A 72,089-nucleotide genomic window follows, 5' to 3' on the forward strand; every position below is an offset into this window, starting at 1 on the left:
CACTCATCCCAGCCGCACACACACATTACACTCCCCACACACACTCATCCCAGCCGCACAGACACATTACACTCCCCACACACACTCATCCCAGCCGCACACACACATTACACTCCCCACACACACACATCCCAGCCTCACACACACATTACACTCCCCACACACACTCATCCCAGCCTCACACACACATTACACTCCCCACACACACTCATCCCAGCCGCACACACATTACACTCCCCACACACACTCATCCCAGCCGCACACACACATTACACTCCCCACACACACTCATCCCAGCCGCACACACACATTACACTCCCCACACACACTCATCCCAGCCGCACACACACATTACACTCCCCATACACACTCATCCCAGCCGCACACACACATTACACTCCTCACACACACTCATCCCAGCCACACACACACATTACATTCCTCACACACACTCATCCCAGCCGCACACACACACATTACACTCCCCACACACACTCATCCCAGCCGCACACACACATTACACTCCCCACACACACTCATCCCAGCCGCACACACACATTACACTCCCCACACACACTCATCCCAGCCGCACACACACATTACACTCCCCACACACACTCATCCCAGCCCCACACACACATTACACTCCCCACACACACTCATCCCAGCCGCACACACACATTACACTCCCCACACACACTCATCCCAGCCGCACACACACATTACACTCCCCACACACACTCATCCCAGCCGCACACACATTACACTCCCCACACACACTCATCCCAGCCGCACACACACATTACACTCCCCACACACACTCATCCCAGCCTCACACACACATTACACTCCCCACACACACTCATCCCAGCCTCACACACACATTACACTCCCTACACACACTCATCCCAGCCGCACACACATTACACTCCCCACACACACTCATCCCAGCCGCACACACACATTACACTCCCCACACACACTCATCCCAGCCGCACACACACATTACACTCCCCACACACACTCATCCCAGCCGCACACACACATTACACTCCCCACACACACTCATCCCAGCCCACACACACATTACACTCCCCACACACACTCATCCCAGCCGCACACACACATTACACTCCCCACACACACTCATCCCAGCCGCACACACACATTACACTCCCCACACACACTCATCCCAGCCGCACACACATTACACTCCCCACACACACTCATCCCAGCCGCACAGACACATTACACTCCCAACACACACTCATCCCAGCCGCACACACACATTACACTCCCCACACACACTCATCCCAGCCGCACACACACATTACACTCCCCACCCACACTCATCCCAGCCGCACACACACATTACACTCCCCACACACTCATCCCAGCCGCACACACACATTACACTCCCCACACACACTCATCCCAGCCGCACACACATATTACACTCCCCACACACTCATCCCAGCCGCACACACACATTACACTCCCCACACACACTCATCCCAGCCGCACACACACATTACACTCCCCACACACACTCATCCCAGCCCCACACACACATTACACTCCCCACATACACTCATCCCAGCCGCACACACACATTACACTCCCCACACACACTCATCCCAGCCTCACACACACATTACACTCCCCACACACACTCATCCCAGCCTCACACACACATTACACTCCCCACACACACTCATCCCAGCCGCACACACACATTACACTCCCCACACACACTCATCCCAGCCGCACACACACATTACACTCCCCACACACACTCATCCCAGCCGCACACACATTACACTCCCCACACACACTCATCCCAGCCGCACACACACATTACACTCCCCACACACACTCATCCCAGCCGCACACACACATTACACTCCCCACCCACACTCATCCCAGCCGCACACACACATTACACTCCCCACACACTCATCCCAGCCGCACACACACATTACACTCCCCACACACACTCATCCCAGCCGCACACACACATTACACTCCCCACACACTCATCCCAGCCGCACACACACATTACACTCCCCACACACACTCATCCCAGCCGCACACACACATTACACTCCCCACACACACTCATCCCAGCCCCACACACACATTACACTCCCCACACACACTCATCCCAGCCGCACACACACATTACACTCCCCACACACACTCATCCCAGCCTCACACACACATTACACTCCCCACACACACTCATCCCAGCCTCACACACACATTACACTCCCCACACACACTCATCCCAGCCGCACACACATTACACTCCCCACACACACTCATCCCAGCCGCACACACACATTGCACTCCCCACACACACTTATCCCAGCCGCACACACACATTACACTCCCCAAACACACTCATCCCAGCCGCACACACACATTACACTCCCCATACACACTCATCCCAGCCGCACACACACATTACACTCCTCACACACACTCATCCCAGCCACACACACACATTACATTCCTCACACACACTCATCCCAGCCACACACACACACATTACACTCCCCACACACACTCATCCCAGCCGCACACACACATTACACTCCCCACACACACTCATCCCAGCCCCACACACACATTACACTCCCCACACACACTCATCCCAGCCGCACACACACATTACACTCCCCACACACAATCATCCCAGCCGCACACACATTACACTCCCCACACACACTCATCCCAGCCGCACACACATTACACTCCCCACACACACTCATCCCAGCCGCACACACACATTACACTCCCCACACACACTCATCCCAGCCTCACACACACATTACACTCCCCACACACACTCATCCCAGCCGCACACACACATTACACTCCCCACACACACTCATCCCAGCCTCACACACACATTACACTCCCCAGACACACTCATCCCAGCCTCACACACACATTACACTCCCCACACACACTCATCCCAGCCGCACACACATTACACTCCCCACACACACTCATCCCAGCCACACACACACATTACACTCCCCACACACACTCATCCCAGCCGCACACACACATTACACTCCCCACACACACTCATCCCAGCCGCACACACACATTACTCTCCTCACACACACTCATCCCAGCCTCACACACACATTACATTCCTCACACACACTCATCCCAGCCGCACACACACACATTACACTCCCCACACACACTCATCCCAGCCGCACACACACATTACACTCCCCACACACACTCATCCCAGCCGCACACACACATTACACTCCCCACACACACTCATCCCAGCCGCACACACACATTACACTCCCCACACACACTCATCCCAGCCCCACACACACATTACACTCCCCACACACACTCATCCCAGCTGCACACACACATTACACTCCCCACACACACTTATCCCAGCCGCACACACATTACACTCCCCACACACACTCATCCCAGCCGCACACACATTACACTCCCCACACACACTCATCCCAGCCGCACACACACATTACACTCCCAACACACACTCATCCCAGCCGCACACACACATTACACTCCCCACACACACTCATCCCAGCCGCACACACACATTACACTCCCCACCCACACTCATCCCAGCCGCACACACACATTACACTCCCCACACACACTCATCCCAGCCGCACACACATTACACTCCCCACACACACTCATCCCAGCCGCACACACACATTACACTCCCCACACACACTCATCCCAGCCTCACACACACATTACACTCCTCACACACACTCATCCCAGCCGCACACACACATTACACTCCCCACACACACTCATCCCAGCCGCACACACACATTACACTCCCCACACACACTCATCCCAGCCGCACACACACATTACACTCCCCACCCACACTCATCCCAGCCGCACACACACATTACACTCCCCACACACACTCATCCCAGCCTCACACACACATTACACTCCCCACACACACTCATCCCAGCCGCACACACACATTACACTCCCCACACACACTCATCCCAGCCGCACACACACATTACACTCCCCACACACACTCATCCCAGCCGCACACACATTACACTCCCCACACACACTCATCCCAGCCCCACACACACATTACACTCCCCACACACACTCATCCCAGCCACACACACACATTACACTCCCCACACACACTCATCTCAGCCGCACACACACATTAGGGGGCAACAGAAAGCTACTAAAAAAGCTATAAAGAAGAGTAAGATAGAGTATGAGAGTAAACTTGCTCAGAATATAAAAACAGACAGTAAAAGATTTTACAAATATATAAAACAAAAAAGAGTGGCTAAGGTAAATATTGGTCCTTTAGAGGATGAGAAGGGAGTTTTAATAATGGGAAATGAGGAAATGGCTGAGGAACTGAACAGGTTTTTTGGGTCGGTCTTCACAGTGGAAGACACAAATAACATTCCAGCGACTGATAGAAATGAAGCTATGACAGGTGAGGACCTTGAGAGGATTGTTATCACTAAGGAGGTAGTGATGGGCAAGCTAATGGGGCTAAAGATAGACAAGTCTCCTGGCCCTGATGGAATGCATCCCAGAGTGCTAAAAGAGATGGCTAGGGAAATTGCAGATGCACTAGTGATAATTTACCGAAATTCACAAGACTCTGGGGTGGTCCCGGTGGATTGGAAATTAGCAAACGTGACACCACTGTTGAAAAAAGGAGGTAGGCAAAAAGCAGGAAATTATAGGCCAGTGAGCTTAACTTCGGTGGTAGGGAAGATGCTGGAATCTATCATCAAGGAAGAAATAGCGAGGCATCTGGATAGAAATTGTCCCATTGGGCAGACGCAGCATGGGTTCATAAAGGGCAGGTCATGCCTAACTAATTTAGTGGAATTTTTTGAGGACATTACCAGTGCAGTAGATAATGGGGAGGCGATGGATGTGGTATATCTGGATTTCCAGAAAGCCTTTGACAAGGTGCCACACAAAAGGTTGCTGCATAAGGTAAAGATGCATGGCATTAAGGGTAAAGTAGTAGCATGGATAGAGGATTGGTTAATTAATAGAAAGCAAAGAGTGGGGATTAATGGGTGTTTCTCTGGTTGGCAATCAGTAGCTAGTGGTGTCCCTCAGGGATCCGTGTTGGGCCCACAATTGTTCACAATTTACATAGATGATTTGGAGTTGGGGACCAAGGGCAATGTGTCCAAGTTTGCAGATGACACTAAGATGAGTGGTAAAGCGAAAAGTGCAGAGGATACTGGGAGTCTGCAGAGGGATTTGGAGAGGTTAAGTGAATGGGCTCGGGTCTGGCAGATGGAATACAATGTTGACAAATGTGAGGTTATCCATTTTGGTAGGAATAACAGCAAACGGGATTATTATTTAAACGATAAAATATTAAAGCATGCCGCTGTTCAGAGAGACTTGGGTGTGCTAGTGCATGAGTCACAGAAGGTTGGTTTACAAGTGCAACAGGTGATTAAGAAGGGAAATGGAATTTTGTCCTTCATTGCTAGAGGGATGGAGTTTAAGACTGGGGAGGTTATGTTGCAATTGTATAAGGTGTTAGTGAGGCCACACCTGGAGTATTGTGTTCAGTTTTGGTCTTCTTACTTGAGAAAGGACGTACTGGCACTGGAGGGTGTGCAGAGGAGATTCACTAGGTTAATCCCAGAGCTGAAGGGGTTGGATTATGAGGAGAGGTTGAGTAGACTGGGACTGTACTCATTGGAATTTAGAAGGATGATCTATAGAAACATTTAAAATTATGAAGGGAATAGATAGGATAAATGCGGGCAGGTTGTTTCCACTGGCGGGTGAAAGCAGAACTAGGGGACATAGCTTCAAAATAAGGGGAAGTAGATTTAGGACCGAGTTTAGGAGGAACTTCTTCACCCAAAGGGTTGTGAATCTATGGAATTCCTTGCCCAGTGAAGCAGTTGAGGCTCCTTCATTATGTTTTTAAGGTAAAGATAGATAGTTTTTTGAAGAATAAAGGGATTAAGGGTTATGGTGTTCGGGCCGGAAAGTGGAGCTGAGTCCACAAAAGATCAGCCATGATCTCATTGAATGGCGGAGCAGGCTCGAGGGGCCAGATGGCCTACTCCTGCTCCTAGTTCTTATGTTCTTATGTATTACACTCCACACACACACTCATCTCAGACCCACACACACATTACACTCCCCACACGCACTCATCCCAGCCACGCACACACATTACACTCCCCACACACACTCATCCCAGCCGCACACACACATTACACTCCCCACACACACTCACCCCAGCCGCACACACACATTACACTCCCCACACACACTCATCCCAGCCTCACACACACATTACACTCCCCACACATACTCATCCCAGCCCCACACACATTACACTCCCCACACACACTCATCCCAGCCGCACACACACATTACACTCCCCACACACACTCATCCTAGCCGCACACACACATTTCACTCCCCACACACACTCATTCCAGCCACACACACACATTACACTCCCCACACACACTCACCCCAGCCACACACACACATTACACTCCCCACACACACTCATCCCAGCCGCACGCACACATTACACTCCCCACACACACTCATCCCAGCCGCGCACACACATTACACTCCCCACACACACTCATCCCAGCCGCACACACACATTACACTCCCCACACACACTCATCCCAGCCACACACAGACATTACACTCCCCACACACACTCATTCCAGCCCCACACACACATTACACTCCTCACACACACTCATCCCAGCCGCACACACACATTACACTCCCCACACACACTCATCCCAGCCGCACACATACATTACACTCCCCACACACACTCATACCAGCCGCACACACACATTACACTCCACACACACACTCATCCCAGCCGCACACACACATTACACTCCCCACACACACTCATCCCAGCCGCACACACACATTACACTCCCCACACACACTCATCCCAGCCGCACACACACATTACACTCCCCACACACACTCATCCCAGCCGCACACACATTACACTCCCCACACACACTCATCCCAGCCACGCACACACTTTACACTCCCCACACACACTCATCCCAGCCACTCACACACATTACACTCCCCACACACACTCATCCCAGCCACACACACACATTACACTCCCCACACACACTCATCCCAGCCACGCACACACATTACACTCCCCACACACACTCATCCCAGCCACACACACACATTACACTCCCCACACACACTCCTCCCAGCCCCACACACACATTACACTCCCCACACACACTCATCCCAGTCCCACACACACATTACACTCCCCACACACACTCATCCCAGCCACACACACATATTACACTCCCCACACACACTCATCCCAGCCGCACGCACACATTACACTCCCCACACACACATTACACTCCCCACACCTTTTCCTCGATGGGAAGTTTGCGACTTTAGAGGAGTTGGAGGGGAAGTGGAGCCTCCCCCCGGGGAATGCTTTCAGGTATATGCAGATTAGGGCGTTTGTTAGGCGGCAGGTGGCGGAGTTCACGCTGCTGCCGCCTAGTGGGGTGCAGGATAGGGTGCTCTCGGGGACCTGGGTCGGTGAGGGTAGGATCTCGGCAATTTATCAGGTGATGCAGGAGGAGGAGGCCTCGGTGGAGGAGCTGAAAGCGAAGTGGGAGGAGGAGCTAGGGGAGGAGATCGACGATGGGACGTGGGCGGACGCCCTGGGGAGGGTGAACTCGTCCTCTTCTTGCGCACGGCTCAGCTTAATTCAGCTGAAGGTGCTGCATAGGGCGCACATGACTGGGGCCAGGATGAGCCGGTTCTTTGGGGGAGAGGACGGGTGTGGGAGGTGTTCGGGGAGCCCGGCGAACCACACCCACATGTTCTGGGCGTGTCCGGCGTTGGAGGGGTTCTGGAAGGGGGTGGCGGGGACTTTGTCCAGGGTGGTCGGTTCCAGGCTGGAGCCGGGCTGGGGGCTCGCGATCTTTGGGGTAGCATCTGTTATGGGGATTTGTTTTTGCGACTGTTTGTTTGCTATTTTCTTCTTTTTTGTATTGTTATTAATTTATTGCTTTGTACGGGGGGGGGATTCTTCTTTCTGTTTATTTCTATACCTTGTTTATTTTATTGTTGGGAGAAAATCTGTTCTTTAAAAATTTGAATAAAAATTATTTTTAAAAAAAGAGAGAGATAGATCGGTTCTTGATTAATAAGGGGATCAGGGGTTATGGGGAGAAAGCAGGAGAATGGGGATGAGAAACATATCAGCCACGATTGAAGGGCAGAGCAGACACGATGGGCCGAGTGGCCTAATTCTGCTCCGATGTTTAATGGTCTTATGGTGAAGGAATAATGAATATTTGAATTGTTTTCTTCCATTTGTATTGAGATTTTACAACTTTTTAGCCTAGTGTAATGTAATCCATTTTTCTTGTTTAATAATTGTCTTATGCTTTGTGTTAAAAGTTCACTAGCAGGCTCCTGTGAATCTGAACAGTAACTTTCCTCCATAGTTTAAAAGAAAGCTTGGACCTGTCAAGCCAGGCTACCCTCTGGAATCTGACTTGTCCAATTGTAGCATCAACTGAGATCACCATATAAGGTGGAATATGCTGCCAAAGTCGCAGTAAAAGCTGATGCATTGGAGAGTGGATGGGCTGAATATTGATAGAGATGGGGTATTCAAAAGGCTGGCTGTACTTAAAGTTAAGAAGTCATCAGGACCAGATGTACATGCAAGGATACCAGTGGAAGTAAGGGTGAAAAGTGTAGAGGCACTGGCCCTAATCCTCCAATTTTCCTTAGATATCTGCATTGTGCCAGATGACTGGGATGAGTGGCAGAAAACAGAGACTAGTGATGAATTAGGGACCTCAAGCAGCTATTGGATAGGTACATGGATTACGGTAGAATGATGGGGTGTAGATTAATTTGTTCGTAATCTAGGACAAAAGTTTGGCACAACATCGTGGGCCGAAGGGTGTCCATGTCCGTAGATCCCTGAAAGTTGCCACCCAGGTTGAGAGGGTTGTTAAGAAGGCGTACGGTGTGTTAGCTTTTATTGGTAGAGGGATTGAGTTTCGGAGGCATGAGGTCATGTTGCAGTTGTACAAAACTCTGGTGCGGCCGCATTTGGAGTATTGTGTGCAGTTCTGGTCGCCGCATTATGGGAAGGATGTGGAAGCATTGGAAAGGGTACAGAGGAGATTTACCAGGATGTTGCCTGGTATGGAGGGAAGATCATATGAGGAAAGGCTGAAGGACTTGAGGCTGTTTTCATTAGAGAGGAGAAGGTTAAGAGGTGACTTAATTGAGCCATACAAGATGATCAGAGGATTAGATAGGGTGGACATTGAGAGCCTTTTTCCTCGGATGGTGATGTCCAGCATGAGGGGATATAGCTTTAAATTGAGGGGAGATAGATATAGGACAGATGTCAGAGGTAGGTTCTTTACTCAGAGAGTAGTAAGGGCATGGAATGCCCTGCCTGCAACAGTAGTGGACTCGCCAACACTAAACGCATTCAAATGGTCATTGGATAGACATATGGACGATAAGGGAATAATGTAGAGGGACTTTAGAGGGGTTTCACAGGACGGTGCAACATCGTGGGCCGAAGGGCCTGTACTGCGCTGTAATGTTCTATGTTCTATGTTTTGTGCTGTATTTTCTATGTTCTAATGTGCGAAGCATTCATAATAAAATGGATGAATTGTTAGCATAGATATAAATAAATATGTATGGCCTGATAACCATCACAGATACATGGTCGCAGGCTGACCAAGACAAGAACCTCAATATTGAAGGGTATTTGACATTTCAAAAAGATAACGAGTTGGGCAGGACGTTGGCGCAGTGGTTAGCACTGCTGCTTCATGGTGCCAAGGAGCAGGGTTCGATATCGGTCCTGGGTCACTGTCCGTGTGGTGTTTGCACATTCTCCCCGTGTTTGCGTGGGTCTCACCCCCACAACCCAAAAAGGTGCAGGGTGGGTGAATTGGCCACACTAAATTGCCCCTTAATTGGAAAAAGAGAATTGGTACTCTAAATTTATTTTTTAAAAAGATAGCAAGTTAAGAAAAGATGGTGGAGTAGCTTTGTTCATTAATAATAACACAGCAGTGAGAGATGACTTTATCTAAAATGAGTAAGATGTAGAATCAGTTTCATGGAATCCTAGAATTCACAGTGCAGAAGGAGGCCATTCGGCCCATCAGGTCTGCACCAGCCGCTGGAAAGAGCACTCCACATAAGCCCACACCTCCACCCTATCCCCGTAACCCAGTAACCCCACTCAACCTTTGGACAGTAAGGGCAATTTATCATGGCCAATCCACCTAACCTGCACGTTTTTGAACTATGGGAGGAAACCGGAGCACCCGGAGGAAACCCACGCAGACACGGGGAGAACGTGCAGACTCCACACAGACAGTCACACGGCTGGAATTGAACCCGACTTCCTGGAGCTGTGAGGCAGCAGTGCAAACCACTGTGCTACCATGCCATTTGGGCAGAGATAAGGAATAGGGGAAGGTAAAAGATCAATTGTGGGAGTAGTTCATAGGCTCCATAACAGTAATTACACAGTAGGACAGAGAAAACAGGAAGAATTAAATCGAGTGTGCAAGAAAGGCACCACAATAATCATGGGTGACTTTAAACTACATGTAGATTAGATCAATCAGATCAGCAAAGGAAGCCGTGGAAAATGAGTTCAGAGAGTGCAAGTGAGACAATTTATTTGGGCAGTATGTTCTCGAGTCAACCAGGGAGCAGGCTGTTCTAGACCTGATATTGAGCAATGAGACAGGATTAATCAATATCCTCACGATAAAGGAGCCTTTAGGTGACAGTGATCATAACATGATAGAATTTCATGTAAAGTTTGGACGGGTAAAGTTTGGATTCAAGACTAATATTCTAGGTCAGAAGATTGGTCAGATTTTAAGAGCCATCAAAGAATGGCTAAAGTGGGAGAAAGTTAGTTATTAGAGAAATGAGTAATATAATATCAGATAGTAAACATTTCGACAAATATTTAACCATGAAAGGAGTAAGTAACCAAAGCTAGCATTGGTCTTGTAGAAAGTGAGTTTGGGGAACAGATAACATGGAAATAGCAGAGGCTCTGTATGTATGCATTTTGGTCTGTCTTCACAGAAAAGTCCCAAAGATAATTGACAATCAAATGGCGAACAAGAGAGAGGAACTTAAAACAATGACCATTTCTAGGGAAAAGGTGCTGGGGAAACTATTAGGGCCTAAACACTGACAAGTCCCCAGGACCAGATAGCCTCCATCCAAGGGTCTGAAAAAAAGTAACTGCAGAGATAATAGAGACATTGGTTCTAATCTTCCAAAATTCCTTAGATTTTGGAAGGATTCCTGTGGATTGGAAATAGCAAATGTGACACCTTGATTCAAGAAAGAAGGGAGACAGAAAGCGGAAAACATCAGGCCAGTTAGTCTAACATCTGTCAGCGAGGAATTGTTAGAATCAATTATTAAGGAGGTTATAGCAGGACATTTAGAAAATCCAAATCTGATTAGGCATAGTCAACATGTCTTTGTGAAACAAAATTGTGTTGTTTTACTTATTTATTAGAGTTTTTTGAGGAAGTAACAAGCAAAGGTGGACGAAGGGGAACCTGCAGATGTGATGCACTTGGATTTTCAAAAGGTGCCACATCAAAGAATACTATACAAGTTAAGAGAACATGGTGTCGGGCCTAACATATTAACATGCATCAATGATTGGTTAACCAGCAAGAAGCAGAAAGTAAGAATAAATGGGTCTTTTTCAGATTGACAAACTATAACTAGTGGAGTGTCATATGGATCAGTGCTGGGACCTCAACTATTTACAATTCATTCTTTGGAGGAAGGGGCCAAATGTATGGGAGCTAAATTTGCCGATATCACCAATATGGGTAAGAAAGTGAGTTGCCAAGAGAAGGTAGTGAGTCTGCAAAGGGATATATATAGGTTGAGTGAGTGGGAAAAAATGTGGCAGATTGCGTATAATGTGAACGTGTCCACTTTGGGAGGAAGAATGAAGAGCAGTACAGCGGGATCTGGGTGTCCTGGTACATGAATCACAAGAATTTAGTCTGTAGGAACACCAAATGGTTAGGAAGGCAAATGGAATGTTGTCGTTTATTGCAAAGGGGAATGGAATATATAAAGTAGATCAGGTTTAACTGCAGCTGTACACGGCATTGGTGAGATCACATCTGGAATATCGTGTACAGTTCTGATCTCCCTATTTGAAAAACTATATAATTGTGTTAGAGTAAAGTCAGTAAATTGTGTGAGAAGCAGTTAGTAAGGCTCATTCAACTGGGGTGAAAGGCTTACCCAATGAAGAAAGATTGACGAGGTTGGGTCGACATCCATTGGAGTTTAGAAGAATGAGAGGTGATCTTAATGAAACCTATAAGATTGCGAGGGTAGACACCAGAAAGATATTTCCACTTGTAGAGGAAACAGTTCAGGAAATCTCCCTTTTTTTTGGGAAAAATATTTTATTCTCCATTTTCACATTTTCTTCAGAATTTACACCCCACCAACAAACAGTAAACGGTAAGGAACACAATGTCAATCCCCTTATCAACAACAACAATCTCATCCTCACACCCCCCCCCCCCCCCCCCCCCCCAAGCAATGGCCCACCTGACAATATAAGCAGCAAATAAAACAAATCCTCCCAAGGAGGAAAAAAGGAAAAAAGAAAAAGGAAACAGGAATCTCCCCTGGTATATAGTCCACTCCCCAACCCCCCTCCCCCAATATTCAATGCCATCCAATCCCCAAAAGAGTATTGTGAATGACACCCATGAGTTGTAGGCATCCTCCCACCCCCCTCCCAGACTCCTCCCCTCCACTTCCTCTTGTAAACTCCTCCCCCCAACCTCAGTACCTTCCCCCAACTTTTCACCCCAGCTAGACTCACCAAAACATGTTCTGCCAGGCTCCGATGGCCGCAGCCCCTCCCCCCACCTCACTCCCGTTCACTGGCCGGCTTAAACTGGCCAGCATGGAGGCCCCCGCCCGGGTCTCCTTCCCCCTTGCCCGGTCCCAGGAAAACATAGAAATCCCCTTTAGCACAGACCCCCGCATACACACCCAGGCCCCAAAGAAATTGCTGCAAATGAAAGTCCCAACTCTTCCCTTGTCCAAATATACAGCACTGACTCATTTAGTACATACACCAACACACAGTGAAAAATAAAGTTACATGAGGCTAGATCGGTACACGACCCGCTCTCAGTCCCATTTCTCAATTCTGCCACAGTCCTTCTACCTTCGCAAACTCCTCCACCGCTTCCGCCGTCCCAAAATTTGTCGTCCTTGGATTTGTAGGTCACCCTCAACTTAGCTGGATATACTATGCCGCACTGCACCTTGCAGCCCGCCTCCTCACCAGCTCCACCGTAAAGTCCTGGTATACACGGATACCAGCTCCAGCCCACTGCACCACCCGCTTCTGCTTGGCCCAGCACAGGACCTTCTCCTTCACACTGTACCTACGGAAGCACAGAGTCACTACTCTTGGCGGCTCACCCGCCTTTGGTACAGGCCTCCACGACCGATGAGCCCAATCCAGCTCGTATCGAGAGGGATCCTCCCCCTCCCCCAATAGCTTTGTCAACATCAATGCAAAATACTCAGTCGGCCTCGGGCTTTCCACCCCTTCGGGCAAACCCACGATCTCAGATTCTGCCGCCTGGATCTGTTTTCCAGGTCGTCCATTTTGGCTCGCAGACCCTTGTTGATCTCTATCACCCTCCGCAGCTCCTTCCCCATCGAGGTGAGTCGATCACTGTGCTGCAATAATGCCTCTTCCACTTCCTTCAGTGTCTCACCTTGCTCCCACACCTCCACCGCTGCGCTCGATACCACCACCCTCACCGGGGCAATCACCTCCTCCACCAGCACTTTCAATACCGCCCCCATCTCCTCCTTCATCCCTTCCATGTGCTTTGTGAACTGTTTTTCAAGTTCCACAACCATCACCTTGGTCATTTCTTCTGCTGTGAGCGATGGGGCCTCCCCTGGTGCCCCAGCCTCCGCTTTCCTTCCAGTTCCTGCGCTGATCTTTCCACTCACCGCCGGACTTTCATTCACCCCCTTTTTCATGGCTGTTTTTTCCCCAAGCTCGGACATTCCTTCTCCCTGTGCCTTCTTACAGCTTTTCAGCCTCCGTTGCCCCCGGGATCGGGCGTTAAAACCCTGAAATTTCTATTCCCGAGCGGGAGCCCTCCAGTGTGAGGCTGCCTCCCGCCCACCATCACCGGAAGTCCGAAGTCTCCCATTTAAGATTGAGATGAGGAGAATTTGTTTCTCCCAGGGGATTGTTGCAGTCTGTCTTTCCATGGCTGGGCCATTGAATTTATTCAAGGCTGTTAGACACAGTTTCGATAGACAATGGTGTCAAGGGTTATGGGGGCAGAAAGGAAAGTGGGTTGAGATCACATCCAGATCAGTCATCATCTTACTGAATGACAGAGCAGCCTTGAAGGGCCGAATAGCCTGCTCCTGTTCCTGGTGTCTATGTTCCTATTATATTAAAAGTTCAGTGTGCGCAGATATTTTGTGTCCATGTGCTTCACTTTCTGAGTCTTGCTTGTAAAGTTAAGACTTAACATTAGAAATAATAGCGGAACTAGTTGGACAGCACGGTAGCACAGTGGTTAGCACAGTTGCTTCACAGCTCCAGGGTTCCAGGTTGGATTCCCGGCTGGGTCACTGTCTGTGCAGAGTCTGCACGTCCTCCCCGTGTGTGCGTGGGTTTCCTTCGGGTGCTCCGGCTTCCTCCCACAGTCCAAAGATGTGCGGGTTAGGTGGATCGACCATGCTAAATTGCCCTTCGTGTCCAAAAAGGTTAGGAGGGGTTATTGAGTTACGGGGATAGGGTAGAAGTGAGGGCTCAAGTGGGTCGGTGCAGACTCGATGGGCTGAATGGCCTCCTTCTGCACTGTACGTTCTATGTTTTATGTTCTAGTTACAATACTTTAATTGTCCCTGTAGCTACTTGGCCAGTGAAGGACATCTCTGAAAACTCTTTCCTAACTAACTCTGACTGCAGACAATGCTTTGGGGTAATTTACTGCCATTAATTAATAATAAACGGTATGTTATTGTATATAATATGTATGCGCCAACATAAAAATCATTCAAATGAGCCACTCAGTTTATTTTCTCTTCATGAGGCTGCTGTTTAATATCTGACCAGCAGATGGAACTTCCAAATAACAAATCTGACTTTGTATAACAGTATGCTGTACGAATAACACAGCAGTTTAATTTGAAAAACACACATTTTCTACAAATTCGATTAACTTTCTTTTCTTGTGAGAGTTGCTTTAAAACAATTATTGTTTTTGATTTGACCAGTGAATTGTCTGTTATTCTGACCACTTTCCTGCCTGTACCTACTGTGAAATGAAATGAAAATGGCTTATTGTCTCGAGTAGGCTTCAAATGAAGTTACTGTGAAAAGCCCCTAGTCGCCACATTCCGGCACCTGTTCGGGGAGGCTGATACGGGAATCGAACCGTGCTGCTGGCCTGCTTGGTCTGCTTTAAAAGCCAGCGATTTAGCCCAGTGAGCTAAATCAGCCCCTGTCTGGAGCAAATCAGAATATCAAGCTCATTGTTTTCATATTCATTCCAGGGATGTGAATATCGCTGGCTAGGCCAGCATTCCTTGTCCACCCCGAATTGCCCTTGAGAAGGTGGTGGTGAGCTGCCTTCTTGAACCGCTGCACTCCATGTGGTGTAGGTACACCCACTGTGCTGTTAGGATGAACTAGGAGGGGAATTTCCAGGTGGTGATGTTCCCAGGTATCTGCTGCTCTTGTCCTAGATAGTAGGTCATGGGTTTGGAAGGTATTGTCTAAGGAACCTTGGTGAATTCCTGCAGCACACCTTGTAGATGGTACACACGGCTCCAACTATTCTTCGATAGTGAAGGCATTGGATATTTGAGGAAGGGATAGTAATCAAGCGGGGCTGCTTTGTCCTGGATGGTGTGAAAATTCTTGAGTGTTGTTGGAGCCGCACTCATACAGGCAAGTGGGGAGTGTTCCTGGTTTGTGTTGTTGCTCGTTCTGGTGAGTGTGCTTTACACTCAATTGGCTCTGTTTTATTCCTTAGCTCTAGAGTCGCCAGGTATCTTTATGATACCACCACGAGGTTCAAGTTCAAGTGCTGATCAATGACTCAGTACACCAGTTAGTAAGGTTCAAATCAAAACACGTTTATTATATACACAGTTAATCGCTACTCATGCATAAACACTATGAAACTAGACTCTCTACCACTACAGGCCAATACTTATCTTTGGAAAAGAACCCACTGGGTCAGGGAACAATGGCCTCTTGTTCAATCCTGGGGCTGCGGGCTTCCAACTGGTATGGACTAAAGGTCAGGAGCGCCTATCTCATAGCGTGCGTTGACTGGACACTTACTTGTCGGTGTAGCTGTTAGCTAGGCCTCTCCTTCTCACGGTCAAGAGTTCTTCCAAGCTGCTAAGATGTTCTGCTGGGATGGCCGGCCAAGAGAGCGAACTGGACTTGGGACCTGACTTTTATAGGTCCCAGGGGCTTCGCGCCCTTTTGGGTGGACCCCGAGCTTACTGTCAATCGATTGGATCTCATACCAATCGATTGGTTTGAATTCCCCCCAATACTGAGGCTGTCCCTCGATGGCGGGGCGGTTCTCCCTGGCTTGTTTGTCTCCTTTTGTTTCAGACCCCGTTGGCGCCGGGAAGTCTGACCTGCTATAGAATGTCCCAAATGTAGCTAATCGTTGTATCCATTGTTCCCGGGAATCGCTTGATTAATATGCAAACTGCTGGTTTCGGTGCTGTCTGCTTTCTTTGCAGCCAGAATACACAGGAAGATTCTGCAACCTGCTTATCTCTTTATAATTGTCCAGTTTTCCCTGCAACCTTTGCGTTCTTCCATTTTGTGTGGGGAAGTGGCCAACCCAGGTGGCTGCAGTGTCTTGTAGATGGTGTACAGGCTTTGGGGGGGCCTGGAGGTGGGTTATGCAACACAGGATTCCCAGCCTCTGACCCATTCTTGCAGCCACAGTATTAATGTGGCTGTGTCCAGTTCAGTTTCTGATCAATGGTAACTCCAGGGATGTTGATTGTGGGGGATTCAGTGATGGTAATGCCATTGAATGTCATGGGGAGATGGTTAGATCCTCTCTTGTAGGAGATGGCATTGCCTGGCACTTGTGTGGCATGAATGTAACTTGCCCCTTGTCAGCCCCAAGCCTGGATATTGTCCAGGTTTTGCTGCATTGGGACAGGGACGGCTTCAGTATCTGAGGAGTCGCGAATGTTGCTGAACATTGTGCCGTCATCCGCAAACATCCCCACTTCTGACCTTATGATGGAAGGGAGGTCGTTGGTGAAGCAGCTGAAGATGGTTGGGCCGAGGACGCTACCCTGAGGAACTCCTGCAGTGATGTCCTGGAGCTGAGATGATTGACCTCCAACCACCACAACCATCTCCCTTTGTGCCGGGTATGACTCCAACCAGCGGAGAGTTTCCCCCTGATTCTCATTGGCTCCAGTTTGGCTCAGGCTCCTTGATGCTATACTTGATGTCAAGGGCAGATGTGAGTAAGGAGGACTTTGCAGAGTTGACAGGTTTGTCATTATCATTTACGGTGTCCAGGTCGATGTTGGATGATCTGTTCGGTTTCATTACTTTTTGTAGGCTTTATAGATACAGCTGAGTGGCTTGCTAGGCCATTGCAGAGGGCATGCAAGGGTCAACCTGGAGTCACATGTAGGCCAGACCGGGTAAGGACGGCAGATTTCCTTCCCTAAAGGACATTAGTGAACCGGCTGGTTTTTTTTTTAACCACAATCGATAATGGTTTCGTGTCATCATTAGACTTTTAATTCCAGATTTTTATTAAGTTTAAATTTCCTAATCTGCAATTGGAAGCTGTGTTCCCAGAGCATTATCGAGTGTCTGGATCACAGGCCCAGCGGTTCCCAGAGCATTATCGAGTGTCTGGATCACAGGCCCAGCGGTTCCCAGAGCATTATCGAGTGTCTGGATCACAGGCCCAGCGGTTCCCAGAGCATTATCGAGTGTCTGGATCACAGGCCCAGCGGTTCCCAGAGCATTATCGAGTGTCTGGATCACAGGCCCAGCGGTTCCCAGAGCATTATCGAGTGTCTGGATCACAGGCCCAGCGGTTCCCAGAGCATTATCGAGTGTCTGGATCACAGGCCCAGCGGTTCCCAGAGCATTATCGAGTGTCTGGATCACAGGCCCAGCGGTTCCCAGAGCATTATCGAGTGTCTGGATCACAGGCCCAGCGGTTCCCAGAGCATTATCGAGTGTCTGGATCACAGGCCCAGCGGTTCCCAGAGCATTATCGAGTGTCTGGATCACAGGCCCAGCGGTTCCCAGAGCATTATCGAGTGTCTGGATCACAGGCCCAGCGTCAATATCGCTAAGTCGTCACCTCCCTAATTCAGTGCCAGTGTGACGTACGCAGCAAGTAAATTTGTAACAGGGACGGTAAGGATGAGTTTTTATCCATAATTATTGCAGGAACCAATGGAGACTCAATTCCCATTCCAGAGGTTCGAGTACAAAATGTAGGTTTAGATTTTAGTCAATTCGGAGAGACCACATCACCCTCACAGTCTTTCAGATAAGATGTGAAATGAAATTCCCATCAGCCCCCTCAGAGGAACATAAAAATTCCAGAGTCAACTACTCAAAGAAATGATGTGGAGATGCCGGCGTTGGACTGGGGTGGGCACAGTAAGAAGTCTGACAACACCAGGTTTGTTTGGAATCACTAGCTTTCGGATCAGTGCTCCTTCCTCAGGTAAACGAGCAATACTGCCTCACCTGAGGAAGGAGCAGGGCTCCGAAAGCTAGTGATTCCAAACAAACCTGTTGGACTTTAACCTGGTGTTGTTAGACTTCTTACTGTGCTCAAAGTAAAGTAAGGGAATTCTCCACAATGTAGGGTCACAGAGCCAAAGGTCAGCTCCGGTTCTCTGTTCCCAGCATGCTGTGTTTCTGTAGCATTTTCTATTGTTAGTTGAGCTCTGTCAGTCACGTGATCAATATTTATCTGTCAGTCATGTGACCAATATTTATCTGTCAGTCACGTGATCAATATTTATGCCTTGACCAACATCTAAAAAGCAGGTGAACTGGTCATTTATACCGTTTGTCAGAATTGCAATGTGCTAATTGGCTGCCACATTCCTATAGTGACAGCATTTTGAAGTATTTAACTGACTGTGAAATGCCTGCAAAGTCCTGAAGTCCTGGGGGTGTGAAGGGCGATAAAGTACGTGGACGGGATTCTCCGACCCCCCCGCCAGGTCGGAGAATCGCTGGGGTCCGGCGTCAATCCTGCCCCAGCCGTGTCCTGAATTCTCCGCCTCCAGAGATTCGGCGGGGGCGGGAATCGATTCCGCGCTGGTCGGCGTGCCCCCCCCCCCCCAGTGATTCTCCGGCTCGCGATGGGCCGAAGTTCCGCCGCTGTCAACCCTCTCCCGCCGGCGTGGATCAAACCACCTACCTTCCCGGCGGGAGCAGCAGCGCGGGTGGGCTCTGGGGTCCTGGGGGGGGGGGGGTGCGCGGGGCGATCTGGCCCCGGGGGGGTGCCCCCACGGTTACCTGGCCCGCGATCGGGGCCCACCGATCGGCGGGCAGGCCTGTGCCGTGGGGCCACTCTTTTCCTTCTGCCTTCGCCATGGTCTTCAGCATGGCGGAGGCGGAAGTGACCCCCTCCCCTGCGCAAGCGCGGACTTACGCCGGCTGGTGAAGTCCTTTCGGCCCCGGCTGGCATGGCACCAAAGGCCGTCCACGCCAATCGGCGGAGCGCCAACCACTCCGGCGCGGGCCTAGCCCCTCAAGGTGAGGGCTTGGCCCCTAAAGGTGCGGCAACTTCTGCACCTTTGGGGCGGCCCGACGCCGGAGTACTTCACGCCACTCCATCACGCCGGGACCCCCCGCCCCGCCGGGTAGGGGAGAATCCCGGCCATTGTCTTTCTTTTGGAACAGCTCTTCAGTGCCAGGAATGGCTGAGATCCAATTTAGTAAATGCGAGGTTAAGAAATTCACCATCAGCGACTGTCCCTCTCGTTTTCTTGTAAATCTCACAAACATCAGGGAGGGGCACAAGCTCAGCCCAGTTTCCTGTGGCACAATCCTGTGCCAAATGGCACAATCCTGTGCCAAATGGCACAATCTTACAGTCAGTTTTTTTTAAATTGTGAGCGGGATTGAGGTGATGCTGGTTGTAATATCCCTGGGGTTGGGAATGCGAGTCTTCCTCGTGCTCCTTACAGAGTGCGCGCTCCCACGCTAGCGACAAGGTATCTCAATCAAGGGCAGCACGGTGGCCTAGTGGTTAGCATAACCGCCTCACGGCGCTGAGGTCCCAGGTTCGATCCCGGCTCTGGGTCACTGTCCGTGTGGAGTTTGCACATTCTCCCCGTGTCTGCGTGGGTTTCGCCCCCACAACCCAAAAATGTGCAGAGTAGGTGGATTGGCCACGCTAAATTGCCCCTTAATAGAAAAAATAATTGGGTAATCTAAATTTATAAAAAAAAAAAGGTATCTCAATCAGTGTGTAAAACGTCAGGCAGTAAGGCATGTTGCTATCTTTTAGGGGCGCTAAATCACTGGCTTTTACAGCAGACCAAGCAGGCCAGCAGCACGGTTCGATTCCCGTAACAGCCTCCCCGGACAGGCGCCGGAATGTGGCGACTAGGGGCTTTTCACAGTAACTTCATTGAAGTCTACTCGTGACAATAAGCAATTTTATATTCTATTTCTAAATATGCTGGTTAATAAGGTCATCTTTCTTAATCTTAATTATGAATATGCTTTTCAGAGTCGCCAGGTATCTCTCGATACTGCCACAAGGTTCAACCCGAATATCGATCAAAGAGCCAATACACCAGTTAGTTAGTTCAAAGTCTTTATTTACACACAGTATGATTTACTCATGCACAATAACACTGCAGGCTAAACTATATCTATCACTAACGCCTATACATAACTTCGGGGGCCTACTCAGTCAGAGGAACAGTGGCCGTTGTTCGGATCTGAGGCTGTTGGGTTTGAAGAGGTAACAGGAGAACAGCTAAGGTCGTCCGTCTGGTAGCGAGCGTTGACCTTGACCTTACTGCTTCTGGTGGTGCTGGTGGAGGGGTCTCTCTGCTTGAGAGCCGATTCCAAGAGAGCAAACACATGGCGGGGGTCCTTCTTATACTCGGGGGGGGGGGGGGGGGGGGGGGGGGGGGCTTTGCGCGCTTTTAGGCGGGCCTTAAACTTGGTCCCAATCAATTGGGCCGCTTCTCGATCACCGCCATCGATCTGAGCCAATAAAGGGGTGGGTGCCTTGATGGCCGGGCGTGTCCAAAGTGGCCGTTGGCTTTGCTTTGTTTGTGTCTTCTTGCTGGGGTAGTGGCGCCGGAATGTCTGGGACGGTCTCGGCTACCTGAGTGCTAGTCTTTTGTTTATCGGAGATGGGCCATCAATGTGCAAATCAGCCAAGAGTTTTGGTTCTGTCTGCAGTCTGCCTTCTAAATACACATTCAGGCTCTGTGTCTGCTTGTTACTTTGCATTGTCCATTTTTCCCTGTATGCTCTGCGAGTGTCCATTTTTTATGCTGAAAGTGGCCATCCCAGATGGCTACAGGCACCAACCAAGCAGGGGCCCATTAGGGGTTTACCGGGAAGTGTGTGTGTATCGTTTGGTAATAAAACTTTGCTCTTATTTTTACTGGGTGTGGACTCCCCATGTGCTCATTAAACTGGCGATGAGGAGTAAGCTGGTTTGCTGTCAACCTGCTTAGCTGAGCAACCTCCCGCATTTCCTGGACCCAGCTTTGAATTTCTTTGATCTGCTGTGCCTCTGATTGGACAGTTAGATACGTTTGACGTTGGTCTTGAAGACAGGAACCAATATGCTGCACGAATACATTATTAACAATATCGCAGAGAACGAGCGCCAGGCGATCATACTGTGAATTTCATGGACTCCTTGCCCATCACTGCCTCATGTGTTCGTGACTGGACACATATCAACCTCATACCTGCCAAGCTGCGAGATCTGGTGCTGTAAAGTGGGCAGCACCAGCAGCTACCAGGGGAGTTAAGGCTTTTTCCTCAATATTGATGGAATTGATCGTGGAGGATGGCATTTTCCTGTGGGGCATCAGGGTTGTTGTCCTGGCAAAGGGAAGGTTTCTGTGTTGAAGGACCTTCACAACAAATATCCCAGAGTGTCCAGAATGAAGGTGTAGGTGAGAGGCTATGTCTGGTGGCTGGGTTTGGACACAGATATCGAGAAGTTGGCCCAGCAGTCCTCCATCGATCAAGAGCTCCAGAGGCTCCCTGGGTTCAATCTTCCTTGTCTGCTGGATGCACACTCAAAGTGGCTGCAGGTCCACAAGGTGGCAACGATCACCTCCTGGGCGGCCATCAAGCAGTTACGCATTTCTTTATCCACCACGGAGTTCCGGAATCCTCGTGACCAACAATGGGGCCTCTTTCATGAGTGAAGAGTTTGCCACTTTAGTGAAGAGCAATGAACGGGCTTCCGCTCGGCACTCCGCCCCGCACTATCCAGCATCGAATGCTTGGGCAGAGAGGGCGATGCAGACGGTTAGAGGGGGGCTCAGGAAACAGACGTCCGGCTTGATGGACACAAGACTGGCAAGGTTTGTATTCTGGTACAGGACCAGGCCACACACAGTAACTGGGGTAATCCCGCAAAGATATTAATGGCTCGTAGATATCGGACACAACTGAGTTTGATTCTACTGGACATCGGGGCAAAGGTGCGTCGTAACCAAGTTTTCAAGGGCGTGCCCAGTTTGATGTCAACCTCTTCGTCGCTTCACACTTTAAAAAAATAAATTTAGAGTACCCAATTATTATTTTTTCCAATTCAGAGGCAATTTAGTGTGGCCAATCCACCTACCCTGCACATCTTTGGGTTGTGGGGATGAAACCCACGCAGACACGGGGAGAATGTGCAAACTCCACACAGACAGTGACCCAGGGCTGGGATTCGAACCTGGGTCCTCAGCGCCGTAGTCCCAGTGCTAACCACTGCGTCACCATGGTGCCCTCTCACCGCATCACGCTTGACAACGTGATGTTCGTTCATAACTTCAACTCACTGGCTCTCTGGGATTGACGTCTGTCAAATGTCTCTTACCACGTTCAGGCCACAGGACAATTAATGAAACAACACCTGGGTCACATTCAGTCATGGAGGTTGCTCCCTCATGAAGTGCCTGAAAGAAGCCTGACCCGGATCCTCCGGTTGCATTGCAGAGCCAGCTGCTGTGCTGCCTCCAGTCTCTCTCAATGCCGACATGCCCGAATTTGTGTCTTTCAACTCCGAGATGGAGACACAGACCTCAGAGGTCTCAGACGCTGACTCCGTAGTTCAGCTGCTTCCTGACGATTGACCGCTATGTTGCTCCTGCCGCAGACGCCGTTTACCGGCACAGAATACGGCAACTGATCCGGTGCATCAGCTCCATGAGGACTTAGCGGAGCCGAAGAGATTCCGACAGCCTGCGCCTGCTCCTCCTTGTCCGTCTCATCGCTTATGGAGGGAATCTTCGGACTTTGTGGAGGGAGGAATGTAATATCCCATCCAGACCCATGGGGTCGGAATGATTGTCTTTCCCCTTCTCCTTTCAGAGCTTTCGCACTCGGGGTGGGATATCTCAGTCACTCAGTGTATATACAGTCGCCCAGGAATTAGACTTCTCAAGGTGACCATGAAACCATTGTCGATCGTCATGAACCCCATCTGGTTCACCAATGCCTTTCAGGGAAGGAAATCTGCCATCCTTACCCGGTCTGGCCTACATTTGACTCCAGATTCACAGCAACGTGGCTGACTCTTAAATTCCCTCAGAGATGGGCAACAAATGCCGAAACATCGAGGCCCGCATCCCATGAATGAATTTTGAAAAAATCAAACTTTGTTCTCAGTGCAGACTCTCGTTGTCCTTATTAAAGCTGTCACCTTGTTGTCCTGAGGAGGTGGTGATGGACCTTCACCTGGAACCCCGCCAGTCCTTGTGGTGAAGATGCACCCACTATGCTTTTGATTTTAGCCAGTCTGTGCTGTGAGAAGGCCAGGGCAGACTATCAAATGAGAACAGGCTGAGCTGGGTAGAGAGGCTGACTTGCTAACCAAAGTTAAATGTAATATAGACAGTATTCTTAAATAGGTAATCCCCGAGGGTGGTACTGGGGTCAATCTGATGCTGGAATATGTGTGGAGTGCAGAAACGTAATAGTTAGGAATAAAGTTGCTGGCCACTGCTCTCCCACTGATGTGATGTGGAGATGCCGGCGTTGGACTGGGGTGAGCACAATAAGAAGTCTTACAACACCAGGTTAAAGTCCAACAGGTTTGTTTCAAACACTAGCTTTCGGAGCGCAGCTCCTTCCTCAGGTGCATGGAGAGGTATGTTCCAGAAACATTTATACAGACAAAGTCAGAGATGCCAGACAATGCTTGGAATGCGAGCATTTGCGGGTAATCAAATCATTACAGATCCAAGGAGAGGGATAATCACAGGTTAAAGAGGTGTGAATTGTCTCAAGCCAGGACAGTTGGTAGGATTTTGCAAGTCCAGGCCAGATGGTGGGGGGTGGATGTAATGCGACATGAATCCAAGATCCCTGTTGAGGCCGCACTCATGCGTGCGGAACTTAGCTATAAGTTTTTGCTCGGCAATGATGTGGCAGCTACTGGACGATTGTGTCTGTCAAATGTTGTCACTCCTTTACCCTCAGCTTAACTGTTACAGGACGGAAGGAGCTTCCACCCAGTACGTCACTGAGCTTCAATCTGCCTCTGCATTTCCTGCACTCTCCCATATCCTGCCTTGCACGTTAATCATTCCCGTGAACTTCCTCCCTGGCTCACTGCCCATTGTATCAAACTTGCCAGGGTCATTTTTGGTAATTAGACATGTCCTTTCCAGCTCTTCCCTCCTGCTTCAGTGGAAAAATGCCCTGAACATATCATACTTAACCATAGATCCCTGAGCCCACCTCAGAATACAGGAGGGAGATAGAAAACCTAGTGGAGTGGTGTAATGACAACAATCTCTTCCTCAATGCCAACAAAACTAAAGAGCTGGACATTGACTTCAGGAAGCAAAGTATCGTATACACCCCTGTCAGCGTCAACAGTGCCGAGGTGGAGATGGTTGACAGCTTCAAATTCCTAGGGGTGCACATCTCCAACAATCTGTCCTGGTCCACCCATGTTGACGCTACCTCCAAGAAAGCACAACAGCGCCTATACTTCCTCAGGAAACTAAGGAAATTCGGCATGTCTACATTAATCCTTACCAACTTTTACAGGTGCACCATAGAAAGCATCCTATCTGGCTGCATCACAGCCTGGTATGGCAACTGCTCGGCCCAAGACCGTAAAAAACTTCAGAGAGCCGTGAACACCGCCCAGTCCATCACACAAACCTGACCCCCATCCATTGACTCCATCTACACCTCCCGCTGCCTGGGGAAAGCAGGCAGCATAATCAAAGACCCCTCCCACCCGGCTTACTCACTCTTCCAACTTCTTCCATCGGTCAGGAGATACAGAAGTCTGAGAACACGCACAAACAGACTCAAAAACAGCTTCTTCCCCACTGTCACCAGACTCCTAAACAGACCTCTTATGAACTGATATGATCTCTTCACACATCTTCACACAATAGGGCAGCACAGTAGCACAGTGGTTAGCGCAGTTGCTTCACAGCTCCAGGGTTCCAGGTTCAATTCCAGGCTTGAGTCACTGTCATTGCGGAGTCTGCACGTTCTCCCCGTGTCTACGTGGGTTTCCTCCGGGTGCTCCGGTTTCCTCCCACAGTCCAAAGATGTGCAGGTTAGGTGGATTGGCCATGATTAATTGCCCTTGGTGTCCAAAAAAAAGTAAGGTGGGGTTACTGGGTTATGGAGGTAGGGTGGGGATGTGGGCATAGGTAGGGTTCTCTTTCCAAGAGCCGGTGCAGATTCGATGGGCCGAATGGCCTCCTGCTACACTGTAAATTCAATGATTGTATCTTCTCTACTGAGTAGTTCTGCACTCCTCTATGCTTCGCCTGATGCCTGTGTCTATGAATTTTCATTGTGTACTTTATGTTTGTCCTATGATGTATTATCCTTTCACGTACGCAATGATCTGTCTGAACCGTACGCAGAACAATACTTTTCACTGTACCTCGGTACACGTGACGATAAACAAACCCATCCATCCATCCATCCCATTCAGCCTGGTGACTGATTGGAGGATTGTATATTGTCTCTGAGCCCTGTGGCTGTGGAAATGGACAAATGTGACCGGCTTTCAGCTTCTGAATTGTTCTGAAATGTACGTACGGGAATGTCAGGATAGATTCCAGATCAGGTTCAGCTGTGACACCCACAGTCCACCTCTATCTGCTAAAACATCACAGATAATCACTTGATTGAGATAGTAGCAGGCAGCAGCTGCCAACCATTAGCCAAACAAGGATCAATCACTTTAGCAGATAAGGAGAAATGATTGTATAATAAGGTAAATATTCCCTCTGTCAAATAAAAGGCACATTTTATTTGAAGGGGTTGATATGAGCAGGGTTAAGGTTAAAGTACTGTTCCACGTAACAGTCCTGCCTTTTTCCTCATTGCTACCACACTCCATTTTATCTCTACATCATGATATTTACCTTTGTACCACCAATATTCAAACTGGCAACAACATGAGTAATAAACAAGTATATACTCTCTCTCGATTGTACTGCTGCTAAGAGAGGTGTACTAAATACAATTGATATGCAATGGCCAGTGTTGTTTTATGATTTATTCCACAAGGTTAGAAACTGCGAAATCTCTCACAATATGCCCCTTATTCATGTCAGCAAAGTCCTGTGTTGACTATCTCCACTGAAGTTAACCCAGCTCCCTCACACTGTCACTCGCTAACTCCTTCCATGCTTCTGCTGACTGCATCTCAACTCATGTCAATTGATCGCCCCTTTACCCAGTCCTGTGTTCCGGATTACATTTCTACTGATTTTAATCCAGTTTTCCTATCGTGCTCATTTGGTTAAGGCACGCAGTTGAGACAAGTTTTAAGGGAGCTTATCTTTGCATCTAACATGCACTGTACCTGTCCTGGGAGTGTTTGATGGGGACAGTGTAGAGGGAGCTTTACTCTGTATCTAACCCCGTGTTGTACCTGTCCTGGGAGTGTTTGATGGAGACAGTGTAGAGGGAGCTTTACTCTGTATCTAACCCCGTGCTGTACCTGTGCTGGGAGTGTTTGATGTGGACAGTGTAAAGGGAGCTTTACTCTGTATCTAACCCCGTGCTGTACCTGTTCAGGGAGTGTTTGATGGGGACAGTGTAGAGGGAGCTTTACTCTGTATCTAACCCCGTGCTGTACCTGTCCTGGGAGTGTTTGATGGGGACAGTGTAGAGGGAGCTTTACTCTGTATCTAACCCCGTGCTGTACCTGTCCTGGGAGTGTTTGATGGGGACAGTGTAGAGGGAGCTTTACTCTGTATCTAACCCCGTGCTGTACCTGTGCTGGGAGTGTTTGATGTGGACAGTGTAAAGGGAGCTTTACTCTGTATCTAACCCCGTGCTGTACCTGTTCAGGGAGTGTTTGATGGGGACAGTGTAGAGGGAGCTTTACTCTGTATCTAACCCCGTGCTGTACCTGTCCTGGGAGTGTTTGATGGGGACAGTGTAGAGGGAGCTTTACTCTGTATCTAACCCCATGCTGCACCTGTCCTGAGAGTGTTTGATGGGGACAGTGTAGAGGGAGCTTTACTCTGTATCTAACTCCGTGCTGTACCTGTCCTGAGAGTGTTTGATGGGGACAGTGTAGAGGGAGCTTTACTCTGTATCTAACCCCGTGCTGTACCTGTCCTGGGAGTGTTTGATGGGGACAGTGTAGAGGGAGCTTTACTCTGTATCTAACCCCGTGCTGTACCTGTCCTGGGAGTGTTTGATGGGGACAGTGTAGAGGGAGCTTTACTCTGTATCTAACCCCGTGCTGTACCTGTCCTGAGAGTGTTTGATGGGGACAGTGTAGAGGGAGCTTTACTCTGTATTAAATAGTAATCAATAATATTGTAAAGCAACCAGTATTACTATTCGACAACTAATATTACTGAAAAACAACATCATCACAAGCTGCTTTACTGGATCACTACCTGAAATAATCCCATCTTCAAAAGGAAATTGAATTAATATTTGAAGAAGAAATAAAATCCAAGAAAATAGGCAGAGAGCATAGTTGTGGGAGTCACTGAAAATTACTCTTCAAATGAGACAGTGCCATCTCGATGGGCCAAATGGCCTTTCTGTGCTCTACTATCCTAGGAATCGATTGCAGCAGCAAAATGAATGAACCAATAGCAGGAAGAGGCTCTGGCATTTTAAATTGAAACAACCTATAAAATGTGAAATAAGCAAATACTTCAAGTCATTCCTGGAAATCGTGTTCAGTGAATCTCTGATCTACCGCAGGAAGTAGCAGCTGACAACGTGAGGACAAATGCTACTGCAGAAATACCATTATGTCATGCAAGGAAAACATTATCAGAAGTAGCAATTGTACTGAATCCATGTGACTGTAACAAGGGAATAGTTATTTTGTGGTTCAGCGCCTTCAATTGATTTCTTGGCTAATTATCTCCCAGGTGGACTCTAACATACTGCTCCTGGGGTTCTGTTACTCACTTTGAACATATGCTGTGCCTCAGCCTTCTCTGGTTAGACAAACACAGAAGCATTATCCCATGTTTCCAGTGATTCTTGGATGAAATTGGGGAGTCTGAATATTTCCATCCTTTACATGCTCTCCATACGGTTAAACAGAACCAGGACACTGCGTCACGCAGGTCCTGTGTTGTGTCCTCTGGGAGGAGACTTTGCTTTCCAACTATTATTAAGAATCATGCGCCATTTCCCTGTTCTTTCCCCCATGGGGGTCATTAACAGGTTGTCTGAGATCTGAGACTGGGGAGCTTAAACCCAGTGAGCTCTCTCAATGATTACTCTGTCAGTTTAGTAAGCACTTAGTGCTGACTAGTGAGACTCGCCATAGCTTTAATGGTATTTTCCTTCAACTTTTTGTGTTCCAATCATTCCCACTCTTCATACGAACCATGAAAACATTCCCACAGTAAACGATCAGTGGCTGGAAATCAGAGGATTGCGACAGTTTGGCAATATTATTGACTCCCTGAAACACTATCAAACAAATGGGCACAATCTCCTTAGCGATGGCTGATACACTCTGACCGGATTAAACTGTGGTTATGAATATTTGAAATCCATCTATTCTGATGATTGCTGACTTTTCAGCCCACATCAATCAGAATCTGTTTGTTGATGGTATCCTAGATTGATGGGATTTAGGTTATTAAACTGAGCAGTTTTAAACCCTTCTGCTCAAGCTCTGAATCAGAGATTAAAGGTATTTTTATCACGAAAGCAGCCTGCTTGTTTCAGCTATGACTTCCCAGACCTTGTGGTTAATGTGTCCGAGACCGGAGCACTGAATCTCGGGGAATAAATGGAGTTTTACCTGGAGATAGACCCTGTAACGTTGAACCTGATTATACTGGTGGCCAGTTATGTGATTCTATTGCTGCTTTTCCTTGTTTCATGTGTTCTGTACGATTGCCGTGGAAAGGACCCCAGTGAGGAATTCGACTCCGAGATGGATCAGCCTATCCAGTCCCCAATCCAGCCAGTGGTGGACGCTCGCTGCATTAACAACAAATCCACCAACATAGAACATAAACAAGAGCTACCAGGGTCACGAAGCACTTTGGTCTAGAAGTGATCCACAGAGAGACTCAGAAGGCACCCTGCATCGCACTTTGCTGATGATCAACTTCCATTTTAACAGTCGGTGGCAGTCTCGGTGAGTCTGTGGTGCAGTTTGAAGCTCTGAAAGAAAGAAGTCTTGTATTTATAAAATACAGTTTTGCACATCAAAGCCCTTCACATAAAGTGAATGACTTTGAAATGCAAATTCAGCAGGCGTTTGTACATAGCAAGAGCTCACAACAGCAATGGAATTTATGGTCAGTTAATTGTTGTTTTGTTCTGTTGATTAATAATAATAATCGCTTATTGTCACAGGTAGGGGCAGCAGGGTAGCATGGTGGTTGGCATAAATGCTTCACAGCTCCAGGGTCCCAGGTTCGATTCCCGGCTGGGTCACTGTCTGTGTGGAGTCTGCACGTCCTCCCCCTGTGTGCGTGGATTTCCTCCGGGTGCTCCGGTTTCCTCCCACAGTCCAAAGATGTGCGGGTTAGGTGGATTGGCCATGCTAAATTGCCCGTAGTGTCCTAATAAAAGTAAGGTTAAGGGGGGGTTGTTGGGTTACGGGTGTGGGGTGGATACGTGGGTTGAGTAGGGTGATCATGGCTCGGCACAACATTGAGGGCCGAAGGGCCTGTTCTGTGCTGTACTGTTCTATGTTCTATGTTCTATGTAGGCTTCAATGAAGTTACTGTGAAAAGCCCCTAGTTGCCACAATCTGGCGCCTTTTTGGGGAGGCTGGTACGGGAATTGAACCCACGCTGCTGGCCTTGTTCTGCTTTACAAGCCCGCTGTTTAGCCCACTCTGCTAAACCAGCCCCTATAAGAGTGGGACTGTGGTCAGAGGTCCAGGAGAACTCTGTACTCCGATCTGAATACCCTCATAGATTTTCATTGATTCAAAGTGACAGGAAATTCAGGTGGTGGTTTAATTTTTTCACCCAAAAGGCAGAAGCTCGGGGAATGTAACAGACCCAGTATCACACTGAAGATCACAGTGTAACAGACCCAGTATCATACTGAAGATCACAGTGTAACAGACCCAGTATCATACTGAAGATCACAATGTAACAGGCCCAGTATCACACTGAAGATCACAGTGTAACAGACCCAGTATCATACTGAAGATCACAGTGTAACAGACCCAGTATCATACTGAAGATCACAATGTAACAGACCCAGTATCACACTGAAGATCACAGTGTAACAGACCCAGTATCATACTGAAGATCACAATGTAACAGACCCAGTATCACACTGAAGATCACAATGTAACATACCCAGTATCATACTGAAGATCACAATGTAACAGACTCAGTATCATACTGAAGATCACAATGTAACAGACCCAGTATCATACTGAAGATCACAATGTAACAGACCCAGTATCACACTGAAGATCACAATGTAACAGACCCAGTATCATACTGAAGATCACAATGTAACAGACCCAGTATCACACTGAAGATCACAATGTAACATACCCAGTATCATACTGAAGATCACAATGTAACAGACCCAGTATCACACTGAAGATCACAGTGTAACAGACCCAGTATCATACTGAAGATCACAGTGTAACAGACCCAGTATCACACTGAAGATCACAATGTAACATACCCAGTATCACACTGAAGATCACAATGTAACAGACCCAGTATCACACTGAAGATCACAATGTAACAGACCCAGTATCATACTGAGGATCACAATGTAACAGACCCAGTATCACACTGAAGATCACAATGTAACCGACCCAGTATCACACTGAAGATCACAATGTAACAGACCCAGTATCACAGTGAAGATCACAGTGTAACAGACCCAGTATCATACTGAAGATCACAGTGTAACAGACCCAGTATCATACTGAAGATCACAATGTAACAGACCCAGTATCACACTGAAGATCACAGTGTAACAGACCCAGTATCATACTGAAGATCACAGTGTAACAGACCCAGTATCACACTGAAGATCACAATGTAACATACCCAGTATCACACTGAAGATCACAATGTAACAGACCCAGTATCACACTGAAGATCACAATGTAACAGACCCAGTATCATACTGAGGATCACAATGTAACAGACCCAGTATCACACTGAAGATCACAATGTAACCGACCCAGTATCACACTGAAGATCACAGTGTAACATACCCAGTATCACACTGAAGATCACAGTGTAACAGACCCAGTATCACACTGAAGATCACAGTGTAACAGACCCAGTATCACACTGAAGATCACAGTGTAACAGACCCAGTATCACACTGAAGATCACAGTGTAACAGACCCAGTATCATACTGAAGATCACAGTGTAACAGACCCAGTATCACACTGAAGACCACAATGTAACAGACCCAGTATCATACTGAAGATCACAATGTAACAGACCCAGTATCACACTGAAGATCACAGTGTAACAGACCCAGTATCATACTGAAGATCACAATGTAACAGACCCAGTATCATACTGAAGATCACAATGTAACAGACCCAGTATCACACTGAGGATCACAATGTAACAGACCCAGTATCACACTGAAGATCACAATGTAACAGACCCAGTATCATACTGAAGATCACAGTGTAACAGACCCAGTATCACACTGAAGATCACAGTGTAACAGACCCAGTATCACACTGAAGATCACAGTGTAACAGGCCCAGTATCACACTGAAGATCACAGTGTAACAGACCCAGTATCATACTGAAGATCACAATGTAACAGACCCAGTATCACACTGAAGATCACAGTGTAACAGACCCAGTATCATACTGAAGATCACAATGTAACAGACCCAGTATCATACTGAAGATCACAGTGTAACAGACCCAGTATCATACTGAAGATCACAGTGTAACAGACCCAGTATCATACTGAAGATCACAATGTAACAGACCCAGTATCATACTGAAGATCACAATGTAACAGACCCAGTATCATACTGAAGATCACAGTGTAACAGACCCAGTATCATACTGAAGATCACAATGTAACAGACCCAGTATCATACTGAAGATCACAATGTAACAGACCCAGTATCACACTGAAGATCACAGTGTAACAGACCCAGTATCATACTGAAGATCACAATGTAACAGACCCAGTATCACACTGAGGATCACAATGTAACAGGCCCAGTATCATACTGAAGATCACAGTGTAACAGACCCAGTATCATACTGAAGATCACAATGTAACAGACCCAGTATCATACTGAAGATCACAATGTAACAGACCCAGTATCATACTGAAGATCACAATGTAACAGACCCAGTATCATACTGAAGATCACAGTGTAACAGACCCAGTATCATACTGAAGATCACAGTGTAACAGACCCAGTATCATACTGAAGATCACAGTGTAACAGACCCAGTATCACACTGAAGATCACAGTGTAACAGACCCAGTATCACACTGAAGATCACAGTGTAACAGACCCAGTATCACACTGAAGATCACAGTGTAACAGACCCAGTATCACAGTGAAGATCACAATGTAACAGAACCAGTATCATACTGAAGATCACAATGTAACAGACCCAGTATCACACAGAGGATCACAATGTAACAGGCCCAGTATCATACTGAGGATCACAATGTAACAGGCCCAGTATCACACTGAAGATCACAATGTAACATACCCAGTATCATACTGAAGATCACAATGTAACAGACCCAGTATCACACTGAAGATCACAATGTAACAGACCCAGTATCACACTGAAGATCACAGTGTAACAGACCCAGTATCACACTGAAGATCACAGTGTAACAGGCCCAGTATCACACTGAAGATCACAGTGTAACAGACCCAGTATCATACTGAAGATCACAATGTAACAGACCCAGTATCATACTGAAGATCACAGTGTAACAGACCCAGTATCATACTGAAGATCACAGTGTAACAGACCCAGTATCATACTGAAGATCACAGTGTAACAGACCCAGTATCATACTGAAGATCACAGTGTAACAGACCCAGTATCACACTGAAGATCACAGTGTAACAGACCCAGTATCACACTGAAGATCACAGTGTAACAGACCCAGTATCATACTGAAGATCACAGTGTAACAAACCCAGTATCACACTGAAGATCGTGTAACAGACCCAGTATCATACTGAAGATCACAGTGTAACAAACCCAGTATCACACTGAAGATCTCATTAAAACATCCTGGGATGGGGCTGGAAACCACAACCATCTGAGAGGTGAGGGTGCTGCCAATTCAATCAAAATGACAAAGGTTCTGATGATATCTACCTCAAAGTCATGTCACTCTTTTCATTTTTTATCCATCAATCCCTTTATCAAAAATATTGGCCTGAAGGACTGCTGGAGCTTTAATAAGACAGGTGGCCAAGGAATGAAAGACTACTGGGGCTGAGCCAGAACATAGCAACGAGATTGGTTTGGAAAGTTTTAACGGAGAAAGGGGAGGTGGAATTGAGAGGGTTTAAGGGGGATATCCCACGCTTTGTACCGAGCTGGTTGAAGCCATGGATGGTGGAACAAAGAAAAGGGAAGATGAAGAAAATGCCAAAAGAACAGAGATCAGCTGAGGGTTCATTTTAACTTTATTCTTTCGTACGATGTGGGCATCACTGATAGGGGCAACGTTTGTTGCCCATCTCTAACTGCCCTTGAGGGGATTCCCAAGTCAATTCAGAGGGGCAGTCAAGAGTCAACCAGATAGCTGTGGGTCTGGAGTCACATGTCAGCCAGACCGGGTAAGGACAGCAGATTTCCTTCCCTAACGGGGACATTAGTGATCCAGATGGGCTTTTACAACAATCAATGCCAGCTGTCAGGGTCACCATTACTGAGACTAGCTTAATGTTCCAGATTTATCAATTGAATTTAAATTCCACCAGCTCCATGATTTGAACCCCTGTTCCCAGAACATTAGGTTTGAAGGGCTGAGGATTAATGTATGGGCAGCAGGACCAGGGGCTGGATTCTCCGGCGGGGGGATTCTCCGTTATGCTGGCACCCGGGGATTTCCCGATGGTGTAGGGCTGCCCCAGCGTAACGGAGAATCCCACCGGCAGGTCGGGGCAGGAATGTGGCGCGGCGGGGCGGAGTGGTGTAGGATATGATTTGGGTAGCAGAGGTTTGAAGGTGAGTGACCAGCCAATTAGCAGTGGGGATATCAAATCTGAAAGTCAAAGGCATGGATAAAGATTTCACCTACAGATGGGGTGTGGTTGGAGAGCTACGTGAAGTTCAGCTCAGGAGTAAATGAGATGCACCCATCCGAGTTCAATTACCGGTAGTGGTTGGGGAAAGGCTGTAGTCTGTGTGGCAATGATTGTGAGGACAGGAAGGTTGGCTGTGATTGGCTGGAGAAAATTGTAGCTGATCAAGGACTGGCAGCATTGGTGCAGTGGGGCTGTTGAGGGAGGGGCTAGAGAGGTAAAGCTGAGTGTGGTCAGTATAAATGTGCAAGCTAGCCCTGTGTGCACACAATCCCTAAGCAGAGTTTTTCAAACTTTTTTTACAGGGACCCATTTTTACCAACTGGTCAACCTTCATGATCCATGCCAGCCGACATCGGTGACCCACCATTTTCTCTTAGCTTTAATGCGAGAGGTGATCCTGCTTGGTAATCACGATCTCCCTCCAATCAGGTTCACAGGAGGAGAGGGCGATGCACATATCGAATGCAGGATTCAGCCGGTTCCTTTTTGCCGTCTTCATCTTTGTCAGGATGGAAAATCCAACCTCGCAAATGTAGGTCATTGTGAAGGACAAAAGCAACAAAATGCTTGTTTTACTCAGCTCCGGATACTCCTCTGATACACTACTCCAGAATGCTGACAGTTTCATTGACTTGTGCTGTGCTTTTAATGTGCTGTCAAAGCTGAGGCGCAGAAGTTAAGTCAGCTTCATTTAGAGTCAGGCTTGCCAGTCCATTGACACTTTCCTTACTGATGCTGTTTTCTCCGATGTGTCATAGCAGTGTGGGGAACATGTGGTAATTTTGGCTTTGCACTATTGCCAAACTTTCAATGAGTTTTGGAAAGCAGCAATTTCTTCATATTGCCGAAGCCAATCATCATCTTTCCCTTGAAATTTGAGATTCAGTTCATTTAGAATTGAAAAGCTGTCCGCAAGGTAAGATATAGTCAGCATCCAAGTTTCATCGGCAAACGAATCAGCCAGAGAGGACAATTCCTCGAGGAGGAAAGCGTGGATATCGTTCCTCAGTTTGTAAACTCTGAGTAGCTCTTCTGCTGACTGATCATTACAGTAATTCTTCAAGCGGATGAAGTCCATCGTCATTGGGATTGACTGGTCACTGTTTGGATTCAATGCTTTAATATAGTCTAAATGGTCAGCAAACACCTTCTAGCCTCCCTTCAGTACACAGAGGGTGACAATGTGATGATTTCCCATGGCTTTCATTATATCCCTTGCCAAACGTTCAGTTCTGTCCATGATTAAACCATGAGGAATATATACCCTCTCCAGATCATTACAGTGATGTTTAGGGATGCAAAACAGATCGAGGTCATAGCCTTGTTCATCATCGGTGATCACCACCACGCAGTCAGCTGCCACCATGCTGCGATCGCACTTTGACCCTGGGTTCAGATCCCAACACTCCCAGGCCGAATGTGCACTGAAGAGCGGGCACGCATGCGCAGTGCGCCTGCATTGTTTTTAGCCAGTCGCAGCCGCCATTGATAAAAGCCGGCTGCTGCGGCTGTTGTGTGAATTCCTGTGATTGGGAACACTGCAATGTCTGGCTTCGCAACCCTCCTGATACCCGTCCGCGAACAACCCGCGGGTCGCAACCCTCACTCTGAAAATGCCTGCCTCCAGTGCAGAAAGAGACCGTTCGGTCCATCAAGTCTGTACTGACCCTCTGTGTGAGCAGGTGATGTTACTGAGGAATAGCAGATACATGTGAAAGGAGCCAAGGATAGATGCTTTGAGGAATCTGAAGGTGACTGTAGGGTTAGGAAGAGAAGCCATTTCTTGAGATAAAGTGATTGTAGATAACCCATTAACCCCACAGTGCTGGTAACCAGAGTGGAATGGTTGAGAAGGATGATTGGAGAAGGATTGTATGATTAACTGTTCTCTGGCCGCAGAGGGTGCGAACAATGGGGAGACCCGTGGAAAATGGCAGGGCCAGAAGATCCCACAACCAATGAAAGGTCGGCAGCCTTGACCACCATAAATCACGCTGGGGGGATCCCATGCAAGTGTTTCTGTATTTCGATACGCAAGTCAAGACTATGAATGTTTGATGGGATGGTGTAGACGTTTTACTGTGTATCTGGATCGTGTTGTACCAGCCCTGAGAATTTGATAGGAAAGTGTACTGGGATCTTTAGTCTGTGCTCTGCTGCCCAGGGAGTGTAGACGTAGCTTTATTCTGCATCTGTACCTGGCCTGGGAGTGTGGGACAGTGTGAAGGAATTCTGCATTCAACAGTATGTACCTGACTTGGAAAGTTGAGTAAAACTATAAAGAAAGATTCACATTATATACGTTACAATATAGCTTAATTAAGGCAGATGGTGGAGATGACTTTGACCCTTGCAATTACAGACAAAACAACATTATCTTAAATCAAATCACGTCTTTATTGACCACAATATAAAATCCCAATGCTTTTCACTATTACAAGAGAGGTTCTATCATGCACTGCATCAAAAACACAAACATGATTCTACTTTCCTTTGCTATCGCTACAAGCTAACAAGTATGGGTTAAACTGTTAATACTTATGTAACTTCCAGTAGTGGGTTTGTGGAGTGTGTCACTACCCAATCGCACTTAGCCAGACACAAGTGGGAATCAGAGCCCGTCTGCGAGCTGGAAGCTTGAGGCTTCTTCCTTCTGAGCTGTTGTTCCTCGAGGTTTCGCTGGTGAAATCTTTGTCTCTCCTTCTTGTACAGATCTCGCTGCCACTGATCTCATGCTGCCAGTCATGTGCTCCCAGAATAGCACTAATCGATGTTCAAAGAGTCGTGACTCACCGGGTGGTATTTCTTGTCAGGAGCAAGGCACACAGGGGGGGGGGGGGGTCTGTCTTCAATCGCCGTGTGTCCAAGCTGTAGCAACAGCCATTCTCCAATCAGCTTCTGTGCTCACTCCCTGACTGAATATTGTTCCTCACTGCAGAGCCCTGCTACTTATGCTGATACAGAGTTCACTATTTTAACCAACCGGCTTTACCTGGTAACCTTACCAATTGCCCATCAGGCTTCACTGTCTCATTTAACAGGACCACGTTTCTCTGCAGCCTGAGGACCAGGGCTACAGGATTAAAAGTGACGACGAAACCATTGACCATTGTCGTAAAAACCCACCTGGTTCCCTAATGTCCTTTAGGGAAGGAACCTGCGTCCAACACCCACATCCCAAGATTGAATATAAAATAAATTGAGATCTAATACATCAGGTAAAAAAGCACTTCCAGCTTCGATCATTATCTGCCCATGAAGCACAACATTCTTAGTAAAAATTTCAAATATTACAGAGACAAACAAATTTGTCAGCATAACCTCCTCCAATCTAATGTCATTAAGGACTCTTCAAATGTAACTGTAGAATAGCTAGCAGAACTGGATATCAAAGGGAAGTTCAGGAAACCTCAACACTCCACTTTGATCAATACAAAAATAATGATCTCGCTAGGGGGCAATGTTTTGTACTGAAGGGACAGTGTGCTGTATTAAAGGGACAGTGTGCTGTATTAAAGGGACAGTGTGCTGTATTAAAGGGACAGTGTGCTGTATTAAAGGGACAGTGTGCTGTATTAAAGGGACAGTGTGCTGTATTAAAGGGACAGTGTGCTGTATTAAAGGGACAGTGTGCTGTACTGAAGGGACAGTGTGATGTATTAAAGGGACAGTGTGATGTATTAAAGGGACAGTGTGCTGTATTAAAGGGACAGTGTGCTGTACTGAAGGGACAGTGTGATGTATTAAAGGGACAGTGTGCTGTATTAAAGGGACAGTGTGCTGTACTGAAGGGACAGTGTGATGTATTAAAGGGACAGTGTGCTGTACTGAAGGGACAGTGTGATGTATTAAAGGGACAGTGTGATGTATTAAAGGGACAGTGTGCTGTATTAAAGGGACAGTGTGCTGTATTAAAGGGACAGTGTGCTGTATTAAAGGGACAGTGTGCTGTATTAAAGGGACAGTGTGCTGTATTAAAGGGACAGTGTGCTGTATTAAAGGGACAGTGTGCTGTATTAAAGGGACAGTGTGCTGTATTAAAGGGCAGTGTTCTGTATTTAAGGACAGTAAGAAGTCTTACAACACCAGGTTAAAGTCCAACATGTTTGTTTCAAACACTAGCTTTCGGAGCGCTGCTCCTTCCTCAGGTGTATTTAAGGGACAGGGTATTGCATTAATGGGGCAGCACGTTAGCACGTTAGCAACCTCACAGTGCCATGCACCTGGGATCAACTCCGGCCTCGGGTGCGGAGTCTGCACGCTCTCTCCATGTCTGCGTGGGTTTCCTCCGGGTGCTTTGGTTTCTTCCCGCAGTCCAAAGACGTTAGGTGGATTGGCCTTGCTAAATTGTCCCTGAGTGTCCAAAAGGTTAGGTAGGGTTACTGGGTTAAGGGGATAGGTTGGGCCCTGACCCTACGTCGGGTACCCTTTCAAAGGGTCAAGGCAGACTCGATGGGCTGAATGGCCTCCTTCTGTAGTGATTCTATGATTCTTTGACAGTGTTGTGTTAAAGGGACAGTGTGCAGAGGACAGCACGGTGGCGCAGTGGGTTAGCCCTGATGCCTCACGGCGCCGAGGTCCCAGGTTCGATCCCGGCTCTGGGTCACTGTCCGTGTGGAGTGTGCACATTCTCCCCGTGTTTGTATGGATTTCGCCCCCACAACCCAAAGATGTGCAGGGTAGGTGGATTGGCCACGCTAAATTGCCCCTTAATAATTAATTTGTTAAAAAAAAACAAAAAAAAGGATAGTGCTGTGTTAAAGGGACAGTGTGCTGTATTAAAGGGACAGTGTGCTGTATTAAAGGGAAAGTGCGCTGTATTAAAGGGACAGTGTGCTGTATTAAAGGGAAAGTATGCTGTATTAAAGAGACAGTGTGCTGTATTAAAGAGACATTGTGTGTATTAAAGGGTCACTGTCTGTATTAAAGAGACAGTGTGCTGTATTAAAGGGACAGTGTGCTGTATTAAAGAGACAGTGTGCTGTATTAAAGGGACAGTGTGCTGTATTAAAGGGACAGTGTGCTGTATTAAAGGGACAGTGTGCTGTATTAAAGGGACAGTGTGCTGTATTAAAGGGACAGTGTGCTGTATTAAAGGGACAGTGTGCTGTATTAAAGGGACAGTGTGCTGTATTAAAGGGACAGTGTGCTGTATTAAAGGGACAGTGTGCTGTATTAAAGGGACAGTGTGCTGTATTAAAGGGACAGTGTGCTGTATTAAAGGGACAGTGTGCTGTATTAAAGGGACAGTGTGCTGTATTAAAGGGACAGTGTGCTGTATTAAAGGGACAGTGTGCTGTATTAAAGGGACAGTGTGCTGTATTAAAGGGACAGTGTGCTGTATTAAAGGGACAGTGTGCTGTATTAAAGGGACAGTGTGCTGTATTAAAGGGACAGTGTGCTGTATTAAAGGGACAGTGTGCTGTATTAAAGGGACAGTGTGCTGTATTAAAGGGACAGTGTGCTGTATTAAAGGGAAAGTATGCTGTATTAAAGAGACATTGTGTGTATTAAAGGGTCACTGTCTGTATTAAAGGGACAGTGTGCTGTATTAAAGGGACAGTGTGCTGTATTAAAGGGACAGTGTGTCGTATTAAAGGGAAAGTGTGCTGTATTAAAGAGACATTGTGTGTATTAAAGGGTCACTGTCTGTATTAAAGAGACAGTGTGCTGTATTAAAGGGACAGTGTGCTGTATTAAAGGGACAGTGTGTCGTATTAAAGGGAAAGTGTGCTGTATTAAAGAGACATTGTGTGTATTAAAGGGTCACTGTCTGTATTAAAGAGACAGTGTGTTGTACTAAAGGGACAATGTGCTGTATTGAAGGGACAGTGTGTTGTGTTAAAGGGACAGTGTGCTGTATTAAAGGGAAAGTGTGCTGTATTAAAGGGAAAGTGTGCTGTATTAAAGGGACAGTGTGCTGTATTAAAGGGACAGTGTGCTGTATTAAAGGGACAGTGTGTCGTATTAAAGGGAAAGTGTGCTGTATTAAAGAGACATTGTGTGTATTAAAGGGTCACTGTCTGTATTAAAGAGACAGTGTGTTGTACTAAAGGGACAATGTGCTGTATTGAAGGGACAGTGTGTTGGTGTTAAAGGGACAGTGTGTTGGTGTTAAAGGGACAGTGTGTTGGTGTTAAAGGGACAGTGTGTTGGTGTTAAAGGGACAGTGTGTTGGTGTTAAAGGGACAGTGTGTTGGTGTTAAAGGGACAGTGTGTTGGTGTTAAAGGGACAGTGTGTTGGTGTTAAAGGGACAGTGTGTTGGTGTTAAAGGGACAGTGTGCTGTATTAAAGGGAAAGTGTGCTGTATTAAAGAGACATTGTGTGTATTAAAGGGTCACTGTCTGTATTAAAGAGACAGTGTGCTGTATTGAAGGGACAGTGTGTTGTGTTAAAGGAAGAGTGTGCTGTATTAAAGGGACAGTGTGCTGTATTAAAGGGACAGTGTGCTGTATTAAAGGGTCACTGTCTGTATTAAAGGGACAGTGTGTTGTGCTAAAGGAACAGTGTGTTGTACTAAATGGACAGTGTGCCATATTAAATAGTGTGTTGCATTATAATAATCTTTATTAATGTCACAAGTAGGCTTACATTAACACTGCAATGAAGTTACTGTGAAAATCCCCTAGTCGCCACATTCCGGCACCTGTTCGGGTACACAGAGGGAGAATTCAGAATGGCCAATTCACCTAACAGCACATCTTTGGTACTTGTGAGAGGAAACCGGAGCACCCGGAGGAAACCCACGCAGACACGGGGAGAACGTGCAGACTCCATGGGGAGTATTAAAGGAACAGTGTGTTGTATTAAAGGGACAGTGTATTGTACTAAAGGGACAGTGTGCTGTCTTAAAATTGCAGTATGCTGTATTAAAGGAACAGTGTGTTTTATTAAAGGGGCAGTGTGCTGTATTAATGGTGCAGTGTATTGTAATAATAATCTTTATTAGTGTCACAAATAGGCTTATATTACCACAGCAATGAAGTTACTGTGTAAATCCCAGGACAGTGTGCTGTATTAAAGACTTTGTCTATATAAATGTTTCTGGAACATACCTCGCCATTCACCTGAGGAAGGAGCAGCGCTCCGAAAGCTCGTGTTTGAAACAAACCTGTTGGACTTTAACCTGGTGTTGTAAGACTTTTTATTGTATTAAAGTGACAGTGTGCTGTATTAAAGGGGCAGTGTGTTTATTAAAGGCAGTGGGGGTTTAAGAGTAGGAATCCTTAAAGGGGGGCTGGAAAGAGGGTATGGGGAGGTCTGAAAAGGGGTGTCCTCACTTTTAGGGGATGTAATGTAATGTCCATGTGTGTGGGGGTAACATTGCTCGTGGGTGGGGGTCTGGAGGACCCTCAAGCGCATTTAGAGATCGGGGCACCCTTTCAAAATGCCGTGCTGATCTCTGAGGTTCTGGCCTCACCAGCAGTTCAGCTCGTCAGTGTTGAAAACAATTTCAAAGTGTGGACTTGACTGGGGAGAAACTGACCAAGACCCCAAAAAATAACTAAGGCCGCGTCCGACTTGGCACATGGCGAGGCAGAATCTAACCCCCGTGCCTCGGGGACCCTGAACGAGTGCTGTTTCGCAGGATCTAACCCCCGTACCTCGGGGACCCTGAACGAGTGCTGTTTCGCAGGATCTAACCCCCATGTCTCGAGGACCCTGAACGAGTGCTGTTTCGCAGGATCTAACCCCCATGTCTCGAGGACCCTGAACGAGTGCTGTTTCGCAGGATCTAACCCCCGGGCCCCTCGGGGACCCTGAACGAGTGCTGTTTCGCAGGATCTAACCCCCATGTCTCGAGGACCCTGAACGAGTGCTGTTTCGCAGGATCTAACCCCCGGGCCTCGGGGACCCTGTACGAGTGCTGTTTCGCAGGATCTAACCCCCGGGCCCCTCGGGGACCCTGAACGAGTGCTGTTTCGCAGGATCTAACCCCCATGTCTCGAGGACCCTGAACGAGTGCTGTTTCGCAGGATCTAACCCCCATGTCTCGAGGACCCTGAACGAGTGCTGTTTCGCAGGATCTAACCCCCATGTCTCGAGGACCCTGAACGAGTGCTGTTTCGCAGGATCTAACCCCCGGGCCCCTCGGGGACCCTGAACGAGTGCTGTTTCGCAGGATCTAACCCCCATGTCTCGAGGACCCTGAACGAGTGCTGTTTCGCAGGATCTAACCCCCATGTCTCGAGGACCCTGAACGAGTGCTGTTTCGCAGGATCTAACCCCCAGGCCTCGGGGACCCTGTACGAGTGCTGTTTCGCAGGATCTAACCCCCGGGCCCCTCGGGGACCCTGAACGAGTGCTGTTTCGCAGGATCTAACCCCCATGTCTCGGGGGCCCTGAACGAGTGCTGTCTCGCAGGATCTAACCCCCGGGCCTCGGGGACCCTGAACGAGTGCTGTTTCGCAGGATCTAACCCCCATGTCTCGAGGACCCTGAACGAGTGCTGTTTCGCAGGATCTAACCCCCATGTCTCGAGGACCCTGAACGAGTGCTGTTTCGCAGGATCTAACCCCCGGGCCCCTCGGGGACCCTGAACGAGTGCTGTTTCGCAGGATCTAACCCCCGGGCCCCTCGGGGACCCTGAACGAGTGCTGTTTCGCAGGATCTAACCCCCGTGCCTCGGGAACCCTGAACGAGTGCTGTTTCGCAGGATCTAACCCCCGGGCCTCGGGGACCCTGAACGAGTGCTGTTTCGCACTGGACCTGGGTTACCGGTACCTGGGGGGTGGGAGCATCTCCCAGGCAGCGAGAAGTCGATGGGTGGTCGGGTTTTGGGGAGATACCCTCAGGTACCCTGGCACCCCCAATGTCACCTGTGCACTGCCATCCTGCACTTCCAAGGTTCCATAACACCATAGGAAATAGGAGCAGAATTAGGCCATTCGGCCCATCGAGTCTGCTCTGCCATTCAATCATGGCTGATATTTTTCTCATCCCCATTCTCCTGCCTTCTCCCCATAACCCCTGATCCCCTTATTAATCAAAAACCTATCTATCTCTGTCTTTTTTTTTATAAATTTAGATTAGCCAATTATTTTTTTCCAATTAAGGGGCAATTTAGCGTGGCCAATCCACCTACGCTGCACATTTTTGGGTTGTGGGAGCGAAACCCACGCAGACACGGGGAGAGTGTGCAAACTCCACACGGACAGTGACCCAGAGCCGGGATCGAACCTGGGACCTCAGCGCCGTGATCTATCTCTGTCTTAAAGACACTCCGTGATTTGGCCTCCACAGCCGTCTGCAGCAAAGAGTTCCACAGATTCACCACCCTCTAGTTGAATAAATTCCTCCTCATCTCTGTTTTACAGGATTGTCCCTTTAGTCTGAGATGGTGTTCTCTGGTTCTAGTTGTTCCTACAAGTAGAAACATCCTCTCCACGTCCACTCTATCCAGGCCTCGCAGTATCCTGTAAGTTTCAATAAGATCCCCCCTCATCCTTCTAAACTCCAACGAGTACAGACCCAGAGTCCTCAACCCCTCCTCCTACAACAAGCTCTTCATTCCCAGGGTCATTCTTGTGAGCCTCCTCTGGACCCTTTCCAAGGCCAACACATCCTTCCTTAGATACAGGGCCCAAAACTGCTCACAATACTCCAAATGGCGTCTGACCAGAGCGTTATACAGCCTCAGAAGTACATCCCTGGAATTGTATCCTAGCCCTCTCGACATGAATGCTAACATCGCATTTGCCTTGCGTGGGTTTCGCCCCTCACAAGCCAAAGATGTGCAGGGTAGGTGGATTGGCCACACTAAATTGCCCCTTAATTGAAATAATGAACTGGGTACTCTAAATTTATTTTAAAAAACAGTGGATGGCACTGTGGCTTCACAGCTCCGGGGTCTTGGGTTCGATTCCCTGCTGGGTCACAGTCTGTGCGAAGTCTGCACGTTCTCCCTGTGTCTGTGTGGGTTTCCTCCGGGTGCTCTGTGTTGTGTTAATCACCCTGGGGTAACACGGACTGCAACTGGATGCAGTTGGACTGGAAAGTACACTCCAAACTTTGATGTTAGTTCAATACGCTTTATTGAACTTGTTAAGCAGTGCACACAGTTTGCTGTGGGTTTGATACTCCACTAATCTAAGCATTCTAACTATAACTAACTAGACCAGACTAGCTCTGAGCCACGTGTAGAAGGTGCTAACTGATATATACACCCTGACTGTCACTACAATTGTCACCAGTGGAAAGAGGCAGAGTGTTGATGCCTCGTGTGTTTTCTAGTGGGAGACCACCTTTTAGTGTTCTGCCTGGTGATTGGTTGTGTTCTGTCCTGTGTGTTGATTGGCTGTACTGGGTGTCTGTCACTGCCTGTCTGTATCTCATTGTGTGCATGAGTGTGTATTATGACACTCTGGTTTCCTCCCACAAGTCCCAAAAGATGTGCTGTTAGGAGAATTGGACATTCTGCATTCTCCCTCAGTGTACCCGAACAGGCACCGGAATGTGGCGACTAGGGGATTTTCGCAGAAACGTCATTGCAATGTTAGCTGGTAATAAAAGTAAAATCAAAAAGTATCATTCTCCTGTGTAACTATTACAGCTCAGCAAGACAAACTTACACTGTCCTGGCATCTTTGATACCTCCTGTCTCCAGCATGGTCGTAGTAGGAGGGGAGGGGATTGAGAGGAAATGCAACCCACTCACTGACAGGTCCCATCATATTTTGCAGGTACCTCAACAGGTGTACTGAATATTTATGAGGAAAGAGTGGAAGATACTGAGACTGAGACAATGCCCTTCCCGAAATTATCAGCTGGCTCTATCAGCAAGCACGCTGGACATCACTGATGATGGAAGAATTCAGCTTCACCCCTTACAAATCTTTCAAAGTGATTTCACTTAGCAAGCTGCCGTTTGTAGGAATATGAGGTTGTGTTTGAGGATATATGAGTGAAGAAATGGAGATTGGATTTATTCATCTCTGACCGTCAACCACACACACCAGAGGAAGAAAATATCCACTTTGCAGCTCGCTGCAGTCGGCTGTGTGACACATAAACACCGAGTTACTCAGCTGGTCGGGCAGCATCAATGGACAGAGGAAAACAGTTTAACATCTCAGCTCGACGTTCAGGTTGTTGTCTTGAAAATGTTGTTTCTCTCTCCACAGACGCTGTCAGACCTGCTCAGCAGTTCCAGCTTCTATTTCAGATTTACTGCGTCTGCAGCAGTTTGTAATTGTGATCCATGCCTTTGGTTTTTGAAACTCTCTAGTTTGCAAATAAAATGGACAAGATATATTGGTCTTGGATTTCCAGGAGTTGCTTTTGCAGACAGGCAGCATGGAGACGATAGACTGAATAGCTTCCCTTTGTGCTGTTAATCATGCTCCGATTCCGTGAGGTCTGCTCCACTCCCATTGGAGTTCTGGCAGGGCTGCAGTGCTCCAGTGTTTAGCACACTGGGCTAAATCGCTGGCTTTGAAAGCAGACCAAGGCAGACCAGCAGCACGGTTCAATTCCCGTACCAGCCTCCCCGAACAGGTGCCGGAATGTGGCGACTAGGGGCTTTTCACAGTAACTTCATTTGAAGCCTACTCGTGACAATAAGCGATATTCATTCATTCATTCATTCCAACTGGAAAGCGGCAAATACATTGGGTTCCCAGCATTTCTGGGATTTTCTGGTTGGTATTGTTCGGGAATTGAACCCTCACTCATCCTTCACAAGCCCCAGTCCCTAGTTCCTCAGCTCAGTTAAGAGTAAAGGCTGTTACTCTGAGTGAGATGAGGGGTACTGGTCTCCAGGAGTAGAAGGAGCCCCACCTGAACTACACACACCATCCTGAAAAGGGGACGGGCCTGAAGAATTCCGACAGCTTTTCCTGTTCTTTAGGTATCAGTTCCCTCATACATAGAGGTAAAGGGAGAATTCCAGTGCCTCAATGGGGCCTCCCAACTTCTTTGGGGACAGGCAGATGAGAGTATTTTTCAGCCCAATGAGAAAGGCTGATATTTAAGATGTACCTGTATGACCCATGAACCCAATGGCCATCTGCCAACTACGCCCCATTCCTGGTGACATCGCAAACTCTGGATGATGTCATGAGCACAATTCCACATACTCCCTAAAATCAAACATTCACCTTGAACTCGGGTGAACTGACACCATTGACAAAGACACTCAAACTCTCGAATTACTGTGCAACAAATCTCCCTTTTTGTCTTTGACCAAATTACCACAAAACTATCAAAATCTACTTCACAAACTTTAGTACACAAGGTAGCAAACTTGGTTCCACACACAGCATTCAAACTCTGACTTGCTTTGTTGTACACAAAGTATTCAAAGATGTCAACACTCCAAATATCCAAACTCAAGACTTGGACTTAGATACTACCTGTAGTGAGGTGAGGTGATCAGACTCTCTTGCGATGGGTTTAGTTCCAATGTCTCCAAGCCCCTGTGTCGGGATCTTGCTGCTTTCTCTTCGGTGTTGGGTCCTGGGTTACTGCTCCCGATGTTTCTTTGTCTTTCCTTCTGATACAGATCTTGCTGGCCCCGATCATACTTCCAGTCATATTCTCACAGGGCAGGCACTAATCGCGCCCTGTGTTTTTGGTCACACATGCACAGAGTCATGTCTCTCTCAGGGGGTGGTATTTCTCACAGGAGCATGACGCACGGGGGTTTCAATCACTACCTGTTTGAAGCATAGAGACAGGCACTGTCCAGTCAGTTCCTGTGCTTCTTCCATGGCTGCGCATTCTGTTCTTTGCAGCTCCCATAGTCCTTCGCTTGATACAGAGTTAGCTCCTTTAACCATCAGGTTTTGTTGGTGTCTTCATGGTTATACATCAGGTTATACATGGTCTACAGGTTTTTGAGGGCAGGTAGGTATGTCATACTAACAATGAAGAAACATCCACAGCTTATGAACTGGGATTATATATGATGGATATTTTGCTACAGTGAATGCTGTCATGTGGGATACAGGCTGGAATTATCCAGCTGTTTTGAATTTGCAGTACGCAGCACTTCACCAAGGATCTTCAAAAAGGCTTCAAAGCCAATGAAATGCTACTGAAGCATATTTGTACCATCGGGAAATAGGGCAGCAAAGGGCCTGAAACAGCAACAAGGTGAATCTGTCTTTAGTGATGTTAGTTGAAGGATAAATGTTAATCAGGAACCTACAGAACTCTCCTACTCTTTTTCAGATGATGGGATTGTTTAAAAGTTACCTGTAGATCCAACATCAAACTGAGGCTCTGTCTTTTTTTTAAAATATTCCAATTAAAGGGACAATTTAGCATGGCCAATCCACCTACCCTGCAGATCTTTGGGCTGTTGGGGCGAAACCCACACAGACACGGGGAGAATGTGCAAACTCCACACGGACAGTGACCCAGGGCTGGGATCGAACCTGTGACCTTGGTGCCATGAGGCAAGAGTGCTAACCACTGCGCTACCGTGCCGCCCCTGAGGCTCTATCCCTCCATAGTATTATTCAAAGACAAGAAGGGATTTCTTCCAAGTATTCACATATATTTTGCCTTCAATTAATATCTGAAACTAATGATCTGGTTCTGTATTTCATTGCTCCTGTGACACTGTGCAATGAGCAAATTGGCTGCTGCATTTCCTACATCGTAACATTGTTAAGATACTTCAGGCGAGTCCCCGGTCGATTCCAGCCCCACAGACCCCGGAGTCCCAACACAAGTGAATTGACAAATAATTTATATAAAATTTGCAGAATCTTTGCTCCTTTGGCTGCTTAATAAGTTTGTAGGTTGAACACAATAACTGTTTATTTATAAAATAAACTTTACCATCCCACCCTCTACCCAAACACACACAATGCAGACACCCACAGAGGAGGGCGAAGGGGTAAAAATGATAAAGGTTTAAAGGATGCTTAGCGATCGAAACCACCGGTAGTGCAGTGTTAGAGATGATATTCTGGCAGCAGCATTCAACAAGTACTCCCAGATAGTTGGATTTCCCCTGGAGAGTCACTTTAACTTTTATTAACCTGGGCCCTCACTCAAAGGTTCAGCCTCAGGCCTGTTTCCTTCAGATTCTCTTTGTTGCCCCTCAAACCCAGTTCTTAGCCTGAGTTTTAATCTTACTCGCTTTCCAGTCTCACTAGAATGCCCTCCAGCTTTACTGAGGAGAAAACAGAGTTTCCAACAGGTTTCAGAGAGGTTTAAAACATCAGAGAAAAACTCAGAGGAAAAGCTCCTGAGTTCAAAATGTAACTGAAAGAGAAAACACAGCCTCACAGAGGAAGGAATATTCCAGAGAAAATCCCGACCAATCAGCATGATCTATTGACAAGGCATGGTAATTTGAGTCGGTCTGTTGACCGACAGCCAAGTCCATCAAGATGTGTCAGCACTGATCTCCCTGGAATCTGCTGATCTGAAATGTAAACATTTCCTTGCAACCTGCCTTACCTGAGGCCATTCCTCAGTTTACTAGTCACTCAAATTAAAGGTGAAGTCCATCTTAAAGGCACATTACTTGTCCGTGTACAAAAATTGAAATAGCCAAAAGAATAACAGAAATTAAAAGGAGAAATTGGGAACAGACAGGGATTAACATGAGGATCCTTACAACAGTGACAATGTTTTAAAAAGTACATTGGCTGCAAAGAACTTTGGAGCATCCTGCGATTATGAAACGTGCTGTCGAAATCACACTTTCATCAGGATGGATGGTAAAAATATGGACTTTGTGATTGTGACCTCAGTCTTATGGTGACAATGTTTGTTTGTGTCATTTGCTTATCTTACATAAACAAATTCAGGGAGAACTGACGTCTGCCATAACAGACGAACATTGAGCTGATCTGTGTGTGTCATTCCATCGATAAGGGCTAACGAAAACCTTTGGAACCCTTTTTCGCTCAGTGACAAGACAAGTAACTGTGTGTTATAATAATCGGACCCTCGCCATGGCAAAAATATTATTGCACTTCACCCGCTTTATACAAACGTTCTGCACCATTTTGACAGGATTCAGCTCGGGCTGATTGAGCAGGAACTCTGCAAGTTAGTCCCCAAATCCATCAGCAGCAGGCACAGCTCACACCGATGCTGAGCCACACCCCCAAATCCATCAGCAGCATGCACAGCTCACACCGATGCTGAGCACTCTCACCAATTCCTCTACATTTGTAATTCAAAGAACAAAGAACAAAGAAAATTACAGCACAGGAACAGGCCCTTCGGCCCTCCCAGCCTGCGCCGATCCAGATCCTTTATCTAAACCTGTCTCCTATTTTCCAAGGATCTACTTCTCTCTGTTCCCCACCCGTTCATATATCTGTCTAGATGCATCTTAAATGATGCTATCGTGCCCGCCTCTACCACCTCCATTGGCAAAGCATTCCAGGCACATTTCCTAATTTTATACTCCATCTCCAGGGCAATAAAGACCAAATTTCCATCTGCCTTCCGAATTATATTCATACCTACAGGTTGTTTTTTAGGATTAACGTACACGGAAACCTAGATCCCTCTAAGCTGCAACATGCTGCATTCTCTCTCAATTTAAATGATATTCTCCTGCAGCTTGTCAGCCTCCCGAGTGTCAATCATGAATCTGGCGAATCTGGCAGTGTTTCCCATTGGAAGTGATTGTGTTCCACGTGGCGCCGGTAATAACTGTCGCTGAGTGGGTCCAGGTGCGGGGCCAGTTTTGCAGTTGTGGAACTCCATGAATCCTGCCCCGGTGTCAACAATTAGGGTTGGATTCTCTGATTGCCAACGATGGAATTGCGTTCTGTGATGGGCGGATAATTCATTTTTACGCCAAAATCGGGGGAGACGCCAATTTTCAGATGCTCCGCCCCCACAGAAACAGCATCATCAGGGAGTGCGCGCACGCCATCAGGACGGTCTCAGGATGTCACCGTGAGGCCCTCCCTCGATGCTCCGCCCCCGATGGGCCGACTTCCCGCTGGCGTCGGTCACACGTCCTCTCAGTTTTCGGGGACTTCAGGGAGCAGCTGCGGACTGTGTCCGGCGTTGCCACAGTCTGGGGGGGGGGAGCCGTTCCACTGGCCGGGGGCTTCAGCGGGGCCTGGGGGGACTGGTGGGGAGTGGCCTGGGGGTGGCCAGGAGGGTTACAGGGGGGGCACTATCTGGCAGGCCGGGTCCATGTTGTGCGGCGTGGTGGCCATGGACCCACCAATTCTCCATCCCTGTCAGCCGGTGAAGCCGGGGCTTTATGTGGCGCGGCTGCGAGCTCCCCACCAGGTGGAGCATCGGTGCGGGGGCGACGCTGACTTTTTGCTCATAAGACCGGACACTTCCTCCGGACATAGCGGCAGCATCGGAGGATGTAGCCCTTAGTCTCAGGGACAGAGAATCCAGCCGATACTCTTCAGAGTTGATTCCCTGTAATGTGCCGAGGCCCATGTCCACTGTCCTCTCGCCCCCAAGTAAAGAGCTCTGAGCTGTCCTTCTCTGATAAGCACTGTAAAAATTAAATCATTGTTGTGTACAGCAAATAAAGTAATTAAAAACAAGATTGATACGACAAGCACTGTGGTGTTACCTGGCCACACAAAGTATAGTTTTTATTTTCTATTGACCATGTAAGGAGCTGAAATGAGAATCATCCGGCCTCTCTCTCCATAGCAGCAGCGGAAGGTTCCAGATCTGACATGGAGACGCGCTCAAAAGGCCCAACTTCACAACTGAGAAACACTGCTGACCTTTCCACCTCTGATACTCAAGATCTTGTTTTAATGTGAGGCAGATGATAGCACCCGGTCATCTCAGTGTGACCAGGAAGGTCGCCCTGGCATGAACCTGATGGCAAAGATATAAATCTTTAACCTGGGCCCTGAGAAACATCAGAGTTAGTTTGTAACTCAATAACACAAAGGCACTTACCTGGCTGGGGTGAAACCATGATCAAGAAGGTGGTTCGCCCAGGACGAGGCTATCCCATTGCACTTCGGGTGTGCTGACGCCTGCGATGTCCCCAAATGCGGGATACTCGACTGCAAAATTTGTGGTAGTGGGGGACTGCGTTCGCGCTCTCCCGTGATAAAAAAAAAAAGAAAAAAAAAAAAATAACACAAAGGCTGCCGTCACAATGGGCGGGTTAATGTTTTAGCAGATCTACATATTAGAGAGAGGCCTCGCTCTAACGTGCAGATTCCCGAGGTACCTGCGGTTTTGGGATTCAATCCCTTCGCCTGGGGAGCTTGAGCCGGCGCCGTTTGGTACTGTTCCCCACAAACAGGGACCAGACATAACGGTGATCATGGGGGTTTCCCAGGGGATCGGAGGCCTCCAGCTACATGCCCTTTGGACAGGGTGGTGCCCTGGCACTGCTATCGCCACCTGGGTGCCCTGGCAGTGCCACCTGGGTGCCAGCCTCACACTGCCAAGCTGCCCAAGTGGCATTGCCAGCTGGCAGGGGCACTGCCAATATGGCATTTTTTGCATGCGCGTGATTGGGCTGGGGTTGCTCATTGTGAATGTTAGAGAGTGAGGGAGGGGCTGGGAGACCCTCCCATGTTGGGTTCGGGCTGGGGGGGGGGGGGGGGGGGGGGGAGGTCGGAGATCGGGATGCCATTTCTCTGGCTACAGCGGGCAGTTCCGGAGAGTTCACCTGCTAATTTAGGGTAAATTAACGGGACTACCCGGCGACAATCCCGGAACCAATGGCACCACCCAGTCCACAAAGCCCACGGACGGATGATCCCCAAAGCCGATGATTTCAGTTTCCACTTTTACCAACAATGCGTAAGGCACAGGGCGGGATCGGAAATATCTCGGCTGCGCATGGAGCGCGAGTCGACGTGGATTTTGGCCACAGTACCCTTTAATTTCCTCAATCGAGGTTGAAAGACTTTCCCAGAACCTCGCGCCAGGCCCCGGATTCCATTTGGAAATTGTGTTGCCAATCAAGATGCAGGCAGCTCAACCAATCATGGCACAGCAAGCCGGGGCCATATCCTTCACCACAATTAGTGGGAGGCACACCGACTACCGTCCATAAACCACCGGGGGGCTGTGGGGGTTCCCCCAATGTCCAGCGGTTCACCGGTCTCCCAGGCCAATGGAGCCCCAGAGTCACTCAAATCCGAGTTGTACCCCTCACTGAAACACAAACAGAAAATGCTGGGTGTCATAATATCCACTCATGTATATCATGAGATACAGACAGGCAGTGATTGATGATGTGTTGGGCAGGCTGGGTCAATGTGGACTGCGTTTGATGCAGTGTAGCGAGAGAGAGACTTCCAACACTTGATGAGATGCAACACGATTTTATTTAACATCTAAACTATTATACATGTTCAACTGTGGGTTGACACTATGCTGACTTGACTGGAGACCTGATACTAGCCTGACCAGACTTACTGACTACCACATGGTGTATGAACTGGCTGCTGCTCACGAGCTCTGACTGTCTCAGAGGCTGGGTCCCGAGAGAGCGGGAAAACTGGTGCCCTCTGGCTTTATAGTGGCCGTGTCCTGTCTGGTGATTGGCTGCTGTGTTCTGTGTGCTTATTGGTCATCCTGTGTGTCCATCACTGTCTGTCTGCACTCCATCATATACACAGATGTATATTATGACAATTGACACACAGGATAACCAATGAACACACACGACACAGAACAACCAATCAACAGACAGGACACCACCACTATAAAGCCCACAGGGCATTAAGGCTCTCCCTCTCTCACAGGACATGGCCAGGGAGATAGTCGCACAGGCCAATGAACATCATCACCATGTGATAGAGAGCTAGTCTGGTCAAGCCAGTAGGAGGTTATCAGTTAGGTTAATAGAGTGTCAACCCGCAGCAGATTATGTACAGCAGTCAACAGGTTCAATAAAACGGTGTTGGACCATCTCCTGTGTCGGAAGCCTGTTTCTCCTTTTACTGCATCCAGTTGCAGTCGATGTTAGACCAACACAGATAACACATCACTGGACAATCTCAGCAGGTCTGACAGCAGCTGTGGAGAGAGAAGGGAGCTAATGTTTCGAGTCTGGATGACTGTTTGTCGAGGCGAGAGAGCTGGAAATAGGGTCAGGTTTATACTGTTGTTGTGGGGGCGTGGAGCTGTGGGGCTGGATAAGGTGCCAGGGAGAGGGGGAGATTGACAAAGATGTCGTGGACAGAACGACAAAGGGAATGTAGGGCTAAGAAGGGAGCTGATAAGAGGACATTAAGAAATTAAATGTGTGACTCCCATATACATTCCCTCTACAGTTTCTAGGGAGGTACCCCGCCTACACGGCACTCTGCTCAGCACTCTCACAGGATAGGGAAATCTGCACAACTTGCTGTAGGTTTAAGGACTGCTCAGCCAACAGACCAAGCGGTCGCTCAGCGTTTCCGACAGGGAAGTACCATATTCACAGAATTTGGCTATCTTTCATAATCTCAACAAAAACTCGGTGATGGACTCACCCCAGGGTCCTTTCTGCTGTATTAAAGTGATTTCTCTGACAATTACAGATGGTGTTGAGCTAAAATGCTGCTCCACTAGTGTTACTCGCTGCTCAATAGTATGAGTGTAGGGCGTTGCAGGATAAGTGAGGCTCCGTACCTCACAGTCAGTTAGCAAAATGACTGCCTGACAATCATTCTCCGTGACCTGGAAAAAGAAGCACATTCTTTCCACATACTGAGTCCAATCTTCCAAACTGGCGTTAAACACATCCAATCGGCTGAACAGGGCCATGGTAAATGAAAAGATTATCCAGCAGGGTTAGGGAGGTGGCTTAAACGACAGAGTAGCAGCAACGACAGAGAACCAGTTGATCCCCATCGCCAGTTTAGTAGACTGCAAAGGAGTCCACACCGAGTTGTAGAAAGAAATAAAGTTTTATTATAACTATTACTTACACAGCACGAAAGATCCCCGCTGGATCTCTCCTCTCTGTCGGTACCCAAACTGCCTGACTTTATACAGAAGATAACAGTACATGGTTCAGGGTTCCCAGGCCCCCGTTAATTGGCGAGGGTCATGGGGAGTTTAAGCATTGCCACCTTCTACGTCCCGTGCGGGTTACGGCAGTTATACAACCCAATGACACAACAACTTAATGATGGAGAGGAAAGTGAATGCTTTTTCCTTATATGTATTAGCAAGAGAGCACAATAATAGATATCAACTAAAGAAAGCAAGATTCAGAATCAAGCTGCACCCATTGTTGATATTACATCCCTTTGTGTTGGAGGAAAGCAGGTCCCATGGCCTTGATATTGGTGGAATGCAGAGCGACAGTGGCCCAGGAAGGGGGTTTGTGAAGCCTGGAAGAGTGTTTCTGTCCCTCCAGCCCCAGAATTTTTTAAAATATAGAAATATAGAGCACCCAATTATTTTATCCAATTAAGAGGCAATTTAGAATGTCCAATCCACCTAACCTGCACATCTTTGGACTGTGGGAGGAAACCGGAGCACCCGGAGGAAACCCACGCAGACACGGGGAGAACGTGCAGACTCCGCACAGTCACCTAAGGCCGGAATAATAATAAAAATAATAATCACTTATTGTCACAAGTAGGCTTCAATGAAGTTACTGTGAAAAGCCCCTAGTCGCCACATTCTGGCACCTGTTCGGGGAGGCTGGTACAGGAATTGAACCCGCGCTGCTGGCATTGTTCTGCATTACACGCCAGCTGTTTATCCCACTGTGCTAAACCATCCCCTTGAACCCTGGAGCTGTGAGGCAGCAATGCTAACCACCATGCTGCCGTCTTGACATGCCGCCGTGCCGCCGTGTCGCCGTGCTGCCGTCTTGACATGCCGCCGTGCCGCCGTGCCGCCATGCCGCTGTGCTGCCGTGCCGCTGTGCTGCCGTGCCGCCGTGCCGCCGTGCCGCCGTGCCGCCGTGCCGCCGTGCCGCTGTGCTGCCGTGCCGCCGTGCCGCCGTGCCGCCGTGCCGCCGTGCCGCCGTGCCGCCGTGCCGCCGTGCCGCCGTGCCGCCGTGCCGCCGTGCCGCTGTGCCGCTGTGCCGCCGTGCCGCCGTGCCGCCGTGCCGCCGTGCCGCCGTGCCGCCGTGCCGCCGTGCCGCCGTGCCGCCGTGCCGCCGTGCCGCCGTGCCGCCGTGCCGCCGTGCTGCCGTGCCGCTGTGCCGCCGTGCCGCCGTGCCGCTGTGCTGCCGTGCCGCCGTGCCGCTGTGCCGCCGTGCCGCTGTGCTGCCGTGCCGCCGTGCCGCCGTGCCGCCGTGCCGCCGTGCCGCCGTGCCGCCGTGCCGCCGTGCCGCCATGCCGCTGTGCCGCCGTGCCGCCGTGCTGCCGTGCCGCTGTGCCGCCGTGCCACCGTGCCGCCGTGCCGCCGTGCCGCCGTGCCGCCATGCCGCTGTGCCGCCGTGCCGCCATTGGGTTCGTTTTTCTGCACCTGACCCACCGGTTGTTTGTGGCCACAACTACACATTCCAGAATCTCAGTTAGTGAAGAATAGAACTGACGTTAATCTTTGCTGCTGATTTTAAACTTGTACACATTAGAAGCAATCACCTCCCATTCTAAATCACTAACACCAAAGTTTCAGTCTGTGTCTAATGATAGAGACCATGTGAATCCTCAGTTAATGCCTATTAGCCACGGGGTAATTAGACATAATTAATATACAATTAACACAACACACCCTGTGACCAGTACTGCCATCCTAAAGTGACATACAGATCGTATATCATTGATCTACTGCCTGGTCCTGTGGACACTCTAATTATCCAACAGAGGGAGGATTATTACTGTGTTGGTGACAACCAGGAGGTAGGTCACTCCCCCCATTTGTGGCATTCTCCACAAAGTCAAACCCATCATTTTGAATTCATTTAAGTTACATATTGGAAGTTTCAACATACTCTTTATCATAGAATCACTACAAGGCAGAAGGAGTCCATTCGGCCCATCTGTTATTGACTATTATAGTTTGGTCAGCAATATCTCTCCAATATTCTGCACTTCATGTCAAGAACTCCACCTTTCTCTCAATGGACACGATTGTATGGCCTCATTATGCGTGAGCGAGAGCGAGACTGGGCCGTTAGATTGCGGGACATGCCAACCACGGCAGGCGTCAATCAGTTTGCGATCTAACTGGCCCGCTCCCATTGGCGAAATCAGGAACCCGCCGTAGAAACCAATAATAATAATAATAATCGCTTATTGTCGCGAGTAGGTTCAATGAAGTTACTGTGAAAAGCCCCTAGTCGCAACATTCCGGCGCCTGTTCGGGGAGGCTGGTACGGGAATTGAACCCCCGCTGCTGGCTGTGTTCTGCATTACAAGCCAGCTGTTTAGCCCACTGTGCTAAACCAGCCCCTCTTAATTACCACTTAAGCCCAATCTCCATACAATTAATGGGAACGACCCCCTATCTAACAACCCCCCCCCGTGATTGAACCGCCTCCCCCCACCCCCCCCGTGATTGATCCGCCTCCCCCCACCCCCCCCGTGATTGAACCGCCTCCCCCCAACCCCCCCGTGATTGAACCGCCTCCCCCCACCCCCCCCCGTGATTGAACCGCCTCCCCCCACCCCCCCCGTGATTGAACCGCCTCCCCCCACCCCCCCCGTGATTGAACCGCCTCCCCCCACCCCCCCCCCCGTGATTGAACCCCCCCCCCCCCCGTGATTGAACCGCCTCCCCATCACGTGGTAACGGGGGCATCGATCAGTACATCTTTCTAAAATTGTGAAGCTGGTGGAACGGCCGGCCTGGGGATCCGAGGGGGTGAGTAGCCATCTGGGCAATTAGCCCAGGGGCACCGGGGCTGCTGCCCCAGTTCTCGGGGTGGGGGGGGGTGGACCGCCTGTAAAGGGGGGGGGGGCACCTTGGTCAGGGGGGTGAACCTGCTTAGCCTTCCGTGCTCTACCGCTGGGTCTAGGCGTGTCCCCAGCTGCACAGACAGGGCATCGTGAGCCGCATTCATCATTGATCACAGAGGGGGAGGGGATGGGGGTCCAGGCATTGGCTACACTGCTGGACATGGGGGCCGGAGCACGCCATGGTGCTGGGCGGGTCGTGGCGCGTAGTCATCAGGTGGCAGACAGGACCACTGCCAGGGCTAATGTAAATGATTCATTAAAGGGATGGAAACCCTTCTGGCTCTATTCTGCCAAGATAGAAGACCTTCTGTTGCTTAAGTTATTCAGAGTGCTAACTCTGACCTTGAAGGTGAACATTACCTACCTTTTAAGTGTAATCAACTCCAAGCTTGTTTGAATTGTCTTTACATTTGAATTATTACCAGTTTCTCAAACAGTTTCCCATTTACCTTAATTTTAACACTTTAATTCCTAAAATTAAAAGTTATATTCTGAAAGATGAATTGTGAACTGGATATTCACAACAGTGCTCCGCAAATCAGTGGAACTAAGAGACCGGCTCCTGGGTGACAGGCACAGTTTACACCTGTACAGTTTGGAATTGATATCACTAAATGGCAGCTGAGCTGTTCAATCCACTCGGGTTATCTGTAGCTCGAGAGCAGCTACACAGGAGAGGCCAATAAGTATAAAGATTTCTGAATGACTCTCCCAGTTGGGATCCATCCAAGTTGCAGCACAGAAACAGGCCGCCATGTGTGGTGATATAACCACGGTAGTTATGTGTACTGCAGTAGGGGGATGTATGGCTGTACCTGTAATACAGGTTCCTCCGGTCAGCCCCTGCCGGCTAGCTCCGCCCACAGCGAGCTTGTGTATAAATATGCGTGTGAGTCACTCAGACCTTAGTCTACAGTTGCAGATGGAGGAACAGCATCGCACAGCAATAAAGCCTCAATTGTACTAGTCTCTCGACTTTGAGTATAATTGTTAGCGCTACATCATGTCAATCAAGTCAGTACCAGTGTTTATCTCCATGTCTCATTCCACCCGCTTCAACAGTCCTCCTTTTTAAGCAGCTATCTAATTCCTGTCACATCATCTATCGGATGTAGTTCAACAATAGTTTGCGGCAGGAAATTATTATCTTGCGCTTCGTTTACAGCTTTTGCAGAGTTGTAGCTCTCTTGTCACTGATTTCGAAGTAAATCGGTACAACTTCCAGCCCGGGAGAGCTGAGCGTATAACCCAAGCTGATGCACTGAGAGAAGATACTGTTGGAGATGTCTCATCTCGGATGGGACTTTAAACTATCTGCCTCTCAAATGAATTTAAAAGATCCCCCGACACGACGTAAAGAACAGGACAGGTTCCCTCTGCTCTGCCAAATATTTCTGACGTATCTGACATCAGTATAATGGGTTATCTAGTCATTTAGGTAACAGTAGCTTTTGGGAGCTTAAGAATTGTGTGCTGCATATCCTACTACACACTTACTTTATAATAGCTTCATCGGTTGTAAAACACGTAAAAACATCCTGAGATCATGAAAGGGGCACTTTCTTATCAACAAGGGAGATGGAGCAGGCAGGAGGAGAGGCACAGTAATATTGTCACTGGATCAGTAATGCAGACACCCCGGGAAACCCATCATATATGCTGATATTTGAATTCGATTAATTTAAATTAAATTTTTAAAAATTACCGTGAAACTATTTTTTATTTATTAAGGGGCAATTTATTGTGTTCAATCCACCTAACCTGCACATCTCTGGGGTGTTGGGTTTTCACGGTAGCACAGTGGTTAGCACAAATGCTTCACAGCTCCAGGGTCCCAGGTTCGATTCCCGGCTTGGGTCACTGTCTGTGCGGAGTCTGCACATTCTCCCCGTGTCTGCGTGGGTTTCCTCCGGGGGCTCCAGTTTCCTCCCTAAAATTGCCTTTAGGGTCCAAATTGCCCTTAGTGTTAGGTGGGGTTACTGGGTTATGGGGATAGGGTGGAGCTAGGGTGCTCTTTCCAAGAGCCGGTGCAGACTCGATGGGCCGAACGGCCTCCTTCTGTACTGTAAATTCTATGAAATCTATGAAACCCACGCAGACATGGGGTGAATGTGCAAACTCCACACGGACAGTGACCCGGGGCCAAGATCGAACCCGGGTCCTCAACGCCGTAGCCCCAGTGCTAACCACTGCGTAGCATTGCATCCTCCCATGAAACCATGGCTGATTGTCGTAAAAACTCATCTGCTTCACCAACGTCCTTTAGAGCAGGAAAACTGCCATCCTTACTTTGTCTGGCCTACACGTGACTCCAAACCCACATCAATGTTTTGGCTCTTAAATGGTCGAGCAAGCCACTCAGTTGGATCAAGCTGCTACAGAAAATTGGATAAGGAATGAAACCAGACCGACCACTCAGCATCGACTGAGGCTAACTCAGACTTGTCGCGCCTGCAGAGCACGGCAGCACAGTGGTTAGCACTGTTGCCTCACAGCGCCAGGGTCCCAGGTTTGATTCCCGGCTTGGGTCACTGTCTGTGCGGAGTCTGCATGTTCTCCCTGTGTCTGCGTGGGTTTCCTCCGGGTGCTCCGGTTTCCTCCCACAAGTCCTGAAAGACGTGCTGTTAGGTGAATTGGACATTCTGAATTCTCCCTCGGTGTACCCGAATAGGCGCCGGAATGTGTCGACTGGGGGATTTTTACAGTAACTTCATTCAACAGCATGTCAGCAATCTTGCAAATGGATTTGGAACCCAATCCCAGAGGGGCCACAGTTGGGATGTCGGACTTGTCGGAGTTACAGACGGGGTTGGGGGATGTTTTAGCCTTCACCTTGCTGATCACTGGCTCTGTTGGGGTGGAGGTCAGCTTCTCCGCTCTGGGTCTCAGTGTGGCGGCGGGGTTTTAATGGAATTCCGACACCTTGAAAAAGTTAAGCTCACCGTGAGAGGCGCGATCGAGAGGTTCTATGAAAAATGGCGCCTATTCGTTGGATTGGATTTGTTTATTGTCACGTGTACCATGGTACAGTGAAAAGTATTTTCCTGTGTGCAGCTTAAACAGATCATTTTGTGCATGAAAATGAAATAAAATAAAAAGAAACTACATAATAGGGCAACACAAGGTACACAATGTAAATACCTGGACACTGGTATCGGATGAAGCATACAGGAGTATTAATCAGATCAGTCCATAAGAGGGTCATTCAGAAGTCTGTAACAGCGGGGAAGAAGCTATTTTGAGTCTGTGTGTGAGGCTTCTCAGACTTCTGTATCTCCAGTCTGATGGAAGAAGTTGGAAGAGTGAGTAAGCCGGGTGGGAGGGGTCTTTGATTATGCTGCCTGCTTTCCCAAGGCAGTGGGAGATGTGGATAGAATCAGTGGATGGGAGCGGGTCGTCTGACAGCTCTCTGCGGTAAAGAATTCTACAGATTCACTCCCTCTGAGAGGAGAAATTCCTCCTCATCTCTGTCTGAAATGGGCCACCCCCTGACTCTGAGATTCTGCCCTCTGGTCCTAGACTCTCCCACACGGGGAAACATCCTCTCAGCATCGACCCTGTCAAACCCCCTGAGAATCCGATATGTCTCAATAAGGTCGCCTCTCATTCTTCTAAACCCCAATCAGTACAAACCCAACCTACTCATCCTCTCCTCATCAGAAACACCCTCCCTACCCGGGATCAACCTAGTGAACCTTCTCAGGACTGCCTCCAATGCCGGTATATCTTTCCTTAGACAAATTGACCAAAACTGTTCACGTTGTCCAGGTGTGGTCTAATCAGTGCCATGTATAGTTTTAGCAGGATTGCCCTATTTTATTTTCCAATTCCTTTGAAATAAAGGCCAATATTCCATTTGCTTTCCCAATTACCTGCTGAACGTGCATGTTAGCTCCTGATTTATGCACGAGGACCCCCAGATCCCTCTGTGCTGCAGCTTTCTGCAATCTCTCTCCATTTAAATAATATTCAGCTCCTTTATTCTTCCTACCAAAGTGCAGAACCTCACATTTTCCTACAATTCATTCCATCTGCCAAGTTTTTGCCCACTCACCTATCCTGTGCGGACGCTCCGTGCCACCCTAGCCACCTGCCTTCCCACCTATTTTTGTCTCATCCACGAACTTGCCAATTATACTTTCACTTCACTTGTCCAAGTCATTAATATATATTGCGAATAATTGTGATCCCAGCACAGATCCCTGTGGCGATCCACTAGTTACAGGTTGCCATCCTGAAAATGCTCCTCTTATCCCAACTTTATGGGCGGAACTCTCCGCTCCCGGGAAAAATTGGGAGGGCCGTCGTGAAACTCGGCCGAGTTCACAGGCCGCTCATCGCCCCCTATTCTCCCCTCCCGGCGGGGCTAGGAGCGGCGCTCCGTAACTCTCGGCCGCCGGGCGCGCGCTGAGAGTGACGCGCTCCAACCCGCGCATGCGCGGCTGATGTCTCGACGGCTGACAGCTCGAACCCGCGCATGCGCGGTGGCCGTCTTTCCCCTCAGCCGCCCCACAAGACATGGCGGCTTGATCTTGCGGGGCGGCGGAGGGGAAATAGTGCGTCCGATTGAGACGCTGGCCTGACGGTCGGTGGGCACCGATCGCGGGCCTGTCCCCTCCCGAGCACAGTAGTGGTGCTCATTCCCCACCAGGCCCCCTACAAGCCCCAAAACGGGCAACTCACGGCGATTTCAGGACGGCAGCGACCAGGTGTAGTTGCCGCCATTGTAAACGGCAGGCCGCTCGGCCCATCCGGGTCGGAGAATTGCCGCTCGGCCCATCCGGGTCGGACAATCGCCGCTCGGCCCATCCGGGTCGGACAATCGCCGGTCGCCGTAAAAAACGGCGAGCAGCGATTCTTCCGAGCGGGAGGGTGGGAGAATCGCGGGGGGGCGCCAGGGTGTCGTGAAATTAGTTGGGGGGCCCTGCCGCGATTCTCCCACCCAGCGTGGGATAGCGGAGAATCGCGCCCTATTTTATCAGTTAGCCCAGTGATTTTCAAAGTGGGGGTCGTGACCTGTGAATGGGTCGCGGGATGGTGTCGAATGACTTGCCACAATGTCACCAAAAATAATGTCACCTGACCATGTTTTTAAAAATAAATTTACTGTACCCAATTCATTTTTCCAATTAAGGGGCAATTTAGTGTGTCCAATCCACCTACCCTGCACTTCTTTGGGTTGTGGGGGTGAAACTCACATAGACACGGGGAGAATGTACAAACTCCACACGGACAGTGACCCAGAGTTGGGATTGAACCTGGTACCTTGGCGCTGTGTTGCTACAGGGCTAACCCACTGCGCCACCCTGCCACCCTCCTGACCATGTTTACTGTTGTCTCTCTGGGTAAATTGTCGCTGCTGTACAGTGTATGACCACACGAGGTTGATGTAGAAGGTGCCGTGGACCCCCTGCCTCTCTGGGCCACAGTGTAGTTGGGCAGTTCGCAGTCAGAGACTGTAAAATTCTCTTTGGGTGGCATTTCCTGCTGCTGTGTTCAGAGTCGGGGGTGTATTATGTTGTGAGTTTACTGTGTCACAAACAAACCCTGTGTTTTTTTTATAATTCTCTCAGTTAACCTGGATGTACAGCCTCCTCCAGCCCTACAAGCCCCTCTGTCCACTCCATCCACTTCCCAATTGTCTCTCCACACCGGCTCTCATCCTTCAAGGACGCCTCTTTTGTTCATCACCTCCCGCACCGCGCTCCCCCACCTCTTCCCAGGTATTCATCCCCAAGTCTCTGCAGCTACATGGACTCCATCAGTTGAATTGGTTCCTGTACCACAAGGACTTTTGCATCCACCTTTAACGCAGCTTGAATTGTTTGCCAAGGATGACATTAACCGGCAACTAAACTACACTCATGTGTACAGGAGCCGGTAAATGTTGCAGGTGTATGGAATGGAATGTGTCTGCAGCTGAGTTGTGCCTAGCATTATTTTTTTTAGCATTTTTTTCAGTATGTTATATATGTTACTGAGAAACGGGCGTTGAGTGGCATTCTGGCTGATCGTGCTTCTATTTCAGCCATTAGGGCTCCTGTTTCTGAAGTTGAAGTTTTCAGTTTAATTTCCTGTCCGAGGTCGTGTTAGGTTTTGAACGCGTGAACATGGCGTTGTTAAAACTGTGCAATATTGAGCCTGTTAATCTTTCCAGCGCTTGCACGCAATTCTCCAAATGTTAATAATGGGTGTGAAGGTCGAAAATAATCCTGCGTTACATCCTTCAGCAAGGTCAGAGTGGAGCTGTTGTTTAAGGTAAAACAGCAGCTCAATTTACAATTTTACATTTAATAATACAGAAGTGCCAACAATGACTGTGACATTTTAAAAAGTAACTATGGAGAATCTTTTGGGAATGTGATGCGGAAAGCGAGAGTCGGCCATTCTGTGAACGGTGTTTGCTGGGAAACATGTTTGAAAAACACTGAGTTAACTAATCCTCTATCCATACGAATATATTACCCCCAACATCATGGGGTCTTACCTCATTAAGTAGCACTTTGTGTGATACCTCATCCAATGCTTTTTGGAAAGCCAAGTACATTACATCTACTGGTTCCCCTTCATCTACCCTGCTCATTATCCTCAAAGAATTCTAATAAATTTGTCAAGCTTTGGGTATATAGCCATCATCCATCCAACGATCATGGCCAAGCCAGTGCAGGCATCATTGGCTTTGCAATGAGCATCTGGTGGTGGAATTAGCATGCACCAGGACCTCTGAGTGGATGGTGTAGTCCTGCCAAGAGATGCCGCAAAAATGGAAACTGTCCTTTTTCCTGCCTGCCGTATGTTAGACCATAAGACCAGGTTGTCTGTGTCGCATTACCATAAAGGAGTACGCTGAGGATGCAGGCTGGGCAGATACACAGTTTGGTGTCCTCAGCTGGGATGGACATGTTCAGCCAAGGTCTATAGTTGTCAAGGGCAACACGGCAAATACCTTTCCCATGATGCTCAGCAGGGAGATCACTGGATAGTTGTTGCAATCATTGAGATTGCCCCAGTTCCTGTACAGGCTCACAATCTCTGAGCTGCGAGTCTATAATTCGTAAATAGAACAATTGAGCACTGATGGATAGTTTTTAAAATAAATTTAGAGTACCCAATGTTGCACGTTTTACTATGGGCGTAAAACGCGTTTATTGGAGTGTATTAACACGCCTCCGAGTTCGACGTGTGCTTAACACTGCTAGGCTCTGTTCTATGTAATTATTTAAGCTCTGGAGTCGCCAGCTGCCGTATAGGCAACGTCACAAGTATTCCAAGGTCAAGTTCAAAGTAATAAAGACGATACACCGATTAGTCAAGTTCAAACGATCAATATTTATTATACAGTTAATAATAAATACTCATGCACACACACTAAGAGACTAAGCTACAACTAAACATAAGCAAACAGAATACTTATCTAACAGGAACAGGCAAGGTCAGAGAACGAGGCCTTCGTCCTGGTTTTGTCTGCAGCCTTCAGCAAGCGTTCTGGCACTTGGGAGTCTAGCGGGCTTGGATCGCGTAGCGAGCGTTGAACTTACGGTTTCGGCGGCTGGTGCTCAACGGCTGGAGTCAGGATACCAGGTGTCAGTCGGGGCCGGAGCACAGGTTTAACAGACCGGACAACACGAGGTCCCTATCTTTTATAGGGGTTCCGTTGTCCTTCCCTCTTCCCGGGCGGGCTCTACCTATTGGATCAATTTCTTATCGATACTGGATTAATTCCCCAATGCGAGGGGGTCTCCGTGATGGAGGGGGCGTTTCTTATGTCCTTTTGTTCGGAGGTTTCTGGTGCCTCGATGTCTGGGTCTTGATTGGAATGTGTCCATTCAGAACCAAATGTATCTATTGTGTGGGTGTTCAAGTCTGATGGCCTCATTAGCATGCAAAGCGTTTTGCCATTTGCACCTAGCTAAGGTCTCTTCACCTGAGCCCAAACTGGTTTCTGCTGCTGCAGAATGCAAACTGCTCTTTGCAGACTGCTGTTCTGGCTGAACTGTCTGTTTCTCAGCAGCCTTCCATTTTAGTTTGGCTCAGTGTCCATTTTGCGTGGCCAGCATGGCTACATTCCCTCCTTGTGATCCTCACAATCATACTATTGTGAAGGATCACCTATGTACTTTGTCTCCTTGTGTTCTGACCTCTTGCCAGTTCCTGTTCTACTCTGTTCTAAACTATGGGAAGAAGAGAAAAATTTTTAACTAACATTTCTACTTGGCCCTATGTCAAAAGGGACATGCATTACTACAATTGGGAACCTCTACCTATCACTATTAACCTTAACCTTAACTTAAACATTTAATCACTCTAAAATCTTAACCATTCACACCATAACATAACACTTCCCAACTCGGCAGTCGAGTATGGAACAATATAATACATGGCTGAATTTTATTTACAGAGTGTTGTAATCAGTGAGGGGTTGAGGGGTTTGGTGGAATCCGAAGATGGGGGATTGCACTCTATAGATGGGTGAGGTGCTGGAACGAGAGGCTCTCCTCTTCCATTTCCTCAACCTGAGGGTCTGCACTAGGATGGTGAGGATCGCAATCACCAACAGTGATTCGATTATGTAGGACATGGAGTACCACGTCATGAATTTAGTACACCAGGTCTGAACCTCGCTGATCAGAGCTGAGCACTGGGGGTTTGCTGTACTAGAAACATTTACGGTGGGGGTTGTGGGGGAAACGTGTCTTGTTTCCACACATATACATATGACATTAAATAGTAATAAGTGGGCTTCCATCATTTTGCTGTTCTTCTTCTTTCTCTTCCTTCTTCCTCCGGTATTGACAATCCTGGCTTCGACCTCTGTCTCGTCCTTTGAAACCTTTGGGATCAAGCACAGTATCTGTCAATACACAGTTTAAGACCTTTACTTGTTAGTGCATCTGTCTTTCAAAACCCAATTGACCCTTAAAAATGACTGGCTAAGTCACACCCTGTGACTCCCCTCATTTTTTTTTTTCAAAAAGCGAATTTAAAGACCAGCATACACCTAACAATCCTTCCTTCTGCGAGCCGTCTCGCAGGCTTTGCTGATTTACCATCCGAATGTTTCCGGATGTAAATAGCATGTGGGATGGCGGCCGAAGGGCTACCTAACCTAAAATGAAAACAAATTTGGAAAGAAACATCCGAATGAGTTGCGTATGGGCCGCTACGGGTACGAGTTGGATGGGATCCCCGGGTAGGGCGTGCTGTGCCATACCCGAGCTTGGCTGACCAAGGGTTGGTTCTCAGACAGGGCGGGTTCTCAGTGCCGTTTGTCCACTGCCTGAGTAACCTGGAAAGAAACGGGTACGAATGTGTTGACCATGACTTGCAGCCTCTATTTCGCCGAATAGAGGGGCACCTAAAAAAACCAAGGGAGCCAAGATGCTCCGTTCTGAAAACAGGGAACAAGTCGTGAACCGTGTCGGTTCACCAGAGGGTACAACTGAAGTTCTCAGAAATATCTGCGGACAAGCTATTTGGCGTGTGGCCTTACAACTTTGGAAAAGATCTCCAATCAAACCGAAGTTCTCAGAAGTATCTGCGGACAAACTAACGTGTATGTGAGGTGGTCACAATCTTTTCAGCTGAAAAGAAGATGTCCATCCTCCAACTGAAACATTGTACAATCCTGAGACAAACAAACATAAAACGAAGACAAACATACGTGCAGGTTCCATCAGAAAGGACATCGTTTCCCTCAAACGATTCCTATCTTACATCATCTGGACACCTCACTTTGATTCTGCCTCTGTGAACAGGGTCACAAAGGGGTTGCCGTGTCGGGAGTCAGACACCGTGTCGTCCTGCTCTCCCGGATCCCACACCCTTCTGCTGCGTCTAGCAGGACATGGTGAGCATGGTTGGCCTGTGTTCCATATGCCTTTAACTGGTTTATATGGAACCACGCGGTCTTCCCATTAGGATACTTTATCCTGTAAACGGAGGGGCTAATTTTGTCCGAAATTGAGTAGGGGCCGGAATATTTTGGAGCCAAAAAACTGCTGGGGTTATAAACAGATAACAGTACCTGTTGCCCAACCTGGAATTCTGTGGTGTGGACGGTCTTATTGAAACAGGCAGTCCGTTGCTGTCGGCGTTTCCCTAGCTGGACTGCGGCTGCGAGTTGTGCAGACCTCACAGTCTCAACTAGTTCTTTAACTGCCTTTTCATGTGTGAGGGCCGTCACTTCGGGGCTTGTCATGTCCAGTCCTAAAAGGAATTCTGTACCTTTCATAGGGCGTCCGGTCATGAGTGTGTGTGGTGTGTATCCTGTCGATGTGGAGACAGTGTTCCTTATGAACATAAGTGCAAAGGGGAGCACTGAATCCCATGTGGAATTGTTCTCTTGAACCATTTTCCTAAGGGTAGTTTTTAGGGTCCGATTCATGCGCTCCACAATCCCGCTGGACTGTGGATGATACGCAATGTGGAAGTTCTGTTTGATTCCGAATATTGTCAGGACGTTCCTCATGACCCGTCCTGTAAAGTGAGATCCCTGGTCCGAATCGATACTTCGGGGTAAACCCCATCTCGTGAAGATGTGGTGGGTCAGGATCTTTGCAGCTGTCTTTGCTGTATTTGTTCGTGAGGGAAATGCCTCTACCCACTTGGTAAAGGTGTCTATCACCACCAGAACGTATTTATAGCCATTCCGACAAGGGGGCAATGGACCTATAAAGTCGATCTGGAGGTTTGTCCAAGGGCCGTTAACTGGGCGAGTATGCCGAAGTTGTGCTTTCTTAGAATACCGCTCCGGGTTATTCTGAGCACAAATCAGGCAATTCTCTATGTAGTGCGTTACATCATTCCTGAGATTAGGCCACCAACAGAGTTGCCTGAGGTGCCTCGTTGTTGCATCAATTCCCTGATGCCCGTGTCCGTCATGGAACAAGGCAATCATCTGATTCCTGTCCTGCTGTGGGACCACATAAAGTCGGTCCTTAATGATCACACCCTCATGTGTGGTCAGTGTGTGTTTAAAGTGCTCGTAAGCAGGCACAAAGTTTCCCTTGAAAACCTCCCTGAGGTCTCCGTCCTGTTTTTGTGCTGCCACGAGATCTTTAATATCAGTCTGTGAGACTTGGACTGTGCTCACAGGGGCGCTAGCTGGTGCGCTAGCTGGGGGGGTCCATAAGTGTCCTCTCCTGGAACCTGCCTTAGCCAACGCGTCGGCCTTTACATTCCCAGGGGGTGATGACCTATGGTGACTTCTTACTTTTATTATGCCGAAGGTCCTGTCCTTCGCTTTCGCTAAAATATGCTGGAGTAGAGGGGCTGATGGAAGGGGTTTTCCGTCTGCGGAGACAAAACCTCGTGTCCTCCACAGGGGCAGAAAATCGGTTAAACTGTTACAGACATATAAGCTGTCTGAATATATGTCTGCTGGGCTGGGGAAAGAATCGGGGTGGTCCACTATGTACGCTATGGCTGCTAGCTCTGCTGCCTGCGCGCCTAAGTGACCTGGTAACTTAAGAGCGATTTCTTCGAGAGCGCGCCCCTGCGCGTCCTCTACATAGATGCCGCATCCTGTGATACGCTCACCATTTAAAACTGTGGAGGAACCGTCTACATAAATCCTCAAGGGTCCACACGTGTCTGTGGGCTGGGGGCTTTGTTTCGGGTTCCCTATCTTCCTGGGGGGTGTTTTTGCTAAAAAGGGTCCTGTGTTATGCAGGGGAGCTACAATTTCACAGTCATGGGGCTGTCCGGGGTATTGGAGGTTGTCGGCTAAGTATGTGTGTGTGCGTGTCCGTTTCACTGTAATGTCCCGTCCTTGTAAAAGTAGGGTCCACCTAGCTGCCCTAATCTGGCTAACTGAACCGTCCTTCAGTCGACCGTCTAGTAGTAGCTGTGTGGGTGTGTGTTCGGTCAGAATAGTAATGGGGTTGAGTCCGGTGATGTACGAGAAATACTGCACTGCCCAGAAGACAGCAAGGAGGTGCCTCTCACAGGCTGAAAATCCTTGTTCTACCGGGTCTAACAGTCGGGAGGCATAAGCCACTGGTCTTAGCTGCTCGTGCCGTTCCTGAAGCAACACGGCCGAGAGGGTCAGATCGGTGCTCGCTACCTCTATTGCGTACGGTGAAAGTTGGTCGGGGACTAGCAGCGCGGGTGCTGCACTAAGGGCTCGTTTCAACTCTTCCACAGCGCCTGTATGCTGCGGAAGCCATTCCCAGGGGGCTCCTTTCTTAAGGAGGTCTGAAAGTGGGGCGGCTTTTGTCGCGAATCCGTCTATGTGGTTCCGACAATAGCCAACCAGTCCTAAAAACGACCGGAGGGCTGATACATTCTGGGGAAGGGGCAATTTGACAATCAAATCAATTCTTTTGAATTCGATCTCGCGTTTGCCGTGCGTGATGACTGATCCCAAATACATCACTTTACTTTCCAATATTTGGGCCTTTTTCGGATTAACTTTACAGCCAATTTCAGTTAAGAGTTCTAGGAGTTCGGCCAGAAGCGAAATGTGCTCTGCCTTTGTGTCTGTCTGCAGTAGTAGGTCGTCTACATACTGGACCAGACAATCGGGTCGGGAAAATTTCTCTAATCCACTTGCCAGCTGTCGGTGGAAAATGGAGGGTGAATTGTGGAATCCTTGTGGGAGGCATGTCCACGTGTACTGCTGAGTTTTGAAAGTGAATGCGAATTTGTATTGGCACGCTTTTGCCAATGGTATTGACCAGAATCCATTACTGATGTCCAATACCGTGAAGTACTTGGCGTTGAGACCCTGCTTGAGCATGGTCTCGGGACTAGTAGCTACCGTTGGGGCTACTGCGGGGGTTACTTTGTTGAGTTCCCGATAATCGATGGTCAGACGCCATGATCCATCGGGCTTCCTCACTGGCCAAATAGGGGCATTGTTGGTGGAGGCTACCGTTCTTAGTACACCTTGGTCCAACAAGCTGCCTATAACTTTTTCTATTTCCACCTCTGCCTCGAGGGGAAATCTATACTGCTTTTGCGGTCGGGGGTCCTGTCCGGTAACATGAACTTGTCCAGTCATTCTGCCACAGTCATGACGGTGACTTGCAAATGCTGTCCTGTGTTTGTTTAGTAGGGCCTTAATTTGTCGGTCGGTGTGGAGTGTAGTCAGGTCGAATGAGTACTCTCCCACTGCGCTAATCCGATTAGCGTAGTCTCCTACTGTGAGGGTGGCTGGTGCTCTGTCTGATCTCGCCATTCGCCAGACACACTGGTTCACTGGGTCGAACGACAAGCTGTGAGCGTTCATAAAATCGATCCCCAGGATGTGCTCCGCTGTCCGGGGAAGATTTACTAAAACTACGGGGTGCCTTGTGCTAATGTTCCCTAGCTGGATCGCTACGGGTGCTGTGATATGTCCCTGCTGCGAGTGTCCGGTGAACCCGCTAAGTGTGATGGTGGAGGTGGTCGGCCACGTGTCTGCGTGTGCCGTGGTTGTGGAGTTAATGGTGGTGCGGGATCCTCCTGTGTCCCACAATAACTCTATGGGCTTCCCTTTGACTTTTGCCGTGACTACGGGCCTCCCTGATGAGTCCCATAGTGTGTCACAGACCCAAGTGGGGGAGCCCGAACACCGTCAGTTCGTCTCGTCCACATTGGTGGGTCCTGACTGTACTGTTACATTGTGGATGGGTTTTGCTTTGTTGCGGTTCAGAGTGCCTGTCTGCTGGCCTCTCTGAGATCGCTGGGGTGCATTACACTCTTTTGCCCAATGCCCTAACTGTCCACAGTTATAGCATTCCTGTCCTTTCTGTTGAGGGCTGCTCTTGCCTTCATTTACCCATGCGGGCTTCTGGTGCTCTCTGACTGCTTGGATGTCTGCAGCAGCCTGAGCCTCTTCTGGGGATCTAACCTTTGCTTTTGCCTGAAGCGATTGCTCCCAAGCGCGGGACAATCTTTTGAGGACCCATTTTTCGTTATGGGCCTCTTCTGAGGGGTCGTAATTATTGCAAGCGCTCTGTCCTGCTTCTGTTGCGTGTGAGATAATTGTGCGCGTCCACTTAACCATGTTTTCGCGGGTTAAATGCGCTCTATCTAGCTGTCCGAAAACTGCGCTGAAGTGAATCCACAGCCTTCCGGCGAATGCTGTGGGGTGTTCAGATCTCTTCTGCCTGCACTTATTCAAGCCTTCTACGGGGTCACCTCTATTGTACCCGATGGCATCTAAAATAGCAGTGTGCATCTCC

General features: G+C 48.4%; 1 long non-coding RNA gene and 1 other non-coding gene across 2 annotated transcripts; both read left to right on the top strand.

The window, feature by feature from the left end:
- Window positions 1-29,506: 29,506 nt before the first annotated feature.
- Window positions 29,507-46,401, top strand: LOC119953585. Its single transcript, XR_005458051.1, has 3 exons — window positions 29,507-30,014; window positions 35,445-36,058; window positions 45,826-46,401. It is a non-coding gene; the product is annotated as an uncharacterized LOC119953585 (long non-coding RNA).
- A 5,597-nt stretch (window positions 46,402-51,998) lies between these two features.
- On the top strand, window positions 51,999-52,162 carry LOC119953778. Its single transcript, XR_005458099.1, has one exon. It is a non-coding gene; the product is annotated as a U1 spliceosomal RNA (small nuclear RNA).
- The last annotated feature ends 19,927 nt before the right edge of the window (window positions 52,163-72,089 follow it).

The sequence above is a fragment of the Scyliorhinus canicula genome, chromosome 18 (assembly GCF_902713615.1).
Source record: "Scyliorhinus canicula chromosome 18, sScyCan1.1, whole genome shotgun sequence".
Classification (NCBI taxonomy): Eukaryota; Metazoa; Chordata; class Chondrichthyes; order Carcharhiniformes; family Scyliorhinidae; genus Scyliorhinus; species Scyliorhinus canicula.